This window comes from Eleutherodactylus coqui, chromosome 10 (assembly GCF_035609145.1).
Source record: "Eleutherodactylus coqui strain aEleCoq1 chromosome 10, aEleCoq1.hap1, whole genome shotgun sequence".
In the NCBI taxonomy this organism is placed as follows: Eukaryota; Metazoa; Chordata; class Amphibia; order Anura; family Eleutherodactylidae; genus Eleutherodactylus; species Eleutherodactylus coqui.
This window is the reverse complement of record NC_089846.1, coordinates 64799600-64871688: the sequence shown is the minus strand read 5'-3', so window position 1 is coordinate 64871688 and position 72089 is coordinate 64799600. Positions and strand designations below refer to the sequence as shown.

General features: G+C 46.3%; 1 protein-coding gene and 1 long non-coding RNA gene across 3 annotated transcripts; one reads left to right on the top strand and one right to left on the bottom strand.

The window, feature by feature from the left end:
* Positions 1-14831: 14831 nt before the first annotated feature.
* LOC136580541 (uncharacterized) lies at positions 14832-21273 on the top strand. Its single transcript, XR_010786964.1, has 4 exons — positions 14832-14921; positions 18414-18591; positions 18668-18712; positions 20880-21273. It is a non-coding gene; the product is annotated as an uncharacterized lncRNA (long non-coding RNA).
* Positions 21274-26324: 5051 nt separating this feature from the next.
* Positions 26325-49112, bottom strand: SPINT2 (serine peptidase inhibitor, Kunitz type 2). 2 transcript variants are annotated; one of them, XM_066581171.1, is made up of 7 exons: positions 48631-49112; positions 36504-36674; positions 31015-31077; positions 30863-30916; positions 29945-30115; positions 29793-29840; positions 26325-28374 (listed from the first exon to the last, which is right to left on the bottom strand). In XM_066581171.1, exons 1-7 carry the CDS (start codon positions 48983-48985, stop codon positions 28205-28207), a joined length of 1032 nt encoding a protein of 343 aa, XP_066437268.1. In that variant the 5' UTR covers positions 48986-49112; the 3' UTR covers positions 26325-28204. The 2 variants fall into 2 exon arrangements, with proteins under 2 accessions (XP_066437268.1, XP_066437267.1); XM_066581170.1 differs by having other exon boundaries at positions 29793-29843; positions 48631-49111.
* Positions 49113-72089: the final 22977 nt, after the last annotated feature.

Below are 72089 nucleotides of genomic sequence, written 5' to 3'. Positions count from 1 at the left end.
TGCTAAAGCTGTCACAGCTGTGGCAGAATTCCACGATATACTCCCTATGCTTTCAATGGGGCTGGCGCTGCTGCTGCCGGCCCCATTGAAAGCATCTTGACATCTCACAGCGCTTTTTTTGCGCTGCGAGGCAAGTGTTGTCACTTGCTTTTGTAGCGCAAGAAAAAAAAAACGCTAGTGGCTAAAAGCCCTAAATGAAGTGCAATATGTGGTGAAAAACTATGTCAGATTCACTTGGATATGCAAAGCCTTTACGGAGTTATTCTATGTTAAAGTGACACAGAAAGAGTTGTAGTTTTTATTGGTACCATTTTGGGGTACTTGTGACTTTTGGATTGCTTTTTATTGTATTTTTTGGAAGGCAAACAAAAGAAATAGCAACTCTGGCATTACTTCAAAAAAATATTTTTACAGTGTTCACCATGTGTGATAAATAACAAAATATTTTAATTGTCTGGATTATTATGAATACGGTAATACCTATTATGCACAGTTTTTTTTTTGTATTTTGTCCATTTAAAAAGGGTTTTTGTGGGGAATTTTTTTAAATTTAAATTAAACTTTATTAGATTTTTTTGACACTACTTTTTATTCCCTGAAGGGGAGTTGGAAGGTGCAATTGTTTGATCACTAGGATAGTACACTGCATTACTTATGTAGTGTATTCTACTAAGCCTATGACAGCAGCCTATTAGACCCTGCCTAGAGGCAGGGTCTAATAGGCAGAGTTAGACCAATGTCACATGGGCACAAGAGCATTTGTGCTGCGTATTCGTATACGCATGTGTGGGTTTTACTGTACTTTTTGCATGTGAAAGAAAATGTGCAACCAAAGCTTCCATTTGTTGAAATGGGCTCCATAATGGAGGAAGAAAACGGAACCAAAAAGCGCCGATGTGACTGAGCCTTTCTGCAGAGAGGATTAGGTATGTAGCTCTGAGACAGGTCACATAGTCATAACCTGAACTTACAGACTTTGAGAAGGCTGCTGTTTTATATGGGAGGTTTTGGCACTTGTCACCTGGTTAATATTGCGTGGATGCGATAAGTATTCATTCTGAGTCACTTTATGTTTATTGCTGAGCCTTGTATATTTATGATTATAAATGATTCATTAACAGGATGTAATACAACAAATGACAGTCAATATTGTATGAGTCTCATTTATCATATTACGTGTTGACAACTATGTTGGTATGTGTGCGCGGAGCTCTCGGTATCTGATCAGGTCGCACCCCTACACCAAGGCTCGGAAAATCTTCATGTCTATCATATATGAGCAAACAGTGACTCATGACTCATCTCAGAAAAACTCATCACCCGCCAGCAACCTTTCCTCTCTTGCAGGGGGCCGAAAGCTGTAGCAAAACCCCTTCCGCAGGTGACTATCGTATGGTGCTTTTACACAGGCCAGTCATCAGGCCTGAGTGTTCCTCCAAACCAGGAATGCATTGGGAAATCAAAGTGGCCCTGGAAAAATATTACAAATTGGCCCCATGTCGGAGGTGGGCCCAAAGCGGCAGCAAGTGGGGCTAATACGAGTAGGCAGGGTCAGCAAACCACCAGCTGCAGCCACAAAGGTGGTAAGAGAGAAGAAGGCTTTGCGGCATGCATAACTCGCCACAGCAAATGTTAGGACTGGAGATATACATTAAGGCGCCACCTATTTCTAACCCGTTGAGCCTCCATGACAAATGAACATCATAGACTGGCTTGTCTTTATCTTCCAGGACAGCCATTTATGTCATCTGTCCTGCACCCGCATGATTCCTGTTTTGACTGACATCCGAGCTCTCACTGTAATGGCCAGGATTTGTAAAACTCTGATCTCTGTCATTTAACTCCCTATATGCCAATAGTGACCATGCCATCTAGGTGGTTAGACAGAAGGAGAGAGCTCCCCATCAGCCCCCCACAAATGCAATCGCGGAATGCTGATGAGTAACCATGGCAGCCAGAGGCCTAGGAAAGACCCCCAGGGATGACACAGCTGTATATCTATTAGGATGAGCCTTGAGCACAACATAATAGATTGCTTTGCTGTTTGAGACGCACATGGAATAACTCTTTGCTATACGGAGTATAACAAAGATCACATTGTGGGTCCAGACCATAGAAGTGATTGCAGTTCTGTTATATCCAGTGATCACAGGTGACATCCTCTCTGACTGGAGTTGTTCACTTTTCTTTTTTCTTCATATGACACAGACCATCATGATGACTTCTCCCGATCCCAACTTATCTCCGCAGAATTTTACACAGACATGTTTGACTCTGGAATTTTCCAGGGATCTAGTTTTTTTTTAAAACTTCTATATAATTTTTACCTATAGTGCCCCAGATAGTATTACTATTTGAGGTGACACACAGAGTAAAGGCCAATTCAATTAAACGATTGAAAGATTGACAGTTTTAGCTATCGTTTTGCATAAAGTGTTAATGGACATTAATATCCATTAGCACTTTATAACCTTCATATCTTCATTTGCGTGTAAAAGGACATCCGGGAGCTGTTTGCAGAGCATAGCATGTGGTCTGAGCTCTGCACACAGCTCCTTTGTTCTTGCACGGGCTGTTGGCAGAATACAATGTAATCTCCAACTCCCGTGCAGAACAGAGCGTGTGGTCCCTGTTATCTCTCTCCAGCTGAACGATGGATTTTAAGCTCATCTTAAAATAAATCGTTAAGCTGAAGAGTGAACGATGGTAGCATTTACACGCAAGGATTATCACTCATGCCATCGTTTGAACAAATTTTGAGCGATAAATATTGTGTGTAAATGGGTCTTTAGAGTATCCCCTTTTTGTGCTTGGTAGGCCCCACATAGTAAGTGCCAGTAATCGTTTCACACACACAGCAAAAGTGCCCCCACTCAATAACAATGCTCCTCTTATACCCCTAACCCCCACTCAGTACTAACCCCTCTCAGTGGCACCATCCCAGTAATAATGCCACCCACAAGCCCCCATCCAGTCATTAAGCCCTATATAGGCCTCCACTCAGTAATAATGCCTCTCTCAGGCTCCCACTCATTAATAATGCCCCATATAGGCCCCCATACAGTAATAATGCCCCTCAACTACACCAACTCAATAATAATCCCCTCATAGGCTCCACTCACTAATAATGTGCCAAATGGACCCCCATTCAGTAATAATGCCACGTATAGGCCCCCACTCAGTAATAATGGCTCTCAAGGATTTCAATCAGTAATAAAGCCCCATATAGGCCCCCCACTTACTAATAATGCCTCATGTAGGCCCCAACAAAGTAAAAATGCTCCTCACAGACTCCCGTGCAGTAATAATGCACCATACAGGCCACACTAAGTAATTATCCCCCTCACAGGTCCTAACTTAGTGATAATGCCCCTCAAAGCCCCCAGTCCTTCCACTCAGTAGCAGTGCTCTATAGATACAGTAAAAAAAAAAAAACTGTTAGGCTGCCGGACCACGGGCGTTGCGGTATCGCGCGGCGGAGATCCACTGTGGGAGCAGGAGCCAGCTAACAGATCTTCGCTATGATTTGCCGCCCGCGAGTGGAGGATAGCTATGATTCTCCGCTCGTGGACAGGGGGGCAGTTGATGGAAACAGTAGGGGTGAGGGTCCTGCTCCAACGAGCTTACATACTACGAATAGTGGGGTGATACAGAAGGTAAAGGGGCTGGAGATGTGCACGGTATGCCGAGGTGGACAGTGAGGGATGCTATATACATAGACAATGGTCAGACATTTAGCCGGGTGACGGCAGAAACGGTATGACTGCAGGAGCGGTTTATGATGGCTAGCAGGGACTGCTATCAGTAGGTCAGGGAGCATGTTATCAGGCGGAGTACAAAGGGGTTTGTTTAGGGAATGCGGTATGCCTTCCTGAAGAGGTGCGTTTTTAGAGCACACCTGAAGTTCTGCGAGTCCTGGATTGCCCGGGTATCCTTTGGTAGTGCGTTCCAGAGGACCGGTGCTGCTCTGGAGAAGTCTTGGAGGCGGGAATGAGAAGTTCGCATTAAAGGGGCGCTCAGTCTGATTTCACTAGCAGAGCGGAGAGCCCGGGCTGGGTGATGGATTCAGATGAGGGAGGCAATATAAGGGGGCTCTGCGCTGGGGAGGGCTTTGTGGATGAAGGTAGCGAGTTTAAATTGAATTCTGTATTCAACGGGCATCCAGTGCAGTGACCGGCACAGGGCAGAGGCATCCGAGTAGCGGCTGGACAGGAAGATGAGCCTGGCTGCATCATTCAGGATGGATTGGAGGGGGCAGAGTCTGGCGCGGGGGAAGCCGATCAGCAACGAGTTGCAATAATCGAGCCGAGAGTGGATGAGGGCAACAGTAAGCGTTTTTAACGTGTCTGCAGTGAGAAAAGAGCGGATTCTTGCAATGTTTTTGAGGTGCAGCTGACATGTTCGGGCCAGAGACTGGATGTAGGGGGTAAATGATAGATCAGAGTCTAATATGACCCCAAGGCAGCGGGCATGTTGTCTAGGAGTTATGGTGGCGCCACACACTGAGATGGAGATGTCAGGATGAGGTCGGTTAGCGGAGGGTGGAAATACCAGTAAGTCAGTTTTAGAGAGGTTCAGTTTTAGGTATTGTGAGGGATTAGCGTTTAGGATCGGTAGCAACCTGGGCATAAGCAGTCAGAGACAGTGACACATGGGATAAAGTCTTTAGTCCAGGCGTTGCCTGGGTTTATTTCCAAGCAAACAAAGCAAAATACAGGCCTTAACGTCAGGCAAACATAAAGTAAATCCTGCTCGTCCGAGCACTTACTAAACATGTAGCGTCCCTGTCTACACACTGGTAACAAAACGGCTCCTGCACACAGCCAGCCAGGACTCTCAGACCTGCAAAGGTCTCAGCTCTCCTCTTGGCCCTGTAGGCCCAGGCTTTATAAGGCCTGGTACCAGCTCCACCTGGTACGTGGGAGTGACCATCCCACCCTTCACTTTGGTCACTCCAGGAAAAGCCGGCCCGGATTATGTGGCTTGGAGCCACTTACATACCACAACGTGTTAGTGGCTTAATGCTACTAACACTATACTGCCGGCTTCCTCCACCGAGCCCAGGCTGCTCGGTGGCACGCATCTGCCCAAGCGCTCCCCAAGGCAGCATAGGAGAGCATCCTAGGTGACACATACCTGCCCTCCAGCACCTTGCCGGTCACCGTCTCACATACCCTCCCCCTCTGTTCGAGCCTGTGGGGTCGGACACCTTTCGCCGTCATGCAATGCGTCCTTGATAAGGCATCGGCATTGCCCTGTAGCTTTCCGGCCCTGTGCTCTACCGAAAAGCTAAAATTTTGAAGGGTCAGGAACCATCTAGTGACTCTGGCATTTCTTTCTTTTGCCTGTGACATCCAGGTTAAGGGGGAGTGGTCTGTGATCAGCCTGAAGTGCCTACCTAGCAGGTAGTATTTTAGGGATTCCAGAGCCCACTTGATGGCTAAGCACTCCCGCTCAACGATACTATAATTTTTTTCCGGTGTCGTGAGCTTCCTGCTCAGATATATCACGGGATGTTCCTCTCCCTCTACTTCCTGGGACAGAACTGCTCCCAGTCCCACATCGGACGCGTCTGTTTGGACAATAAATTCTCTTTTGAAATTGGGTGTGACTAACACTGGACATCTACAGAGGGCCCGTTTTAACTCCTGGAACGCCTTTTCTGCGTCAGGGTTCCACTTGACCATGACTGACTTACTGTTCTTGGTCAAGTCTGTTAGGGGTGCTGCTATGCTAGCAAAGTTCTGCACGAACCGCCTATAGTACCCTACAATGCCTAAAAAAGCTCTCACCTGCTTTTTAGTAGTGGGTTGTGGCCAGTCCTGAACGGCTTCAACTTTATTGATCTGGGGTTTTATAATACCCCTGCCTATTACATACCCCAGGTATCATGCTTCTTCGAGTTTGGGTTTGCTGTGAGCCCTGCTTTTCTAAGGGAGTTCAGTACTGCCTGTACCTTGGGTAGATGGCTGTCCCAGTCTTCGCTAAAGATGATGATATCATCTAAATATGCTGACGCATATTGACGATGGGGTTTGAGTATGATATCCATCAATCTTTGGAAGGTTGCTGGGGCTCCATGCAAACCGAAGGGTAGGCAGATGTACTGAAACAACCCTTCTGGTGTGGCAAACGCAGTCTTTTCTTTTGCGCTCTCTGTAAGGGGAACCTGCCAGTAGCCTTTAGTAAGGTCGAGAGTGTAAAAGTACCTGGCATGACCCAGTCTCTCAATTAACTCGTCCACTCTCGGCATTGGGTATGCGTCAAATTTTGACACGTCATTTAGCTTCCGGAAGTCGTTACAGAAGCTCAGAGAGCCATCAGGTTTTGGTATCAGCACGATAGGGCTGGACCATTCGCTTTTTGACTCCTCAATTACTCCGAGGTCTAGCATTTTCTTGACCTCCTCTGAGATGGCTCGTCTGCGGGCTTCTGGAACCCTGTACGGTTTCAACTGAACCTTTACCCCTGGCTCAGTTATAATGTCGTGTTTTATGACACCAGTACGCCCTGGTATATCAGAGAACACATCTGAGTTACGTTGTATAAATTCCCTCGACTCTTGTTGTTGGGATTTGGACAGGGACCCTGATACACACACCTCTGGGACCCCACCATGGGGGGTGCTCACTGCAGTCAGGGCTTCTCTGTCCTTCCATGGCTTAATTAGGTTTACATGGTACAACTGTTCTGGCTTCCGCCTACCTGGCTGGTACACCTTGCAGTTTACCTCTCCGACTTTCTCGATTATTTCATAGGGCCCTTGCCATTTTGCTAGGAATTTACTTTCTAGGGTGGGCACCAACACTAGTACCTGATCCCCAGGGTTGAAGGTTCTCACCTTGGCGGACCTGTTATATACCTTTACTTTGGGCTTCTTGAGCCTGCTGTAAGTGTTCTCTAACAATGGGCATGACCGCCGCAATTCGATCTTGTATGAGGGAGATGTGTTCAATAACACTCCTGTAGGGGGTGGACTCGTGCTCCCAGATCTCCTTAGCTACATCAAGGAGCCCTCGGGGATGTCTACCATAAACTAATTCAAAGGGAGAGAACCCCGTGGAGGATTGTGGGACTTCACGGATTGAGAACATTAAATATGGCAGCAGACAGTCCCAGTCCTTCCCATCCTTATGGACTACCTTTTTGAGCATGCTTTTTAGGGTCTTATTAAATTTCTCAACCAGACCATCCGTCTGTGGGTGGTACACAGAGGTCCGTAAGTGCTTAATATTCAGCAGCTTACACAATTCCTTCATGACCTTTGACATAAAGGGGGTTCCTTGGTCCGTCAGGATCTCTTTTGGTATGCCCGTGCGGGAGAACATGTGAAGTAGTTCCTTTGCAATACCCTTGGATGACGTATTGCGTAAAGGAATGGCTTCAGCGTAACGGGTGGCGTAGTCTACAACCACCAATATATGTTGGTAACCCCGGGCAGACTTTACCAAGGGCCCAACTAGGTCCATAGCGATCCGCTCGAACGGCACCTCTATGATGGGCAAGGGCACTAAGGGGTTCCGGTAATGGGGCATAGGAGCTGTTATTTGACACTCCGGGCACGACTCACAGTACCGTTTTACATCACCATGTACCGCAGGCCAGAAAAAACGCTGAAGGATGCATTCCTTAGTCTTTTCGCTCCCGAGATGACCTCCCAGCACATGCTTGTGCGCCAGGTCTAAGACCATCCTACGATAGGACTGAGGTACCACCATTTGTTCCACAACCTCCCCACGGACCTTGTCAACCTGATACAACAATTCTTGGTTGACTGCAAGGTGTGGAAACACAGTATCAGCCCCTGGGAATTGAGGCTCCCCATTTATCACTTTAACATATTCCCTAGCTTTTACTAAGGTGGGGTCTCGGAGCTGCTCAGTTCCGAAATTGGCACGTGAGACCTCTAAGTCAGGCATAGCAACTACTTCATCCTGTACCTCCGTCTCACCCACCAATACTGTTAAGGGAAAGTTATCCCCATTCTCTTGGGTCACCCCTACTGCTGGAACCGTACCCTCAGGGTCAAACGGTTCTGGACACATATCATACACATTTGCATTATCATGAGCCTTATTTGCAGACGACCCTCGGTGTCGCCACAAGTCGCAAAATAGGGGAAAGTCTCTCCCGAGGATCACGGTGTGCATTAAGGATTTCACGACGCCCACCTCATGGGTGGCAAGTCCACACGGAGTATCAAGTCTTACAAGGGCAATAGGATACTCCTTGGTGTCCCCATGCACACAAACAACCCCCATGCGACGGCTGGTGAAGGTTGTGGGATCGACCAGGCTGGAGTGCACCAGCGTAACCAAGCTCCCTGAGTCCAGTAGAGCTGTCACCGCAAAGTCATTCACCTTTAGGTGACATAATGGTCGATCAGTCTCTGACGCAGTCTCTGCAGAACACACTGGCCGTGCGAACATCGACCTCCGCCGGGCAGAGTCACAGTCCATGGGTTCCACGGTAAGTGGACAGTTGGCGGCAATATGCCCGGGCTCACGACAGCGCCAACATAGTATGGGGCCCTGGTCCCCTTGGGGTTCTACCCGGGACCGGACTGTCCAGTTGGGACTCCTCTTCTGTCCCACATGATCCCCCTCTGAGCCGCCTCCCTTTGGGACATTTTTGACACCCCTTACATACGGAACAGTCTTACCCGGTGCTCCGGCTGACTTGCTGTTCCCGGGGTTGGAACGTCGAGGAGGCACGGCTTGCAGTAAGTCCTCCGTGGCTTTATACCTCTCGACGAGGCTCACGAGTTGGTCCATGTCCTGGGGACCTCCTTGTCCCACCCAGCGCTGGATTGCAGAGGGCAGCGAGCGTATAAACTTATCCAGAACCACTTTCTGTACGATCTCTGCCGGGGACGACTCCTCCGGCTGCAGCCACTTTCTCACCAGGTGGAACAGGTCGTACATCTGGGAGCGAGCTGGCAGGTGGTCAGCAAAAGTCCAGGCATGTACGCGTCGGGCCCGCACATGGATGTCCACGCCCAAGCGTGCCAGGATCTCACCTTTGAGCTTATTATAGTCCTTGGCATCCTGCTCATCGAGGTCAAAGTAGGCCTTTTGGGGTTCTCCCGTCAGGAAAGGCGCTACTACCTCAGCCCACTGAGGCGCCGGTAACTTCTCCCTCTCGGCCACTCTCTCAAAGACCGCGAGACAGGCCTCGATGTCATCGGTGGGTGTCATCTTTTGTAAGGCCGCCTGTACCGTGGTACGGGTGGTGGGGAGCGAACCAGCCGATCTCTGCACACTTTGCGCCACCGCCAGGAGCTTCTCTTGCAGCTGTTGGTTAACCCGCTGTTGCTCCTGCAAGGCTAACCGATTGGCTTCCGCCAGGAGAGCATTAGTCTCGGCCTGAGCTCTCATGGCCTCCTCATGGACCTTTTGCTGGGTCGCTGTCACTTGTTGCTGCTGCACGTTCATTTGTTGCTGCTGAGCAAACGTTTGTTGTTGCTGCATGTTCATTTGTTGCTGCTGAGCCAACGTTTGTTGCTGCTGTACGTTCATTTGCACCAGCTGCTTTATCAGTTCTTCCATCTTGGCAGTGTCTGATTTCTGCGCCATTGCAGCTTTCACCCAGGACATGGGGGTCACAGCACTCTCCAGTCAATCTCTCTTGGGCGGTTGCCCTTAGCAACGGTTCACCAGCTGCTGCAGCAAAATGTCCATTAATTGGTGTATGTCTCTTTAAGACTGCTGCCCGCATCCAAACACCATATGTGAGGGATTAGCGTTTAGGATCTGTAGCAACCTGGGCATAAGCAGTCAGAGACAGTGACACATGGGATAAAGTCTTTAGTCCAGGCGTTGCCTGGGTTTATTTCCAAGCAAACAAAGCAAAATACAGGCCTTAACATCAGGCAAACATAAAGTAAATCCTGCTCGTCTGAGCACTTACTATACATGTAGCATCCCTGTCTACACACTGGTAACCAAATGGCTCCTGCACACAGCCAGCCAGGACTCTCAGACCTGCAAAGGTCTCAGCTCTCCTCTTGGCCCTGTAGACCCAGGCTTTATAAGGCCTGGTACCAGCCCCACCTGGTACGTGGGAGTGACCATCCCACCCTTCACTTTGGTCACTCCAGGAAAAGCCGGCCCGGATTATGCGGCTTGGAGCCACCTACTTGCTACAACGTGTTAGTAGCTTAATGCTACTAACACTATACTGCCGGCTTCCTCCACCGAGCCCAGGCTGCTCGGTGGCACGCATCTGCCCAAGTGCTCCCCAAGGCATCATAGGAGAGCATCCTAGGTGACACATACCTGCCCTCCAGCACCTTGCCGGTCACCGTCTCACAGTATATAGAGGTAATAGTGTTAGAGACAGCAGACAGACAGTTGGGGATGTTTTGGAGGAAAGGTGTCGTGATGTCACGGGAAGTGGTGTATAGCTGGGTGTCGTCAGCGTACAGGTGGTATTGGAGGCCAAATCTCCTGATGGTTTGTCCAATGGGGGCTGTGTAGGTAGAGAAAAGAAGGGGGCCGAGGACCGAGCCCTGGGGGACCCAAATAGCAAGGGGAAGAGAAGGAGAGGTAGAGCCAGCAAAGGAGACACTGAAAGAGCGGTCAGAGAGGTAGGAGAACCAGGAGAGAGCAGTGTCCTTTAGGCCGATAGAGCGGAGCATAGTGAGGAGGAGTTTGTGGTCAACAGTGTCAAATGCTGCGGAGAGGTCGAGGAGGATCAGTAGGGAGTGATCGCCCCTCGATTTGGCTGTCAGTAGGTCATTGGATACCCTTGTAAGGGCAGTTTCTGTTGAGTGTTGGGGTCGGAAGCCAGACTGTAGGGGGTCTACCTCCTTTATTATTAAAAAAAAATCATAGTACATATCACTGCGTTGGTAATGACCCGTACTAAAGGTTCGTCTCGCAGTAAACACAGCTTCCCACAGTTTTTTTGGTGAGAAAATAAAAATGTTCTTGGTTATTGAAAGAGGCAACGCAAATACAATTTTTTTTTCATAAAGAGGGTTTTTGTTGTTCCAAGATACAAAAAGAAACCAATATGAATTTGGTATTGTCAGAATTCTACTGACCCGAAGAATAAAGATTTTATATTATCTATACTGCACTGTAAAACATGGCAAAACTGCTATTTCTCGTTTATGTCTTTAAAAAAAGGTGCAATAAAAAATCTAAAACATTTTCATTGTCCCTAAAATGGTGCTAATATAAACTACATCTCATCCCGCACAAGCCAATACCCCACATTGTCTAGTTGGCAAAAGAAGAAAAACATTCTGGGTCTTGGACTTTGGTGATGCGAAAACGATTATTTATTATTTCAAATATTTTTATTATGTAAAAGAAGTAACACATAAAATATAGACATGTAATAATACTGTAATTGTATAGCATAGCAGATGGAAGGAAGAGTTTAAAAATGACAGAATTTCTGTTTTCTTTTCCCATTCCCTCAGCATAATTCTATACACGTTAAGGCCGCCTGCAGACAGCCGGGTCAGATCCCGATCCAAGCCCCTGCAGACAGCAGTGCGTCACTCACCTGCTCCAGCGGCCCGGATCTTTTATGTGTATGCGCAGACCGGAGCAGGCGGCCGAGGAGTGACATCTCTGTAGAGCATGCTGCGATGTTTTCTGCGCGGCATTTCACGCAGACAAATCGCAGCCGTCTGCATAGGATTGCGTGCTGTAATGCAATCCTATGCAGGCGAGCAGGGGTGGAAATTCTGCGGGGAATCCCACCATGGTATTTCCGCCCGTGTGCAGGGGGGCCTTAACAATATATGTATTCCTGTGAGAGCAATAAAAGATACAACTTGTCCTGCTAGACACACGGCCCTATATCGCTATGTTGACGACAAAGTAAAAATCTTATGTTTTCGGATATGTAAAAACGAAAAAATAAATAAATACCGGGTCATTAAGGTGTAAAATAGGGATAATGGTACCAGGAAACGGATATTTTAGTCTTCGGCTATTCTATTTATCATCTAATGTGATAATTGTTGATATTTATTAAGGCTGGCGCAGGAGAGTGGAGCAGTTACCCATAGCAACCAATCATCTAGCTGCTTTCATTCTAGGAGCTAACATCTGATTGGTTGCTATGGGCAACCGTCAGGCTTTTGCCTTGTCTTCATATTATACACTGCATGAGGAGAAGTTTAAACACGACGAAGTCTGGAGTATTTGGTTAAGATCACATGACCTGGCCGTTACTACCCGGTGGCATATTAACACATTCTGCCGCAGTTCTCCAGCGCGGCCGATTCACCCAATCAGCTGGCTGGAATCGGCACATGTGACTACACAGCGTGCACGCGGATTGCCTGCAGCAGCCGTGTGCACTACACAGTACAGTTAAGCAGCCGTGTACTACACACTCCACTTAAGCAGCACGGGGTTAGGTTTAGGGTTAGGTTTAGGGTTAGGGTTAACTAAACCTAACCCTAACCCCAACCCTAAACCTAACCCTAAACACTAACCCTAAACCTTAACCCTAAAGCTTAACCCTAACCCTAAACACTAACCCTAAACCTAACCGTAAACCTAACCCTAAACCCTAACCCCGTGCTGCTTAAAGGGGTGGTCTCGCGAAACCAAGTGGGGTTATACACTTCCGTATGGCCATATTAATGCACTTTGTAATGTACATCGTGCATTAAATATGAGCCATACAGAAGTTATTCCACTTACCTGCTCCGTTGCTAGCGTCCTCGTCTCCATGGTTCCGTCTAAATTCGCTGGCAGCTTGCTTTTTTAGACGCGCTTGCGCAGTCCGGTCTTCTCCATTCAGCACGAGCCGCTTCAGTGTTCTCCCCGCTACAGCTCTTCTGCGCATGCGCAGACGAGCTGTCACTGCTCGGGAGCGCGCTGCAGCGGCCATTCTGTACCATCCTCTGTTAGAGGAAGGTGCAGAAACTGGAGCTGCCCAGCGGAGAAGCCCAGCCCAGCCCAGCAGCCCCGAGAAGCCTCCCAGGTAAGTGATTTGTCGGAGGGGGGCTGCCGCTGCGCCGGGCTGCGCCGGGGGGGGGCTGTCGCTGCGTCGGGGGGGGGCTGCCGCTGCGCCGGGGGGGGGCTGTCGCTGCGCCGGGGGGGGGCTGCCGCTGTGATGGGGGAACTAGCGCTAGGCCGGGGGGGCTGTCGCTGCGATGGGGGGGCTGTCGCTAGGCCGGGGGGGGCTGCCGCTGCGATGGGGGGGCTGTCGCTAGGCCGGGGGGGGCTGCCGCTGCGATGGAGGGGCTGTCGCTGCGATGGGGGGGCTGTCGCTAGGCCGGGGGGGGCTGCCGCTGCGATGGGGGGGCTGTCGCTAGGCCGGGGGGGGGCTGTCGCTAGGCCGGGGGGGGGCTGCCGCTAGGCCGGGGGAACTAGCGCTGGGCTCCGGAACCTAGCGCTGGGCTCCGGGGCCTTCACCTGGGCTGAGGGTCTAGCGCTGGGGAGCCGGGGGCTAGCGCCGGTTACCTGCTGCCTGGCGGTGGGCGTCTGGTCGGCGGCTGCGGGGCGTCTGGTCGGCGGCTGCGATGCGTCCGGTTGCCATGGAGACACAGCTGGCGGCGTCTCGGGAGCGCGCACGTCGGGCTGCAGCGAGCGACGGGGAAAGAGCCGGCGGCCATCTTGAGGAAACTTTTATAAGTTGCTGAAACGCTGGAACGGTAAGTACGAACCAGCTAGAAATGTCATTTACAGGGGGGCTTAGTAATGTGTACTTAATGGGGGGGACTGGGCAAAAAAAAAATTTAACTGCTTCCTCGAGACATCTCCTTTAAAGGGGTTGTCCCGAGGCAGCAAGTGGGTCTATACACTTCTGTATGGCCATAATAATGCACTTTGTAATATACATTGTGCATTAATTATGAGCCATACAGAAGTTATAAAAAGTTTTTTACTTACCTGCTCCGTTGCTAGCGTCCTCGTCTCCATGGTGCCGACTAATTTTTGGCCTCCGATGGCCAAATTAGCCGCGCTTGCGCAGTCCGGGTCTTCAGCAGTCTTCTATGGAGCCGCTCGTGCCAGAGAGCGGCTCCGTGTAGCTCCGCCCCGTCACGTGCCGATTCCAGCCAATCAGGAGGCTGGAATCGGCAGTGGACCGCACAGAAGAGCTGCGGTCCACGAAGACAGAGGATCCCGGCGGCCATCTTCAGCGGTAAGTATTGAAGTCACCGGAGCGCGGGGATTAAGGTAAGCGCTCCGGTAAACTTTCTTTACTTCCCTGCATCGGGGTTGTCTCGCGCCGAACGGGGGGGGGGGGGGGGTTGAAAAAAAAAAAAACCCGTTTCGGCGCGGGACAACCCCTTTAAGTGTAGTGTGTAGTACACGGCTGCTTAACTGTACTGTGTAGTGCACACGGCTGCTGCAGGCAATCCGCGTGCACGCTGTGTAGTCACATGTGCCGATTCCAGCCAGCTGATTGGGTGAATCGGCCGCGCTGGAGAACTGCGGCAGAATGTGTTAATATGCTACCCGGTGAGTGTACGGAGGCTGCAGGTCATGTGACCAGGAGCTGACTAGGCAAGGCCACGTGCTGCTGGCATATTTAGGATTTCAGCCGCAGTTCAGCAGCGCTGCTGATTAGAGCCACTTGATTGGCTCTTCGGCACCACGTGACTACACAGTGTGCACTACACACTACACTTAAGCAGCACGGGGTTAGGTTACCTAAACCTAACCCTAAACCCTGTGCTGCTTAAGTGTAGTGTGTGGTGAACGGCTGCTGAAGGCAATCCGCGTGCACGCTGTGTAGTCATGTGGTGCCGAAGAGCCAATCAGGTGGCTCTAATCAGCAGCGCTGCTGAACTGCGGCTGAAATCCTAAATATGTCTCCCCGCTCGTGGTCACAGAGGAGTGACGTCAGTGTTATGGTAGGCGGAGCTTAACGCGGAAGCGGTGGGTCCAGCTGAGGATCCTGAGGAGCGCCACTCGGGGTCCACTGGGGGCCCCTGCAGCCTGGTGAGCGCCGCCCTGTGGTGGGGGTAACATACCGATATCTGTGTACTGTGGTAGCAGAGGTTCTGCGGGAACCTTATGTATTCCTGGTACGGCCGGAGAGGGGGCGGCCATTGTTGTGTTGGGACTGGATAGTTTGGTCTCTCACCGACAGCCCAAAGTTTTAGAGTGGCGGCTCTTGCAAAGAAGAAGAGGCTCGAAATATAAAAGCCATCGCAGAAAAGTGCTTTAACCCCTTAATGATGATTGTTATTCCATTTTTGGTTTTTCTGCCCATGTAAATGTAAACTTTTATTTCTCCGACACTGTAGCGGTCTGCGGGTTATTTGTTGTGGGATGAGTGGTATTTTTCAGCGGTTCTGTTTCCTGCTCCATGTAATGTACTGATAAAGCTTTTCCAAGTGAAGTGGGAAAAAAGGGGCTTAGTTGTTACGGAGTACAGACTGCGACAACAGTGACATCCTGTTACTCCATGGGGCGGTATGATCACCATGGCAACAGACTTATTTAGTGTTTTTATGGTTTTTTTTTTTTTTTGCTCTACTACTTAGAGCCAAAAAATAAAATATCTTTTGGGGGGAAAAAAGTTATTTTCTGCCGCCATCCTCTGAGTGCCATAACTCCACTTTTCTGTCGGCATAGTTGTGTTAGGCACTGGCGTAACTATAGAGGGTGCAGGGGATGCCGGTACACCCGGGCCCAGGAGCCTTAGGGGGCCATAAGGCCTCTCTTCTCCATATAAGGAGTCCAGTACTATGAATAAAGCATTATTGTTGGGGGCCCTGTTACAGGTTTTGCATTGGGGCCCCGGAGCTTCAAGTTACACCTCTGCGTTATGGGGTTAAGAGAAGTTGGGGGGCTCCAAGATAAACGTTTGCACCCGGGCCCATGAGCCTTTAGCTGCACCCCTGGTGTGAGGGCTTGTTTTTGTGGCTCGTCCTGTAGTTTCTATTGGTACTGTTTTTGGAGTTCATGCAACTTTTTGATTGCTTCCTTTTCTTTTTTTCTTGGAGACAGGGTGAACCCCCCCCCCCCCCCCCCAAAAAAAAAGTGCAATTCTGGCGCAATGTGTTTTTTTTTTTTTTTTTCACCGTGTGCAATAAATGTGTTAAGGTTGGATTTTTATGTCGATACCAAACATGTTGTATTAAAGCACATAAGGCCGGCAGCTCTCTGCTCATACGGTCAGATGCGCAGCCGGTAAGCGAGCTGATGCTGAACAGCCAGCGAACAAGTATTTGCTGGTTTATTGGCTGAGCGGCGATCCTCTACACAGTCTGATGGTGCGGAGGAACGTTTGAGACCCAATAATCAGCCCATGTAAACAGTCCTTAAAAGGGTTGTCCAGCACGTCTACTATTGACCCATCCTCAGAATAGCTGATCGTTGGGGGTCCGCAGCTTAGGAAAGCGTCAGACCAGCTATCTCACAGCTCCGTACACATTGCAGTGGCCCAGGTTGGTATTGTAGGTATTAAAATAAATGAGCGCTTTGCCTGCAGTACCACTACAATGTGTACGGCACCGACAGTGAGCTGGATAACAACTGGCTGCCAAGGGGTCCCGAGTGGCGGACCCCACTGATCAGCTAATGACCTGTTCTGAGGAGTTCAGACCCAGGCAACCACTTTAGGCTGGGTTCACACTGGGCAGATTCTGGGCGGAAATCTCACGGTTTGGCTGCAGTGCTCTTCCGCTGCGGCCGGTGCTCCCATAAAGGGGGGCGCAGTTGCAGTGGAAGAAAAAAAAATGAACGTGCTGCGGCCGGCGAATCCGCGCCGCAGCAGATTTGCAGTCATTCAGAAATCTCGTCCACTAGGCTGCCTAATCCCAGAATTAGCGGCCGCGGCAAAACTCCGGACGGAATTTCCGTGGCAAATCCACCCTGTGTGAACCCAGCCTTGAAGCGGTTCCACCAGAATTGACTATTCTCACCTATCCATAGGGGAAGTGATATGACTGATGGGGGTCTCCCTGCTGAGACCACCACGTAATCCCAAGTACAGGGGTCATGTGTACTCATAGACATGAATGGAGCGGTGCTGCCAATGTGTGACCGTCACTCCATTCACTCCTCACTACCCCAAAAAGTACAGTAGCTATAAGTCACGGAGGAGTGGCTGCAGCTTCTCTGTGTCTGATTGGCTAAAACTAGGAAGATCCCCCCTACTTAGCGGACGTAAAGGAGGAAGGCAAACCGGGATATGACAAAGACCCCAAATAAAGCATCTAATATACACCTACGGCTGCCTAAACAGGGGTAACCGTACACCCCACAGGCTACTCATGAGTGTCTCGTTATCCCCCCCTCCCCCCCACTGGTGCTCTCGGCAGTTATAGGCCCCCTGCTCTCACAACAGAATATACCAGGAGTGCCTGATATTGGAATCGCCGTATCATCAAAGGTTCTGCAGACTTCTAAGGCGGTACTTATACAGACAATAGCGAGTTGCGTCCCAGATTCGCACAGCGCACCCCGTCCTCCTGACGTGTGAGACCCCGCACATTGCAAGCCCTATTCTCACACGAAAATAGGACCTGCTTCAGATTTCCCGTCTCACACCATAGGTGGTGCAAGAGAAAAACCGCCCGTGTAAGTGAACCCATTGGAAATAATAATAGGCTACTACAGCGCCTTAGTCTGTTCGTTGCGCAGTCGCTTAGTGCTCAGCCATTTTTTTTCTCGCACGTTTAACTAAGGCCTAATAAAAATACTGAACAATTTTAACTCGAAGGCCCAATGTCCACGGGCAAGTATGATTTGCGGGCAGATTTAAAATACCCCCCCTGTACTGCGCATATCCGACGGCGAGCTGTGAGGACCATGTGCAGTGCAGCAAACCCGGGAGTGCATGGCGCTGCCGGGGAATGCAGGTAAGCAGGGCTCACTGGCCACAGGCAGGGCTGGATTCCGTCCGGGATTCCCTGCATGGAATCTGTGCATGCCGTGGACATGAGGCCTAAGATCCCTGCTTGCTGTTAATGAACTAAAGGGATTTTCCAACCCTAAACTATTGAGGACATGTTTTCAATGGCAAGTGGCGGATCCCTGGTCATCAGTAATTGATTAGCAGGGATCTGCCACTTGGAATCCTGACTGATCAGCTGATTAAAGTGACACTGGCACTTTGTGAGCACGGCTGTCACTTTAGTCCATACCAGGCACAGCACCGTACATTGTTTAGTGGCTGTGCCTGGTATTGCAGCTCAGTCCCTTTCACTTGAACGGGACTGAGCTGCTGTTGGGCCATGTGACCTTTAAACTCGACAGGCCTGAGAAGAGGTCGCAGTGGTCATTCGAGCAGAGGGACACCTTCAATCGACTGATCAGCAGGGACCCTGAGTGGTGGATCTCCACCGATCAACTATTGATGACTTATCCAGAGGATCCCGCCTGTCCTGAGGATCGGTCATCAGTGGTTTACTTCTGGAAAACCCCTTGTTGTTCTTCAGGGGGGTTACACATGATAAGTGATATGTGTCTGTTCTCTTGCAGGCTCTGAGAGGGTAGCAGTGCCCTTTTCGGGGTGGCCCGGAGGCAGGATGGTGTGTGAGTTTTTTCTCCTGTCCTCGATCTGGTTCGTGGTGGTCATATTTTGGATGGAGACGATCAGTATGTGGCTATTCCTTTGTCATCTGTTCCAGGACAGAGCCATGTACCAGTGGGGAGACAGGTGTGTGGGCTGCTTATTAGTGGGTCTATACTGGGGACGAGCACCAGGTAACAGGGGTCTTCTGTTTCCTTTACAGGATTCATGTCACCCACCCCGACCAGATCATGTACATAATTATAAGGTGAGTCTGCACAGCCTTTCACTACCGAGTCTTCATTTTCTATATTTATACAGTCAGGCGTAAATCCTGGCGATGGGGAATATTTGGGCACGGCCTCCAGCAAATATTGAGGGACATCCTATGTATACAGATACAGCGGGACTGGGTTGGCTGTTTAACTCTTTGGGGCTGCAGCATTTTTGCACCCTTATATTGTCCTGAATTTAAGGGCTTAACTTGGACTTTTCCGATTGATGACTTATCCTTAGGATTTTTGGGCGATAGTTGGCCTGTGTAAAAGTACCCTTAGGGCTCCCACACACTTTCTTAACGCTGCGATATCGCTGCATTTCTTCTAAAGCAGATGTCAATGGGACTTTCTACTGTAAAAAACGCATCACACAGAAATCGTACAGGACAAACCTGTGATGCATTTTTAGCATTAGAAAGTCCCAGTGACATTTGCGCTAAAAAAACGCAAGTGTGTGGGAGCCCTAATAAAGGCAGTAATGCTTTGGAACACAACATGTTGAAAAGTGAAGGGAAAAAAAAGCCATACAGCTACATCAACAAAAAACTAAGTGTTAGGACTTAGGCCCAACGTCCACAGGCGGATGTGAATTGTGCACTGTTGAAGCCGCCCCTAGGGAAAACATGGAGGTCCGCATCTGAATTAAAGCATGCGGATTTGATTTGTGGATCTTTTGGTCCAGAAATCAAATCACAGTATGCTCTGTTCAGTGCGGTTCCCACATAGATGTCTTCCATTGAAGTCAATGGAAGCCGTCCGATCCGTGGCTCGTCTGCAGCTGACACTGTGGGAGGGCCGTGGATTCCACGGGAAGAGCAGGAGATTTAAAAAAAATCTCATCCACATGGAGTGGAAAGGTTATGCTTGGAATCTGCAGCATATATGAAGTACACCGCAGATGTTACGTTATGCTGCAGATTTTGGCAAAGGTTGAAACCTGCAGCAAATTCCACATCGTGTAGGCCGGGTTCATACGAGCGCATGCGTATTTGCACCCTTTTTTTTACTGTGCTTTTTGTGCACACCGATGCGCTCAGCACTTGAAATGGCCAATTAGTTTAATGAGTTCAAGATGTGTTCTTTCCCTGCAGAAATGCGCAAGAAAATAGAGCACGCTGCGTATTGTTTTGTGCAGCTGAATTGCCCACACCAAATATGCGCAAATGAATAAACCTATTAAAATCACGGGGGTTCTACTTTCTGCGTATTGTGAACAAATGCGTCCGTGTGAATCTAGCCTAAGGCCACTCTCACACAGGCGCTTGTAAAAATGCGGCGTTTTTTATTGCAGCCTTTACAGCTGCGTTGCCATGCATTTTGACAACATTTGACTGCGTTTTCAGCACAGTTATAAAAGCAGCCCAGCAAGCTGATAATGCCAGAACTGAAAAAGACCAGTGACCACACTCTACGGCGGTTTCTGCAGCACTGAAAACGCACTGCATTCATTTTAATGGGCAAAGCATCGCGTTTTAAATTGCAGAAACGCATGAAAATAGAACAGACAGCGCCTGAAAAACGCTGCATTTTAGCGCAGGTCTGAGAAGCCCCATTGAAATCAATGGTAGCGTGTGACTTCGTTTAGCGCTGCGCTGGAAAAAGCACATGCGAGAGTGGCCTCAGGTGCAGATTTGGCTGCTGTGGATCTGTTGCGTAAATTAGGTAGCATTTTCGGCCCCTGTGAAGGCACCCTACGTGTTCGCGTACCGCCAGAGAAAAGTGAGGCATCACTACAGAAAGAGACGCTGCCCGAGTTTCATAAGTCTTTCCCCTGCGACTTCCGGACTCCTTGCCCTGAGAATATGCACTTTAGCGGCAGCGTTGGCCTGAATACAGGGTAAACAGAGGAGCTCTCACGCCATTCACCAGTATTCTAGTATTTGCTTTCTCACCCATGAGTACTTATACCTGTAATCCCAGCTGACCCGGAGATGAGCAGGTGATAAGCCTTCTGCTGGGTTGCACGTTTTATCAAGCGCCTCCCAACGTCGTAATGTTTTATTGCATTATTGTGATGACCTCTCCGTCCTTGGGAAGTTCCAGGTTCCTTTAAATTAGCCTGCAGAGGGTTATAGCGCCCCCTGGCATCATGAATAAGTACTACGTTCTGCTTCCGTGAACGCTAGGTATTGACCGCTGTTGTATTTTGTCTTCCAGGGTTGATTCGTTGAGGTAGCAGAGCAGCAGCCGCCCCCTATAACTGGGGGAATGTCGGACATTTTACTCGTATCAAAAAGGGAAAAGTTGCAATTTTAATGATCAGTATTTTGTAGATTTGATTTTATAATGACTGTAAATAGCTGGGGTACAATGAGGGGTGCAGCGGGTTGTACTCTCATCTGTGCCATGACATAAGCTGGGATTTGCTGGTCACCACGGAGCCTCCTTGTACATCGCGTCCTGCAGAGGGAACGGATTTCTTGGAACAAGTCTCACATATTTTGTTACAAGAAGTGTACATTGCACTAATGAAATAATTATCTATTAGGAATTCAATTTGTTTCTGTATTTTCTTCATATATTTGGAAAATAAATCATATTTTCAATTAAATCCCAGTTATTTATTTACTATGGCTGCATAGATTAGCTCATTTGAGTACTAGTTACTTTTTTACTTAACCCCTTAGCACCCCAGGATGTACATGTGCTGTCTGGATGTCATGGCGGCCAGGGGCATTCTGCCATGTTTTTCTGCCAATTAAAGGCCCCTTTACATGCAAAGATAGATTGCAAAATCTGAAAGACTATTTGCATAAAGTATTAATGTCCATTAACACTTTATCATCTTCATTTGCATGTAAAAGGACCTACAGGAGCTGTTTGCAGAGCCCAGCCTGTGTTTAATCGCAGGCTCAGCTGTGTAAACAGCTACATTGTTCTCCTCCTGGCTGCCAGCACATTCCATTGTTTTCTCCAGGCTACTGTAAACATTGAGAGATAAGTGTGTTTGCTTTATCTCTCAGTGGCTGAATGATGGATTTTAAGTTCACCTTAAAATCATCGCTCAAACGAAAAGTGCACGATGCCCGCGTTTGAACGAATTTTGAGCGATAATCGTTGCATGTAAATAGGCCTGTGGCCTGTCTTTATAGAATACTGACAGAAATACTGATCGCAAATTCAAGTACCCCATAGGAGCTTTAAAAAAATATAATTACTGCAAAAAATAATGGTTATAAAACGTTTTTAACCCTCCTTTCCCATATTTATAATCCAAAAATCAGAACACATTTGGTATTGCCACATGCAAGTCCAGTTTACCTAAGTAACACATTTCTCACACATGATGAATGTTAGAAAGAAATGCACAACGTCATAAGTGAGCTTTTTTTGGGTCACCCCATACCCAAGAAAAACCTAAGGAAAAAGGATCAAAAAGCTGAATGTACTCTAAAATTGTACCAATAGAAACCACAAGTTGTACTATAATAATGAGCCCTAACAATGCCCTATTGACAGAAATACAAAGTTATAAGTTAGGATGGTGACAGGAATTTTATTTTTTAATATTCTATCTTTTTAAGGCCTCATGTCCACGGGGAAAATCAGGCCCGCTACGGATTCTCCATGGAGAATCCATAGCGGGTCCCTCCTGCCCCGCGGACATGAGTGCTGAAAATAAGAATAAACTTACCCGCAGGGGTCCGTGCAGATCTTCTCTTCTCCGCGGCCGGATCTTCTTTCTTCGGCAGGCGGATGTGCTCGGCACGTCGGAGGCGTGCCGCTCGCATGCCCTGGGCCGAAGAAAGAAGATCCGGACGCGAAGAAGGGAAGATCTGCACGGTCCGCTGCGGGTAAGTTTATTCTTATTTTAGGTCTCCCGCGGATCCAGACGGCTTCCATAGAAGCCTGCGGGAGCCGTCCCCGCGGGAGACCCACACCTAAATGGAGCATGTCCATTTTTTTTCATGCTCCATATTTTTTTTATTCACTTTTATTGACCATCCGCGGGTATTTATCTACCCGCGGGTGGTCAATGCATCCATATGGGGTGCGGATCCGCGGGCGGGAGGAGAGTTAAAATCCGCTGCGGATTTTAATTCTTCTTTTCCCCGTGGATATGAGGCCTAAAAGGAGTATAGCAATAAAAAAAAAAATGGTATTGTTGTAATAGTACGGATCCATGAAATAACGTTACGTCAGCTTCGCTATGTGTACGTCAAACACACACGTTTGCATAGGCTGTGAGAAACATATAGTAATGGGTGTTCTATGGTATATATTTCAGAACAGCAACGCACAAAATGATGGTTTTGCACAATGCGACCTTATCATTAGAAAATAAGCCCTAACCCGAAAAAACAGCCACGGCTTCCTGGAGGTGGGCTATATGAATCCCACAAGCAGGAAGTGATCTTTTGTGGGCAAACTAGGACTGGAGGACGCCCGGCGGAGCTCCAGAGAGCAGCGGGAGGACCCGGGACGACTTTATTTTTTTGTGGAATGCAGCTAGGACTTAGTTTTGGCGATTTTATCGCAGCAGCAGAGATGCACTATTTTTCACAAAAATAAACCAACGCATCGCTGACACTACAAAATCACAGGAACAAAGCTGCGATATCTGTGATTTTGTAACGACGATATCGCTGTCACCCATGTAAGAGTCCTTAAAGCGACACTATCACCAACTTTTTGCAGTCCTCTCTAAAAGCAGCATAAAGGTATCTTATAAATGGTACGACTTTTCGGTGCATAAGAAGTCCGCTTGCCTCCTTTCACTGCAAACAGGCTGCGATTCAAAGAGCGAGCGACTCCTGTTTACACGGAACACGCTCAGTAGTCATTCCATTTTATCTCACTGAAACATTATTAGCGACTACTCGCTCAGTGCCCAGTCTATACACGGACCAAGTCTCAATCGCTTGTTTGAGCGATTTGGGGGACTATCAGTCCTTTTAGAGGTAGCTTACAGCAGTGAGCTGTCTGCTGTATGCATCTGTGCAGTAGTCTGGAAGAAATTTGGATTTTGTTAGTGATCGCTGCAGAGGACTACAGTAAGTAGTCCTAGGTATTCATGAACTGCAGCTAGCCACTTCAACAATCTCTTCCAGTTACTGGGTGAAAGCTGTCTCCCTATCCGTGGTCAGCATCGATGGCTGGCAGTGGGCATGACTAGCTGCAGCTCATGAATATTGTGGACTATTTCCTGTAGTCCCCTGTGTGGCTGCTACTAATAAAATGCAAGCTTCTCAGCAGATGACAGATTTCCAGTAAGGAATGCCATATTAGCCTACGGGTGACTGATGCCACTGTATGGCCTTCATTTTCAAGAGGCCCCTCTCATGGAATAAAGTCAGCAGGGCTTCCCACAAGGTTATGCAGCTTCAGTCTCAGATTATCCCCCTCATGCTTACATCACTTTACCCAGATGGACTCTTATGGGGGTTACACAGCCTTTAAAAAAAATTGATGGCTTCTCACACCAGGCAATCAATATCGGATTGGTAGGAGTCCATGGCACAGAACCCCTGCTGATGAAAGGAGCCATAGCGTTCATGCAAGTGTGCAGCCTCTAATGTTTGCATCACAGCATCATCCCATCAGTGCTCAGAATGCTGTATTATTTATAGTGGCCGTTCTGAGTACTACACATTTGTCCCATTCACGTCAATGAGACAAGCCACTACGATAATACAGTGCTATGAGCAGACAGGATCCTGTTCAGATGTAAACATTGAAGATGCTGCAGTTCCTTCAGTCAGGAGATTGGAGAGAGTCCTTAGTGGTCAACTGCCCCCCTTTACTGATTAGATATCAATGGTCTATCTTGTGTATCAGTTTTTAAAGGCTGAACAACCCCTTCAGTTTGTGATGCTCTGTGTGTGAAGTGATTGGTGCCCACTACTTAGTGGGTGACTTCAGACTTGAACAGTCTGACATCACCTGTTGTGTGAGTGATAGGAACTGCTCACTTGACAGCATTGGAAGATCACCGAAGAGCCTGTTGTCCAGGCGAAGGGTATGGGACGCAGGGACAGTGTCAATGAGGCTGCAGAGGCATGCAGCCAGCCCCACTGACTATCCTAGGAAAAGTCATCTGACATTGGTAGGTACAGTTCAGGAAAAGCTGCCATTCCTACACAGCCTCATCCCCCGCCTCTTATCCTTTGTGGTGCAGCACAGACTGGGTTGAAGTTTCTTTGAAGGGTTGCTGCTGTCCCTCACCGGGAGCTTTTGTCTTTCCAATGCAGAAGGCAGCCTGAGCAGCTGATGGGGAGGGTTAGACATTCAAAGCAGAAGTTGAGACATATCCAGATCCTCTGGCTGCTTTTTATCTGTCTATATGGTTGCAGAAGACAGCTGCTGCCCCTAACCTACTTTCATCTCCACTCAGCACCTCCTTGAACAAGGTACTGGTAATTTGCTTTAACCCTTTCCAATCCACTGACATCTAAAAGACATTCTGATTAAAGGCTGTACAGCTCCGATGTCAGAAGACATCCAGCAGGGTATTCTTACTGTAGATTACTGGCCTGTTGTCGGAGGCCTCTCCAGTATGTCCCATGCTGCAGTACTGGCTCTAGTATAAAATGACAGAAAGAGAAAGCCCCCTAGGAAACCATGAATCCAAAACCGGATTGCAAAGGGTTAATGACCATTAGAGCTCCAATCAGTTTCAATGGATCTTGAAGATAGATAGAAAAGTTGTCATGCACATCCTGGGTCAGAGCTCGCAGCTCCAGTAAGTCACTGGCTCCTGTCAGAGTACTTATCCAAGTTCCAGTGGCTGGGGGTGTTGATAGAAGTGGGATACATTGCAGTCATTCAGTGAGGGGTATATGTCAGCAGTCATCTGTACATATACCTCAGACATAGGCAACAAACTTGATGTTAACAGGGCCTCACTAATTAGTTTGCCGTAGATGGTCCATGCTCGGCCTTGCAATGCATCCCTCAGCGAGAAGCACCTAGCATACAAAGTGCAAGCCATTTGCCATTTTGCTGTGGGAGGAGTTCAGAAATAATTACATCCTTGGAATCTCACCTACTCACGTTTTAGGTGGTGGGGTTGTAAGTTTCCTGGTAAATCTAAGGCTAGATCCATGCTTCTCATGTGTGCGGTGTGATTTAACCCACCTTGATACGCACTAGCATGTCCTATTACCCATGCGTGATACGGACAGGAATAGGACATGTGATGAGTTGGGTTTTCACACAAACCATCCACAATCAGGAAGAAGTCAATGTGCATAGCCTCATCCGCTAGAATGGAGCTGTGTGCCGCTTGTGAATTGACACAGCCCCAAAAATACATTAGTGTGCTGAAGGCCTAAGAAACATTTGGCTTTTATATATTCTTTTATACACATCACTGTATGCCTCATTTCAATAACCCTGTGCCTTCAATGACATCTCATACTCATACCACCCCTCCCCCCAACTATAATGCTTTATTCATAGGACTGGGCTCCTTATATGACGAGGCCTTATGGGCCCCCTAAGGCTCCTGGGCCCAGATGCAACTGCATCCCCTATAGTTACACCAGTGCCCGTACCCCATGCAGGATCTGTGCCGATGCATCCCCGAGACCGTCACTGCACAGCTGAAATGACACCCTGCCAGATTCACTGACCTCCAAGGTAAATAAACAGTCCAACAAATAATCTTAATGTAAAGATTTATTCAAAGCTCATAAAGAAAGGCCCAAAAAATAGATGTCAGATTTATATAAAAAAAAACAAACAAATCACTAATACACATAAGAAAACTAAAAATATATTGACATTCAAAGAAACCCATGAAAACTACTATGCAGATTTACTGTAAGGCCAGGAGCACATGACTGCATTTTGGCTGCGTTTCTTTGCACCTATAATATGAATGTGCGCCCTGGACTGACTGCAGGTCTCTCAGCCCAAATTCTGGGCTTTCCTATGAGGCTTTGATTTTGGGTCAGTTGAGCTGTGATCAGGCTGGGATGTTGCCAAACAGTTGTGTGCTCCAGGCCCAAGAGCAGTCAGTAGTAGGAACAGGAGGAGTGATAGAGGGTGTAGTCTTCGTCAGGACCATAAAATGGACCCATGCAGCGGTTAGTTTCCCATACAGGGTTCAGGAATAGATGATTATCTGGTGTAAATCACACCCTGGTTACAAGATATAAAGCTGTATTATATATAGGTCACCAGATCAGATTATAAAAAGTACCATTCCCTTCTAAGTGTACAGGTCACAGACAATAGCAAATAAATGTAAAGTGTGATTTTAAGGCAGAAAAAAACAACAAAACCAACAAACAAAGTTGTCCATCCATTACACAGCCCTGACTTCTGTCTAGGAAACCTTAAAAGGGTTTTGGGGGAATCAGGTAAAAACACTTGACTAAGGGGAAATTGTAGGAGAAAAAATATATATATATATCCCCTGCCGTTCCAGTGCCTCGTCTATGTCGTCACATCCACCCATGTGGTGACTGCTGCAGCCACACAGTCCTCAGTGGTTTCTATATAGGCCACTGAGACAAATCATTGACTGCATTGGACACGTGACGTCATGTCTGCATCACTGTAAGCCAAGACCTGCAGGGAGCACTGGCACTAGAGCAGTGGGGGATTTCACCAGACATGGCATACTGTAAAATCAGCATTACAACACCCTTTCATGTGCCCAATGTTTGGCATATCCCAAACAACCCCTTTAAAAATGTATTAGTATTCTGTAGTTTAGTGCAAACTAAAGCATTCAGACCACCACACATGAACCTTCCAGTACCTCAGAGAGTTGCTGGTAGACCATATGTGCCATTCTCCACGAAGCAGAGGACAACTAGGACAATCCACATAAGTCAAATACATCATAACATGAGATCCCATCTTAAGCCGCTGTTGAACTTTACAGACAGAAACTAATGCCCTGTAGGGTCCTTCCACGTCTTGTGGTATTAATAAAAGCCAAGTGGCACCATTGGGATCTGAAGGCTGCTCATCTCTCCCCGTGCTCTAGAAATAAAATGCTGCTATACTTTAGCATTTACATGGATGGCAGGTTGTAAATTAACATCCCTGTCCTTCGTGACGTTTTTACCCAATGACACCAAATACCAGCTCACTAGAGATACTGCCATAAATCCATGAGGCAACTGCGGCCTCCGCTTCTTCCGGAACATACAGAGCTCCTACTTTTCAATTTTATATTAGAGAAGATGTATCCAACAAGCCTTAAGAAGCCCCATACATACCAGTGTCAGTAGAGTTTGGAAAACTTACAAGTTTATTATGTTAAAATACAACTTATTCTTGGGCTAAAACTATTTCAATAAAATGGAAGACATCGCTTTTCACTGCTGAGTTCACAGAGTTGAATCTCCTTCTTGTAACTGAACACAAGTAATGCTTTCTGGTTTTAATATGGAGGGTGAAAGTGTAATTCTCCTGCTGGAAACCTTGGAGGTACATAGAGTCAAGTGAGTTAGGTTAGCAGTAGGATAGGATTTTTATTATAGGCCTTGCTGTAAAATGGAGTGCTTATACTTGTTTCCTACTCCCTAAAGAGTGTAGGCGCTGTTCATAAGGCACTCTTTGTCATCAATAGGGTTCCACATGGCCCGGAAACCTGCATTGTCCTGATTTTTCTTCGCCACCTTCACAAAGAACAGGATCATGATGCCAATCAGTGTGGCAGCAAGGAGAGCAAGGAGGATGGGAAGCACCACAGCTGTAAAGGAAGTAGACCGCCATTAATAGCACATCAGACTCATGATATAGTTAAATACTTAATGAAGTCTTCAAATTGCTGCTCATTAAAGTTAAAAGGAACCCTCTGGGCCTGGAGCGAAAAACGGCTGCGCCACTTCTCTGAACACCTGTTGCACACTGGATTAGTAGAGGACACTACACATCTTTGACTGTAGAGTGCTGGCTGCATGAGCAGTGCAGCCATCTTTGTTTCTTCAGGCACAGAGTGTCCCTTTAACAGCAATTATAAAAGTTTTGGGTTTACCTTCTACCAAGCCACTTGTTATTAAGCAGATCTGACATGTAAAAGCTAGATGAAAATTGCACAGAAAGAGGAAGACTCAAGATAACTTGTTTTAAAGGGCATTGAGGAAGCTTATCCCTCAGTTTCCCTGGGCTGCAATTGGCGCACACAGGACAGAGGCTTTTAATATCAATCCTTTCATTGACGAGAAAGGCACTCCAGCCCTTTGCCATTAAATCACCACCTAGCCAGTCAAGAAATGGACTTTATAGTTCTCATAGTAACAAATTGAAAAGGGAAAAAAAAAAAAAAAAAAAAAGTAAAAAAAAATAATCACCCTTGAATTCTCCGCATCTGATGTGTGCACCAATCAGGCAGACTGGAAGTCATGTGGGATTGGATTGGCTTGCTCATATCCTTTAAAATGCCATGTCAGCCCATTGCACCCCAGGAAAACAAGAAGTCTCCTCAGAGTGGCCCTTTTCTGTCCATTTACACGACAGTCTAAGCATAGATGTTGCTGACATACTATCAAGCTACAATAGCTAATGTCCATCCAATCACTAGAATGAAATGGCAGAAATGCTAGGAAAGCCACATTGTTGGAAAGTTACAGTCAACGGCTGACCGTTTGGGAAAATTGCGAGTGGACACAGCGGCACAGCGCCTTCATAACACTGCTGCCACTTTATTCTAGTGAAAAGAGCAGGACCCTGCCAATCAGACATTGGTGACATATTGCTAAGATCCAACCTCTGTATGCTAAAACCCTTTAGGATGCTTTTCACATTAGCCAGATTTTAGCATGAATCCACAGCAAAATCTGCACCATTTTGTGCGGATTTTGACACCAATTCACAGATTTCACCCTTTCGATGGAAGGGGTGAAGTCTGCTGCTGATGCACACCAATGGTGCAGATTTTCTCTTGTGGAAAATCCACAAGAGAAAAATTAAAAAATGGCGGCTACACGTGTCCACACCCTCAAGGTGTGAATTTATCTTTATAGATTATATAGAACACTTTCTATACTCTCCTGTAACATTGTAAGCAGTATTCTCTGTATATAAAGCTTATAAACTGTGGTGACCATCTGCTTCATTTCAATTATAATATGCACTATAGTGCCCGTTTTTGTATATTATAACACTTACCGGTAACAGAACGATGCATGACATTGTGATCTGCATAGTCGTCATCATCTCCTGAAATATGAAGAGAAGCAGAGGTTGATCTTTCAGCTCAGTCAGTCATACAAGACTAAGCTTCAATCCATGGAATGTTATGACTATACTAGACACGTTACCTGTACGGCCAAAGCACATGTTCCTACAGTCAGTCTCAGTGAGGTAGTTGTTTTTGTTAGAATTGCAGCCACCATACACAAACTTTTTGCATGTGCCTGATGAAGAGTCATGGAACCACCGTTGGAAGGCAGCGCGGCAAGGTCCAACAACAGCAGGTGCTGCACAGTACTCTGGGGGTGCAGAAGGGACAGAACAACAAGTTAGCCTTCATCTCAATGCATCAATAGCAACTATTTTATAGAAATCAATGTGCTCAGGCAGTCCGTGGCAAATACTCTTCAATGATCACAGCACATTATTCAGGACGTCATGAAACAAAACTAAGTTTAAAATGTAGCCATGTTGAATCTAAAACTAGTCAGCACGCTGCTTCTCACCAAAGTGCAATTGCCCATTTAAAGAAAATCCCAGCTCACAGGATCTTGCTTTGTTTCTTGTATCATTCTTGCATACAGCAATCACAATTGTGCATGGCCAGCATTATGGCATGACCAAAGCTTTTCTTCAACTGCTCAATCCACAGGTAAAAGGTGTGCGACTTAAAGAGTACCTGTCCTCTCCCCTGACATGTTTTAGTAATTGTATTCCTCATGAAGCAATTCTGGAGATTCTCTTACAACTCTGCACCGTGCCATTCTTCTTGGATGTGTATGAAGATATTGACAGCAGGGTTTTACCACTGTTATTTCTTGGGGAATGCAAGTACTTCGTATAAACACACATCAGAAGTTTTGATGGGTCCTTAAAAAAAAACAAAAAAAACAAACAAACAAAAACACCCCCCCCCCCCCCCTTTTTTTTTTTTTTAAGGACCCATCACCAGATGCTATTGCCTAGGCAAGACATACACATCACTATGGGCAGAATTTAAAGACATGGCTCTCAAAAGTATTCCCAGAAACAACTTGCTACAATACCTGCAAAGTTTTCTTTTTTGGGGGCTTGGACTTTTGCAGCTTCCGGCTCTGGTGCTAAACAGAAATATTCTTCAGTATGCAGTAGTAATCTAATAGGTACATATATTAATAAGATATATTGTACTATTATAAATATCTAATAAAGACATCACCTGATTGAGAACTGGCAGGCTCTGCATGCTTACTGGGTGCTTCTGTGTCTCCAGACTTCCCAGCTAAAATAAGGAATACAAAATGCAAGTGTAAATATAAACAGCAGGTTTCTTGTATTCCAGCTTGTATACATTTACATGTTCATTAAGCCTTTAATGAGTGGCCCATTTTAGGCCCTGATGACCCATTTTTCTGCCACCCCCCTCCTCCAACTGTTGCATTCCTAGAGCCTCAACTTTTTTAAATTTTTCCAATCGACAGTTAAGTTGTAAACAAGCCCTCATATGGCTATCATGGGGTAAATAATATAACTTATTACAGTATTTTTGGACAAGACTAACTTTTTAGCAAGAAAAAAAAAAAAAAAAAGTCTTGCTAAAAAGTTCCTTCGTTTTATACTCCAGTGTTGCAGGTGAAGGTGGCAGCACCAGACCCCCCCCCCCCCCCCCCAACTACTTCCTTATTTGAGCAGAGCATTCATAGACCACTTTGCTCAGCACAGCAAACAAGAATTTCCTCCATAGCGTTTGAGACTGCCCAGAACTGCCAAATTACTATACTGGCACTATTTATTAAAACACTACCCAAACTTCCTGTCACTAGCAGGCAGCAATGAAGCATCTTTTGGAATTACCCCATCGGATGCCTCCCACTAACTTTCTTAGGGAAGCCCTCAGTGTACCATCTGATCCATCTACCTGGACTTAGCAGGCCAGCCTCATACAGCTGCTGCCATCCTGCCCAGAATTCTCCTTGAGCAGGAGTGAGTGGACAACCCAAGGAGCTGCAGTCTCAAATGGTTGCCCTGTGGGTTAGCCTCCTGCCCTCATATGACCAGCACTGAATGAAACCTCACCCTATTGTATACTATGGAGCAATAGAGATTCAATAATGTGCTCGATAAAGTTCATACTGTACTTTTAGGTTTTGTGCATAGTTTTTTATTAAAAGATAAATTACTTGCTGTTATTCCAAGAGCCATAACATGTTTATTTCCTCATCAACAGATCTGAGTTCTGTGGGATGAGCTCCAGTGTTCATAGATCTCATTTTTAGACGCAACGTTTCAGATTTGTTTTCTGTAGGCAAGATTAACAAAACCTGCAATTTTTGGCATTGTATTTCATGGTGTTCACCAAGCAGTATAAAGGATATGTTAAATTTATTCTGCGGGTCAGTACAATTACGCCAATACCAAACTTAGTTTGATTTTGCCACTTTCGAAAAACAGAAAGAAAATAAACTTTAAATCACCGAATTAAACATCTCCCTTTTCCTTGTCAGTGGTGTACAGCAGCTTTTTCTGCAGGATGAGCTGTTTTGGGGGGGGGGGGGGGAGGGGGGGGGGGGGGGGGGGGAATCATGCCCACGAGCGATGTGGAATACACCCACAGATTTACCCCATGGGAGTACTGCAATAAAAAGCCTGTGAGTGATCACGTTTTTCCGTGGTCTCCATTCCTTGGTATCACTGGAGCCCTACCGCTGCGGAAATCCACGGTAAAACAGAACATGCCGTGATTATATTTTTCCTGTGGCAGAAATTCACATGTGTGCGTTGGCAGGCAGAAAGCCATTAGCTTCAATAGAACCTTGCCACTGCGGAATTCATGCGTGGATTTCCACCAAAGTAAACGAGGTGCAAATCTGTCCGTGGGCATTCACGCTTATGGGTACAATTTGGCGATTCATGTGACTGATTCCCCCCCTCTTTTAAAATAGTTCATCTCACAAAAGTTAGAAGAAGAAAAACTAATCACAGCATTGCCTTTTAATTTTATATAGTATTTTTTAATCTTTTCTTCACTTTTTATTTTTGTCCCACTAGGAGATTTTAATGTCTTCTATTGGGAGTGCAGTGTATTACATCTAGCAGGGCCCTGCAGACCACCATACATGGCAAGGCCTGGAGGCCAAGCCTCTGGATTTCACCAACGCAACCCATCAGCACCCCACAACCACATCAGTGGGTCTAATGGGAAACAGGTGGTGTGGGAAATAAACAAACACCTGTACTGTGCATGACCACCTGCAAGCCTTCACAGCCATATGCAATACAGTTAATTGCCGTATGCAGGGTCAGCAGCCAAGCTCACAGCTGGAATCTGCTGTGGGCCTCCCGCATGCAGAATCCGACCCGGACGTGTGAGCCCAGCCTAATTAAATTCTTACCTCAACCTATAGCACTCCTAGACAAGCTGTATGTGTACTGTGGACCTCAATTCACAGTAAACAGGCAGTCGTTCGTAGATAAACAACTATCTGATTACAAAGGCTGATCATAGTTTTATTTTTAGGTCTGCATAATCAAAGTGAACAAATTCCTATTAGTCGTTCGGATTGTGCAGGCATTTACACTGAACAAGCAGTGCAAGGCGGCCCTCAGACATCAAGCTCATCAGATATTAGGGAACACGTAAAGAAGTCTGCAGCTCCTGCAGGTGATGGGATTCTTAGGCAAGGGTCACACAATGGAATTTTCATGGCAAGGGAGTGGAGACGCCCGTTGGCTATTACAATAAATGATTAACCTTCAAATGGAAAAGAGGTATGTGTAGCTTAAACAAAGATTATTAACCACTAGCAAGGCTACACTCACCAAGCTTATAGCTTTTGATGAGAATATTTCTATATGCAGGTTTTCCTCCCCAAACTACAGTCTGTGTCGAAAATCCCCCCCACTAGAAGGAGCTGAGTTTTGCAGCAAAACATGCAGATAGGCTGGTTTCACAGCCATGGTAGAGGATCGCAGAGTTCTCCCATTGCTTTCAATGGGGCTGGCGCTGCTGCCACGGACCCATTGAGAGCAGTGGGCGATATCGCAGCTAGATAGGACATACTGTGATGCGTTTCCTGCATAGCATCACAATAACATGCAGGAAATTGTTACGCATGTGTATGAACCCATTCAAATGAATGGTGTTATTTGTGCGTCTCGCAACACACAAGTCTGAGTGATTTTCTCACCAGTGTGAACCCAGCCTTACATCTTAAAGCCCGTTTACATGGAGCGATGAGCGCTCAAAAGTAGCTCTAAAGCCATCTTTTGCACGATCATCGTTACGTCTAAATGCGTGGCCATCGTGCACTGCTCCTTGATCGTTCAATTCAAGCTAAGCTAAAAGTCATTGTGCAGTCTTATCAGGACCGCACAGAGTTCTCCACGGGTAGTGCCGATAGTATTGTTTCCCGCCAGAGAACAAGGGAGCTGAATGCAGATAAGAGACCCCAAGCTATTAACTGCATTCAGCTAAAGGCTTCATTTGCACGCTAATAAGCTAAGTAGCTGAGTAGCTACTTAATAGTTTATGCAACATGATCACTCAAAGCTGTCACTTAAGCGGTCGTTTGAGCGATCATCGCTCTGTGTAAATGAGGCTTTAGGCAGATATTCAGATGATTAGGAGTTGTGGCGTGATTACATGAACAGTGTAATTAAGGGAGATTGAACAATACCTCTGCAGCGCCACCTATTAGATGGGAGAACAGTCTTGCCACCTGAGATGCCAAAAGTGGTTCCACCCTTGGCCTATATAAAAGGTCCTCAGAGGCTCCTTGTGTGTAGTGACCTCTTTTTCCGCTTGTGTAGAGCTTGTTGACCACTAGATACCTCTATAACGTAATCAAAGATTTATCACAGTAAACAGTTTGAGAGGAGGTGCAAAATTGCAATGCGAGAAGCTGGATGACCGTATAGACAGATTGCCAGCAACCTGGATTGCCGTGACCAGATTAGGACAAGCACAAGCAGCTCCAACTGTTTCCTTATCCGCCATCCAGAGACAGGTGGCAGCAGTGTTAGACCCGTCTCTAAGAAGCATTTCCAGGCGCTTGGCTGAAGGAAATTTCGTCTCATGACACCCATTACTTGTACTGCCTTTGACACCCACTTTCGCCTCTATTTGCAGTGCTGTGGTGAACGAAACTAGACTGCTATGGAGTGGAAGAGAGTTGTCTCCAATGACGAATCCAGGTTTAGTTTGAGCACTGATGACTGCAGTTATAGGGTCTGGAGACCTAGGGTTGAACACATCAATTTTGCTACCACTGCTGGTGTGATCTAGGAAGAAGGGTAACCGCATATTACAGTCGGTCACCCCTAGTAGTGGTACGAGGGACAATGACAGTTCAGTGATATGTAGGACATCCTGCAGCCACACCGGTTATCCTTCTTGGCAGGGTTTCCAAGAGGTATTTTCCAGCAGGATAATGCTCGGCCGCACACAGCAAGGCTGTCACAGGAATGTCTCCACAACATTGTCACACTTCCATAGCCTGCCCAGACGCCAGATTTATCACCAATAGTACATGTATTGGACCATCTGGGACACCAAGGAGCTTGCATGATCCAGGAGGCTCAGTTACAGCAAATGTATCCTGCAGTGTATTGGTGCACCATATGGAGCCTGTATGCTTCCATGCCCGCTCGTATTTCATCTTGCATCCAAGCTGGAGGCGGCCCTACAGGATACTAGAGCCCCCCCCCCCCCCCCCCATCAAGTGGTCAGTTTTCCACAAAATATGATTTTTTTGCTCTATATTGGAATCACTTATATCAATATTACAATCACACATAAATGTATCATTTGATTCCAACAACTCCTTGGTGCCCAATTTTTTTTTGACAATGTGCATTTCATTAGCGGTAGATAAAAACTACCTGAAAACACCATCCACTGGAGTTCCCATACAATTCATTGTAGTTTACTTATCCTCCGGCTCCATGGCAACAACCTAGCTGGAAGCTCCATGGTGTACAGGGTGAGGCCATTAGTTAGTAATGGGCTTGTCACAAACACAGTTTAAGCGAGGAGTTCAAAGCAGAATTCGAACTGAAATTCTACAACAATGTACAGTACAATATAGGTGAATGGCGTTTCAAACCCCCATTCGTTTACAGCAGAAGATAATCCACAACATGGCTATCAAGTCTGCAGCATGCTCTACTGTTTAGGGAAATACTGGGGATTTTCACTGCCGAGTTAATTCATTGTAACACAGCAAGTGAATGTCAAACACGGATTTACTCCTAACAGGTATGTAAACCAGCTCATGAACAGTTTTCTAAGACCTCATGTCCACGGGAGGGTCGGATTCCGCATGTGGGAGCCCGCAGCGGAATCAGACCCTGCCCGCAGCCAAGGACTGCGCATACCTGCCCAGGTCTTCACTGCAAAAGTGTACAGAAGCATCGGCTTCTGTACAGAGTTTTGAAAAAATAAAAAACAAACTGCTTTCTCACGGAATCCGCAATGTCAATTGTGGACGGGCCACGGATCGGATGGCTTCCATTGACTACAAAGGAAGCCATCTGTACAGGAACCACACTAAAATGGAGCATGCTGCGATTTGATTTTCACATGCAAAGATCCGCATGCTTTAATTTAGCTGCGGACGGCCATGTTTTCCTATGAGCGGCAGATAGTCTGGAATTCAAATCCACCCATGGACATTGGGCCTAAATTAGACTAGTACATGTGACACCCACCTTTTACACCTTGACATTTCTGCATACATTCCTTTTGTCCCACATGGTTGTTCAGGTTACCATTACAACCTCCATAGGTGAAGGTTGCACAGGTCTCAGCCTCGGCATCATAAAACCATCTTGTAAAAGATGCACGACACTGCCCAGTTGCCTTTTCTGGCAGGCAGAAATCTAGTGGAAAGAAAATAAAGTGCCATACGGTTACTTTATGGATCAAGATGCAGTTAAAAAAAAATTATATATACATTTTTTACTATATTGAAAGCCAACACAAAAGAAATTACATTGCTCATGAACTAAGTATGAGAAGTCAGAAATTTCCTTTTACATACATGAAGTACATGACTGCTGAAATGGAAGGTTATATTCATAGTGTGCTAACTATAAAATGTTAAAGGGACGCTCCCATATCAGACTGATCATAACCCAGATTTTGCCATAAAAGTCTGATAGGCGTGACCCATACCCATCGCCTGTTCTGGCCACCCCTGCCCATCCTAAATGCAGTGGTTGGGAGGACAGAAACAGTCAAGCTCTGCTGTTTTCGTAGCACCTATAGCAGTCAATGAGAGTTATGCAAATATAACACCAACTACGCCTTTTCTCAGAAATTGGGAGTCGCAGGAACAGTCTAGCTTGTAGGATACTTTTAATCAATAAGGCTCCCATTATCCTAGTTACTTTGGCTGCATTAGAGCAATTGAATACCAAAAAAATAAATAAAAAGTTGCAAAACTTATCTTGTGAGGCAGTTTATGGAATAATGCTTTCACAACTCAGCAAGGGTTAAGTTTCAGCAGGACTAATCTAGGTTTCGCAAGAGCCTGGGACACTTACTGCATTATCTGTTGAAACCATTATATGAGGAAGAAGAAAAAGAAGGGCCAGAGGGACACAAAACCTCTTATTACTCACACAAACAGGCCTAACAGGTTTAATGTCAGCAGTGAGGATGGGAAGGACCTCCGCATGAAGGAATTTGGGTTACTGCATGCAGATTATGTACCATTTTAACCAGGGAAAACAGTTCCCAGGATAATCTATTCCACAAGAGGGAAGGGCAGGTGGGTAAATTACATCCCTTAACCCCCTTCACATAACAGTTTGAAGAAACACTGAGGGAATGGGGAGGGCAAGACTATGGCAACCCTTATTGTTCAGTTGTATCCTACATAAGGCCATCACTATCAGTAGGAATCCAAAAGCTGTTCAACTCAGGTAACGTCTTAAAATAAATGCAAGTTTGAATGATAATGTAATCACAACTAACGATTTGAATTGATAGTAGTTCATTTTAGACAGAAAAAAAATAATGGTTTGCAACTTGTTACGTGTAGACAGCGATCATTCACATTCATTGGTACAATGAATGGACTGAATGAGCAAGTGACATTGCAACGATTTTCCTGCCTATGTAAACTGTCTGCCCAAGTGAACAAGCAAACTCATCGCTCGCTTGTGTGAAGTCTCTTGCTCTGTGTAAAAGAACCCCAAGGTTGCAGTCACATAGGGCTGATAATGGGGTAAAAACCAGCAGCATTTTTGCTGCAAACACAGCAAAAACTCTTTTCCAATGCGGTTTTTACCACAACTAGGCTGCCCCATGCAAATTCGCCATAAAGTTACACCTGCTATCTAATGTTGGGAGGATTGCTACAATTGTCGATAAAGCAACCAAATCAGAGTTTATTGATGCGACAGAACACATACTTTGTTCCCCCTTTTCACAGAATGCACACAATGACACCATTTGGTGAGTCTATATAAATCTCTAAATGTAGCCCAATAATCCAACGCATCACCCCTGTATTATTACATAACTTAAATTAAAGCAAGTGGCTAACCACATAGTAGATAGCCAGTCCAAGTCTCCTGAGCAGGAGCTGTTCTGATCTATGGGTTCAATTCGGTTATCGTCCAATTGCCGCCATATGATTTATTTGTTTCCTAGTCACCTTAATGAGGCCTCATCCACACGGGCGATTGCAATTTCTCATATCCAAATTGCTTTGCTTTTACAGCTATGTGCTTTATCGCCAGATGGAATATTCTCCCCCCCCCCCCCCCAAAAAAAAAATTAACATCGCACATGGTTCCGATTTTATAGGAATTTGCATAGATCTCCATTGCAGGCAGTTCTCTCGCATAGCATGCGTGTCACTAGAGGCTGCTATGTGATGCTAGAAAGTGGCAGACTCCATAGGGAAACAAGGGCTCCAAAAAAAAAAAAAAAAAAAAAAAAAAAAAGCATGCCGGGATTTTATAACCTTGCGATTTCTCGCAGCCTTGCAATTTTTCATTCACAAACCCTGAACCAGTCCAATATAAAATCCTACAGGTGGCGATCACTTGGAAAGCCTCCTGTACATGTGCAAACATGCAAAACTGGAGGCCGTGGATAAAGCAGTCATTTGATTATATGATGAGCGTTGCACACTAACATATTGCTTAGGCCACCTGCAGGCAGACAGCCAGGTCAGATCTGGCTGCGAGAATTCTCGCAGCGGGACCCGACCCGAGCGTTTGCAGAGAGCAGCGCGGGCACTCACCTTTCCCATGGCCCCGGCTCTTTCATGTGCCGGCTGCCGGGCCGGCGGCTGGTGAGTGACGTTTCTGTGTGGGGCTCGCAATAGAGCATGTCCCGATTTGTTTGCTGCGCGGCCGTCTGCATAGGATTGCGTTTCTTAACGCAATCCTATGGCAGCTTTCAGGGGTGGAAATTCCGCGGGAAATCCCGCCGCAGAATTTCCACTCGTGTGCAGGCGCCCTTAGGAATCATTCACATGAGCGCTGTATAGAGAGTTAAAAGACTGCAGCTATACTGCACTAACAGGTGATTTCCTGCTATTTTAGTTAGCCCATTCACACAATCAGAGGTGCAGGTTATCCAGCTCCCATAGGAGCCTATGGAAAGCTCGCACCAAAGATGAGTCAGGTCCTATCTTTTCACGCACTACGGACCTTAGATGCGGGCATTGCAGTTGCATGTCCTATATTTGTTAGATACAAGCATTTAGCACATCTAAAATTCCTTCATCTGAAGGTTTCTATAGGGAGCTATTGGTTCTTCTAAGAGCCCTTTCTTTGCGCTCTTATAATGCGCTAAAACAGCACTTGTGTGAACGAGGCCTTACACGGGTTTTCTAGTGTGATTACTAGGAGGAAAGCTACTACATACTTAAGCTGCCTGTCCACAGGCGTTTTTGCACTGCGATAATCCAGCCGCAGGGAACGTTTTCCATACTGTTGCTATGGAAAGAGCAGTCGTCCCCCCCCCCCCCCCCCCCCCCCCCCCGTATTTGAGCGGAGAATCATAGTGATTCTCTGCTCGTGGGCGGCAAATCATGACATGCTGCGAATTGCCGCGGTGAGCCTATCTGTCAGGTAGGCTCACCGCAGAGTTCTGTCAGCTGGCTCCTGCTACCGTGGCAGCCTTAGTGGATGAGGGTCAATATCATTTAACTCATTAATGGGCATAAGTTCTGGAAAACATCTTCAAAGAGCATCCACTTGGGACATCAACTGCTGCAAGAAACAAAATTTGCAAGAAAAGGCCCATTTACACAGAGCGCTGATGGAAGGGGGGGGGGGGGGGGGGGGGGAGAACAAAGGCTCTGAATGCAGATAATAGCCCTCAGGCTATGAGGGGCTGCTAAGTCTTTGGCTTTGTGTGTGTTTTTTTATGGTAATGAATGTTACATCACATGCAAGCCTTAAAGGGGTTGTCTCCTGAAATCAAGTGGGGTTCAGCACTTCTGTATGGCCATATTAATGCACTTTGTAATATACATTGTGCATTAAATATGAGCCATACAGAAGTTATTCACTTACCTGCTCCATTGCTAGCGTCCCCGTCGCCATGGATCCGTCTAAATTCGCTGTCTTCTGGCGTTTTTTAGACGCGCTTGCGCAGTCCGGTCTTCTCCCTGGTGAATGGGGCCGCTCGTGCCGGAGAGCTGGTCCTCGTAGCTCCGCCCCGTCACGTGTGCAGATTCCAGCCAATCAAGAGGCTGGAATCGGCAATGGACCACACAGAGCCCACGGTGCACCATGGGAGAAGACCCGCAGTGCATCGTCCGTGAAGATCCTGGCGACCATCTTGGTAAAGGAAGAAAGAAGTCGCCACAGCGCGGGGATTCGGGTAAGTAATAAACCTTTTTTTTTTTAACCCATCCCTTGGGTTTGTCTCGCGCCGAACGGGGGGGGGGGGGCTATTGAATAAAAAAAACAAAAACACCCGTTTCGGCGTGAGACAACCCCTTTAAGTGTCTAATATAGGTTTTAAAAACAACTGTTTGTAGCTTATGGCAGCAGTGATCTAGGCACACGGGAAACAAAATGGCAGAGTCTAAGGCGATATTCACCGCAAATGAGAGCAGAGGAGTGATAAAATTCTTGTTTCTGCAAGGAAAGTCGGTTGAAGATTCATGGTGATATGGCGCGACATGGGTTCACATGCAGTTCGATCTGTCACGAATCTGTCGACTGCTGATCTTGCGAATCAGCCCCGGGCCACTTCAGCACCAATGATGAGGAATGTCCTGACGACAGAGGTGGTTGTTCCGGAGATTGTCGATGCTGTGCACAACCTCATACTGGAGAATCAGCGAATTTCAGCTAAAGGAATAGCAGACGTCATGGGGATTTCTCGTGAACGTGTTTGTGTCATTAACCATGAACATTTGAACATGAAGAAGCGATCTGCAAAGTGGGTCCCCAAATGTTTGACAACAGATCAGAAAAGCATGCGAGTGAAAACTGCTCGGCCCATTTGTCAGCGTTTCCGGACTGATAAGAACTTCCTGGATTGACTGGTCACTATGGATGAGACCTGGATTTATTTGTATGACCCTGAAACCAAGGAGCAGTCAAAAGAGTGGAGGCACAGTGGTTCTCCTCGCCCAAAGACGATCAGGGTACAAAAATCAGCCACTAAGTTGATGGCGTCTGTGTACTGGGATGAGGATGGCATGCTGCTAGTGGACTACCTTCAAAATGGTTCCACCATCAATGCAAGGTATTACATTGAACTTTTGGACCAATTGAAGGCAGCTCTGAAGGCCAAAAGGCGCAGCAAACTGTCCAAAGTAATCTCGTTCCTGCAAGACGCCTCCGCTCACACTGCACAAGCGACCACGGCAAAACTGGTGGAGCTAGGCTTCAAGCTGGTTGAACACCCACCTTATTCACTAGATCTAGCTCCCTCCAACTATCATGTTTCCAAAGCTGAAGAAACACCTCAAGGGTACCAAATTTCACACCATTTCTGATGCCATGGCTGCTACAGATGACTGGTTTGAGGCACAACCGAAATCCTTTTTGCAAGGCTTACAGAACTTGGAATACCGATGTAAAAAGTGTGTTGACATCAGTGGGGAGTATGTGGAATAAATGTAAAGTTTCATCTTCCTATCTCGTTTCTTTCTAGGTAAAGCCAAAGACTTAGTAGCCCCTCAAAATTGAGGGCTTTCAGCTAAGGCTTCATTTGCACACTTAATTGCTCTTAAGCAGCCAAGTAGCTACTTAAAAGTTTATGCAAAATGATTGCTCAGAGTGAACTCCATAATGTAAATTGGCACTTCCAGAAGTCTCAGACTTGGTTGTATTTCCTGCACGCAAACCTGCGATTTACATACCACAAGTGGGTGCCCGTATACTTCACAGACAAGCCAACAACCATACAGATTACCAGGCGATGCCACTTAGACATCACCTGACCAGCAGTGTTGTGCTCACTAGAGGCCAGCGAGTTCTAGGTGCAGAGGTGAACTAAGAGCGCCAACTTTCTGGAGGTTAGGTGGAGCGCTGTGGCTGCTGAAATTACCTGCGTGTCCGCAGCAGATTTTGAGTCTGAGGCTGGGTTAACACCGGGTGGATTTGCCGTGGAGTTTGTGGACTTTCCACACGGCAATTCTGCCTGTGGCTCCTAATCCTGGAATTAGCCAGCAAAGTAGAGGAGATTTTGCAAAAATCTCATCCACGGGCTGTGGCCAAGCCACACGAAAACGGACATGCGGTGCAGAATTCAGTGTGGTTTTGAAGCTTCGCTTATCCCGCGGTTTGTCGATGCGGTCATTCCGCAAGGTTTCCATGGGATTTCCATCCTGTGTGACCCTAGCCTTAATCTGCACTGATTGTGTGGATTTTGACCCCGTTTGGAATGTAGAAATGCTGTAGCATTTCCACTACGTCTAAACATACTATTAGGGTATAGTCACATGGCGTAATTCACTGTGGAAAAATTCCAAATGAATGCAGCCTCTAAGATTCATGTCTTTTTGACGCAGATTTTTGTCAATGGTCAAAATCTGCATGTGGAATTTCAAGATGGAAAGTCTTGTTTTCATATCAAAGAGTGGTGCCACTTCTTGATATGGAAACAAGATTTTCTACATCAAATTCTGTATGTGGATCCATGTGAAACTGCTTCAAAATGCAAATTTTTTTTTTTTTACACAGATTTCAGAGGATGAATTCATGTGGAGTTTTTTCAGGGTAAATTCCACTGTGTGAACACGCCCTTACAGAGAACAGAAGTCATGGGTAAGAAAGTAAAGGATCAACATCCCTCAGCCAAGAGGACCAAATTCCTTCCAGGCTGTCCACCAGAAGGCCAAGTTACAAACCAACTGAACGCATAGAGTCTAGAAACAAAATGGGCTAGTGATGAACGAGATACAGCAACTCCTCTTCGTGCCAGCAGGGAGGGCTCTGCGTGCCGCCTCTGGCACACGTGCCATAGGTTCGCCACCACTGATCTAGACTCTACGCTTCCCGTAATACAGCTCAGAATTCAGTTTGCCTTTTTTGCTGCTACATCACACTGTTGACTCATGTTCAGTCTGTGATCTATTAGTATACCCAAGTCTTTTTTCATACGTGCTGCTTAGCCCAATTTCTGCCTGCATGTAATTTTTTGTTCCTGCTCAGATGTAGGGCTTTGCATTTCTTCCTGTTAAATATCATGGAGGGCCTCTGGAAACTTTTAGCTATCCCTAAGGCCTCATGTCCACAGGGAGGAAGGAAAAAAAAAAAAAAAAAAAAAAAAATCAGGCCCGCTACGGATTCTCCACGAGCGCTGAAAATAATAATAATAAAAAAAAAAAAACAACTTAACCGCAGCGGACCAGCAGGTCCGAAAATGGAGCATGCCACTTTTTTTTCATGCTCTATTTTTTTTTTTATTCACTTGTATTGACCATCCGTGGGTATTTATCTACCTGCGGGTGGTGGATCCGCATGTGGGTGATCCGCTGCGGATTTAAAATCATATTTTGCCCGTGGACATGAGGCCTGAGTGTATCTGCCAAAATGTGTTCAAATGATATACAAGCTAACTCTTTATTTTATAATATGGAACTTAATGAAACCTAAATTGAGACAACCTGTCGTGTCTCTGCTAACCACCATAGGATCCAGTTCTCGTCTTTGGACTCATGGGCATCTCTCAGGCAATTCCTGAAATAATTCGAGGAGCTCTGTGAATCCAAGTCGCCCATAGAGATACACGGGCATCCGCAAGTTGATTAAGAACATGCGGAATAGATTTGCAGGCCTTTTGGTCCGGTAAACAAATCGCAGCATGCTCCATTTTTGTGGAGGGAGTGCCGAGCTATTAGACTGCTCATGCATGCTGTCTCTGCAATAGATCAGCATTCCTTCCTAGCCAGTGAATGCTATGTCACAGGGACGTGACAGTCACCGACCTCAGGAAGGAGAATGCGAAGAATGCGGGCTTCATAACAAGCCACTAGCTTGCAGTGAGGTGACCCCAGGCACTGGAAAACATCAGCGAGAAGATGCTGTAAGGAGACAGCCTGTGGAGGAATAGGGGTATAGATTTTTTTTTTCTTCTTAAATGACAAAACCCCTTTAAGTTTCCTTTGACTTTTTTGTAACATGAAGCTTAGGTAACTGGTAGTCAAGCCTCATGAGCACAGTGCCAGTGCAGCAGCACACGGTACCATAACATACCAAGAGCCACTATATGGAGCCTCTGAAGAAAGCTTACGGAGTCACACTGTAACACAGCATGTGAAGGCACAATGTTTTAAGCCTGATTCTGTATGAAAAAAGCAAACATTTTTGTATGGAAGAAAAGGGATAAGGAGATACTGCAGACCCACAGACTGCTATGAACGCAAACTAGTTCTTACGAAGATGGTGGCAACATCAAGTACAACTTGCAAGTGTCACATTAATAGACAGTGATGGACCCCATGCTGCAACCTGCTAATTCTGGCCTATAGGCACCATACACAGTCACATTATGCTGACAAGTATAGCCACACCAATATACTGCAGGACTAAAGTGCAATATATTGCTCAGTCAGGGCAGGCGATCACACTCCCAGGTTGTAAAGACTATTAGATTACTGCACTAGCATAACACATTAATGTGTAACATCATAACAAATCACAAACACCACATGAGGGCAAGGACAGGATTTCAGTCACGTTAAAAGACTTGAATTGATCACTAGATGGCACTGTTCTAGGAATACAACACTACGGGCTCCTAGCCACGGGTGAATCTTCACTGCGTTCCCTGTGGCAATAATCCGGCTGCGGGAAACGCAGTGAACACTTTCCATAGCGTTGCTATGAAAGCGCAGTCCCCAGTCCACGAGCGGAGAATCAGAGATTCTCCACCCGCAGCCGACAAAAATCGCAGCGTGCTGCGAATTGCCGCAATGAGCCTATCAGATCGGATCTCCATGGTAAGCCTTCACTTGGCTCCTGCTCTCCAGCGGCAGCTCCCGCGGTGGTATATCGCAACGCCCATGGACAGGCAGCCTACAGCAGAGGAATGAAGCAGTTAGGTATGGAGAGCTACATTGATCCATTACTAACCATCCTCTGAAGGGAGAACACACGAGAAATTATTTATATATAATCTATTTTTTTTCCTTAAACTGTAGCTTTGGGAAGCACTGTATTTAAAGTTTGCTCTTGAGTTTGCAGTGAATATTATGGTGGCATCTGTGCACTATAGTGAACTGGCAAATATGTTCATACGGGACTGAAAATCCCATGGAAATCTTGTGGAATGACTGCATGGAGCCTTTCGCTGCCTGAAAGGAGAGAGGCCGCAGTGGAAAACAGGGAGAATGGACATGCCGCGTCTTTGAATTCCATGCGATATGTCAATTTCAGCCCGGCTTAGCCGCTGCGTGTGGACAAGATTTTTGCAAATTTTTTCCAATTTGCTGGCTAATCCCGAAATTAAAGTCGCAGGTGGAATTTCTGTGCAGAAAGGAGATTTTCTGGTATAGAGTATGCTAGTTTCTGGAGTAAACTACATTATGCCCCGGGCCAACATATTTATGACCTGATACAGCCATGCCCCCTTTTCCAGACACTTTTGAGAAGTATCCAGGAAAGCAGTGTTGTGCTTTTTTTTTTTTTTTTTTAAACACAACCCTCAAAAAGACACACAAGTGAAGCGCATGGAACGTACAACAGTATTTGGTGCATTTTAAATAGAGGATCCCTACTGAACTAGAAGTAGTGTGACCTTGGAGATGTCTATTGACCCTCACAACCCCTTTAACACCTTAAAGGGGTTGTCCCACGGCAGCAAGTGGGGTTATACACTTCTGTATGGCCATATTAATGCACTTTGTAATAATCATGCATTAAATATGAGCCATACAGAAGTCATTCACTTACCTGCTCCGTTGCTGGCGTCCTCGTCGCCATGGTGCCGTCTAATTTCAGCGTCTAATCGCCCGATTAGACGCGCTTGTGCAGATGGGTCTTTTCCCTTCGGCTCGGCGGCGTTCTGGCTCCGCCCCCTTGTATGCGTCTTCACGTAGCTCCGCCCTGTCACATGTGCCGATTCCAGCCTCCTGATTGGCTGGAATCGGCACACGTGACAGGGCAGAGCTACGCGATGATGTGTAGAAGGGGGCGGAGCCAGAACGCCGCTGCTGCCGAGCCGAAGGGAAAAGACCCATCTGCACAAGCGCGTCTAATCGGGCGATTAGACGCTGAAATTAGACGGCACCATGGCGATGGGGACGCCAGCAACGGAGCAGGTAAGTGAATAACTTCTGTATGGCTCATATTTAATGCACGATGTACATTACAAAGTGCATTAATATGGCCATACAGAAGTGTATAACCCCACTTGCTGCCGCGGGACAACCCCTTTAATCATTTTTTGGGAGACAGGGTGACTGAAAAAGTGCATTTCTGGCTTTTTTTCTTCTGTCTGACAACGTTCACCGTGCGGGGTAAATAATGTGCTACTTTGATAGATCGGACTATTGATGACCTAGCCTGAGGATCGGTCATCAATAGTATTCTCCCTGGAAAAACCCCTTTAATAGGAGCTTTGCGTGTAATTCCAAGCCCAGCCCCCGCAGTGGGAACGGATCTGTCTGCTTCCTGCAAAAATCATCTCTGTGCGCAAGGGCATCAGTGCAAATAGCTGGTCAGTGAGGGCCCAGGTGGCGGAACCCCTGATAGCCCATCCTCAGCATGCGCCATCAAGAATTTACAATTGGACAACCCATTTAACACAAATCACAGTCCATCAGAACCAGATGCAATCTTTCCAGGACTCTTTAAAACATCCATATACCCAAATGTAGGGTTCACATGGCAGAAACAGACTACAAAACCACAGCTAGGCCACATCTTCAGCCCTTGTCAAGAGACAAAAAAAAACAAAACAACCATGCACGGAATTTCCATTGCAAATTCTGCAAGACACACGAGTATTAACCCCTTAGGCAACCTGCAGACGGCCGGGTCGGATTCGGCTGCGAGAACTTTCGCAGGGAGACATGACCCACTGCAGAGAGCCGCGTGTACTCCCCTCCTTCCGCGGCTCCGGCTGTTTGATGTCTGCGCATGCGCAGACCGGAGCGTGAGATTTCTGTGCGGGGCTCGCAGAGAAATAGAGCATGCCGCGATTTGTTTGCCGCGTGAGATTTCGCGTGGATAAGTCGCGTCCGTCTGCCTAGGATTGCGTTTGCTAACGCAATCCTATGGCAGCTTCCACGGGCGGAAATTCTGCCTGTCTGCAGGCGGCCTTAATGGCACAGGACGCAAGTTTATATCCTGGCAGGGTGGTAGTTAAAAAACAAAGCCGTATCTGCGCACTTTTCACTGTTGGCATATAACACACACTGCAAAATAGTACCAATAAAACCTACAGCTCAACAACAAAACAACAAAGAAGCACTCAGAGCTATGACCATGGGGGGGGGGGGGGGGGGGTAATGGCATAGCATTTTGAAGGCAATGGGATGCATATTTTAAGTGCATTTTGCTGTAGATCTGCTCTGAATACGTACCATGTGAGCACCCTACGAGGACAAACCTGTAACTTTACACCTGTGAACCATGAAGCAGCAGCGCCTCCCATCAGCACCGGAGAGCAGGCGCTCCCAGACAGAATAATCGCTCAAACCAGCAAGAGTAAATGACTGTTCAAGCCAACAGCCGGACGGACGAGAGGCGGTCATTATCTGGAGGCATACATTGTGGGGTCCTTCGCTTCCTGCTCAGGGTAAACCGCGACAGTTCTGTCCCTCTATAAGCGAATGAGAGGGACTGGATGAGACGCGCTTGAACGAGCCAACGACGCACCTCTGTCTAAACAGGCGGCACCAGAGCGAACGAGCTTGTGGGGACGTCACTCACTCAAAGGAGAGTCAGCTCACAAAACGACAACCTATTAGTTATATCCTCATGGCCAGCCTCCTGCCACTCACATCACTATGGCAACCCAACTGACAAAATAATCCCCCATTGTGCATCACCCCTTATTAGAGGGTTTGTCTAGACCCACATAAAAGGTTCCGTTTTTTCCAGTAACAGCACCACATCTGTCACCAGGCCGTGTCTGGTACTGCATTTTATTCCCATTCCAGCAAAAGATGCTCAACTGCAGTACCAGACACAGCCCATGGACAAGGTGGCGCTATTGCTACAAGCACAGCTTTCCCTTTTTCTGCCAGTCGCCCTTCACAAGCTAATTGCACGTAATGTCACAGCATTACCGTTACTATCGTGAGAGCTGGATGAGGACGGTTGCTATGGGCAACGCCAATGTTCCCCTAACTCTAGCACAAATTCCACCCCCCACCCGGTTGTAACATAACGCGTCCGTTACCGTCCTGTGTGGGCCGCACCCCGCGGCTGGTCTTCCGGTAGCTCCTCGCTCCGTCCTGCTGGGTCAGCTCACACAGGTCGTAGCCCTTGAACGTACACCTGAGCAGGTAACACCTGCCGGCGGACATGACGGCTACGTCACAGTCCTTGGTATCACAGCCCCGCTGCCAGCACGCCTGCTCGTCCGCCACATCCTCGGGGCTTTCCAGAAGCTTCACTCCGAACTGAGAGGGGAACTCCACATTCTCCATGCCATAACCCTCCACCACCTCGTATCCCTCACAGGGCAGCTCGGGGTCTGCTAATGCCACGGGGATGACGAGAAGGAGGAGTCCGCGGAGCCACCACACCGCCATCGCTGAGCGCGCTCTCCGCCTTAGCGGGGTCTCTGTCTGTCTGAACTGCGCCACTCGTACGAAGCCCCCAACCACCGCGTCCCTGCGCTGCACTGACTGCCGTCTCTGCTGCAGGCTGCTCTGTTTCCTTAATAAGCCCCGCCCCCAGTGACGTACCCAGGTGCTGAACAACTTTCCCGCCCAGCGCCTCACCAGGTGCACCGTCTAAGTCACGCCCACTCCCCCTCAGCAGCGAGCAGGTGAGGAGAAAGGAGGAGACGCCATCTTCCTGTTTACCTCACGATACTCCTCCTCCGTTCTCCTCCCTTGACTCTAGTGAAACCGGTTTGGGGGTGGGGAACAGTTTCAGTTCTCAGTAGGAGCGCTCAGTGTTCAGTCTCATCACAGTGGATATGTGTATAATGACTAATCACCTATCACAGAGCCATAATGGTCTATTGTCCTGACAGGAATTCTAGGGAGACCATGACTACACTCAGCCTGTAGTGTGTGGGCTGTATATTAGGAGTAATTTCCTGTCCATTGTGTGTCATATCTCGGCATTTATTAAGAGAATGATGGTGAACAACACTGCGAGTATGTTTATTGTCTACGGAGGTCAGGGCAGCCATGATGTAATAATACCTTCACCTGGTGATAAAGGACCGACAAGCAGCTGACAAATGAGCGAAGGTGAAGGCTTGTTCCACGGCTGATGAGCTTCTTTATGCGAGGCTGTTTGGCAGTGAATCTCCCTGTGTGAACAGCCGGCCTAGGGGGATAATGGTCGTATTAGCGCATGCTCGTCTCTGTAAGACAATTCTTGTCCCGTGTTATGGCCCATTTACACGGGACGATAATCGCTCAAAATTCATTCAAACAAACCAATTTGAGTGATAATTGTGCAGTGTAAATGCACAAAAATCGCTCACTATTTGTTCACAGGTTCTTATCTGTGACTTTCAGTCAGCATATTAACCATCGCTTGATCGCAGACTCGTTGCGTGTAAATGCTCCCCGCTCAGAGCCTCACATAGAAGGGGAAGCGCTGAGTGAGAAGTCTGTCAGTGTAAACGCTCTGCATGAGCGCTAATGACCTTAGCGGTGACGTCCGTGCTCTGCAGTCGTTTACCCGACTGTCGGTCCGTGTAGAAGAGCCGTTACCTATTGATACATTTACACAGGCATGCTCGAGCGTTCCTCCAAGATCTCGTTTGCCTGATGATCGGACCGTGTAAAGGGACCAACGAATAACCAAAAATTGAGTAAACACTTGTTCCTTGGTTGATCAGCTCCGTCATGCCAACAGAAAAATGCTCGCAGTTCGGCGGTAAATCTCCCTCTGTGGATAACGATCGTATTAGCCATCGCTCGTCTCAATAAGCCAATTCCTGGCCTTTTAAGAGAAAGCAAAATGAGTGCCGATCGATGCGGATGTCAGTCCGCGCTCCTTACATCCATCTGTGTAAAAGCATCATAAAGCCTCATTCACATCGCCATTTTAATTTCCATTGTTCTACTCCATAAGGCCGCCATCCCACGGGCTACAAAATCGATGCGACAGCTGCAAAACACATATTTGTGAAACCCCTGCTTTTCAATGGTTTCCTTCACATCTGCGATGTTATTACTCATGCGATGTTGTGAGAGAAAAAAATTGCAGCATGCTCTTATCCATCTGCGATATGCATTTTTTGTCTCCCATGTTTCCCTATGGAGCCTCTGTGTTTACCGTGTCGCACAAACTTGCGATTTTCGTGTGAAGCCATTTTATCATTAGAACCTTCTATTGACTTTCCTGCTAAAAAAAATCATGCGATTTTATGACCGACGGCAGAAATGCGAGATTATTCTCAAGAGAAAGCATCGCTGACACTACAAAGCTGCGATATGACCGTGATTTTGTAGGGGCGATATCGCTGTCGCCCGTGTGAAAGAGGCCTTGTTGGAAAAGGATGAAACTGGATTCGTTAGGCCGCCTGCAGACGGCCAGGTTGGATCCCGCTTTGAGAATTCTCGCAGCGGGATGCGGTCCCATGCCCCTACAGAGGCTTGCGGCTTACTCGCTCCCGGCGTCTCGTCTCCTCTGCTATGTGCCGGCTGCCGCCCAGCCGGCGCATGCGCAGAGAGGAGCCAGCCCGTCATTACTGACATTTCTGTGCGGGCCTCTGAGAGACCCGCGCAGATGTAAAACATGCCACATTTTGTTTTCCGCGTGTTTTAACGCAGACAAACCGCGGTTGTGTGCATATGATTGCATTATCTAATGCAATCATATGCCAGCGGGCATGGGCGGAAAATCTATGGGAAATCCCGCCACGGAATTTCCGCCCATATGCAGGGGGTCATAAGGGATGTCCACACGAGGCGAAATTTGCTAAAAAAGATACTCCCCTATCCCAGCGGCTACTCGCTGCAGCCCCAGTACCCGCTGCACAGAACATGTAACGTAACTGCTCAGCGGCCATGATAGAATCATCTTGCTTCCACCACATGTTGTTGCACATATCCCAACCCTAGATGATGGGATGAACATTGTGGTGAAGCAGATCCAAGTAACTTTTTCCTGTTACCGATCCCTCAAAAAAGAGAGGGCCTATCAATCCCCCATACAAAATTCCTGCCCAGAGCATTACACCTGGACCGCTGTTATCCACCTCAATTGTCCCTTTAGGTTTTCCAGGTCGCCAATTAATAAATCAGCAGTGTTGCTCATCTTGATCGGCTGGGCAATAAAATCATCTTGGTTTTTGCAAAATCGAATCAGGTTAGGTCGCTTGCACACGGACGGGTCGGACCCCGCGTTTGGGATCTTGCAGCAGGATCTGACCCGGTGCCTGGCAAGCGACCCAGGCATACCTCTCTGGCTTATTCTCTACTCTGCTGCGGATGTGCCAGCCGGCGTAGAGGCGACGATGCGCCGTCACTATGGGGATGACGGGGCTCCAGTGACCATTCTGCAATAATGATTGCAGAATGGCCGCGGGGCAGATGGCTTCCACGGGCGGAAATTTTGTGGGAAATCCCGCCGCGGAATTTCCGTCCATGTGCAGGGGGCCTACATCTGATCCGATTTTTGTTAAAAATCACAGAAAAATCTAATTTCCCATAATGCCTGATGCCTAGGTCAGTGTGCAGCCAATCAGCAGCTAGAGTGTCTTGCTGATGTCATCAGATATGTCCTCCATGTTGCATATGGGCAGTAGTTTCATTGGACGCTTGCATCACATGACCTAATCATATATAAGTAGTTACAGTGTAACCAGCAGCCATTTTACAGTTGAGCACAGGATAGGGAAACTGCAATATGTTCATATGCCTATATAACATGTGGTCTGTTGTGAGGGACAGATATTGCTCAGAGGATATATTATCTACTGGGGTTATATTAGAGGGAGCAGAGGAAGAAGCAACATCACATAGGCCTCTATAATGTGTTCTGTTGTTAATAGGGATGGATATTCTACAGAGGATATATTGCTGCTGGTGTGAAAATCTGTATACCAGCAGAGAACCTAAACAGGGTTGTATTGGAGGGAGCGGAGAAAGCAGATGCATCACTATATATATATATATATATATATATATATATATATATATATACACACACACATACAGTGAAAGGGTACAATGTAGCTCGCCAAAACTCTTGATCCACAGCGCTATGTCTAACAGCCAACCTCCGATAAGCGGAGCGCAGGGAGAACAGCGACAAGCTGGTTGCTCAAGAATTCAATGTGGAAAAAACGATCCCTCCAGCACTTCTCATAAAAACATGAATCTTTATTAGAATATATCTGTAAAAAGCTAAAATTGTTCATGTGCGATCAGTTACCTACCTGTTTCAGCAAAAACTAAGAAACCTAATGGAAGCAAACCGAAGCATTCTCACAGCGCGGATCCCGTTTTTTTGAGGGAAAAATAATTGATCAGTTTTTTCCATTTTATTTCTGATTCCAAAAACGGAGAGACAGTAACCCTGAACTGAGCCCTAACGCAGATGTGACAAGAGCTTTACACCTGCACTACTCTGTAGTATGGTGACTCCATGGTCAGCACAGTTGTCCTAGGCTCAGATCCCACCAAGGACAACATCTGCATGGAGTTTGGATGTTCATGAGGGTTTCCTTCCACACTTTGAAAACATACAAATAGGTAACTGTAGATTGTGAGCCCCGACAAGGACTGAACCCAGTGTGGAGTGCTGTGTAACATGCATATAGAGTGCTGTGTAATATGCATATAGAGTGCTGTGTAATATGCATATAGAGTGCTGTGTAATATGCATGTCCTATTTAAATAAAGGTGATTATTATTAGATGAGCAATAAATGATCGTTAGAGGTCTGACTGCGGGGTACTCACAGATCGGAGGATGCGCTCTCTGTATGGGTGTCATTAGACATCCACCCTGAAATATGACGTCTTGGGGCTTTCTGAGGAGCTGAGTTGAGAAATCCTGCAACAGAACATGTAATCCTACAGTTTTAGGTCGGGGTGTTTAGCTCCTGATTGGATTATGAAATCTATTAAGTAATATGGAGTAGGTCATTGTGTAGGTAGGATGATATAAGCACGCTTGAACAGGCAATCAGCACCTCCACTGATTTTTCCTTCATCGTCATTTTGCGAGATGTTGTAATTGCAGCACTGATAAATGGTAGACGCTACCTGTTACATAACTGACATGACACAAAGTAGATTGCAACAGTTTATAGGTCTTGTACAGGATCTGTTCTACCAAAAAACACCATTGGCCCAACATCGTTGGCTGTGACATTGCAGCATTCACTTTAAAGAAACCGAGCTGCAATACGAACGAAGGACATTGGCGCTATTTTTCTATGAAAGCAGCCCTGTTTTTCTAATACAGTATATACGGCTCATGCTTCAGATTCTTCTTTGCCATTTGTTTCCATGATACTATTGCAGTTTAGTCAAGCTTCCCACATTTCGATGTGTCAGTGAAAAATAATGAGATTATTATATAAGAGATTTACAAGTCTGTAAACCCTGGTAGGACATTGCGTCATTATCACATGTAAGCTGGTTCTGATGGTGTCCGCATGGTCTGAGCTGCCAATGCATGTTGTAGTTACCACTATAGATCAGGTCTTCCTGAGTTGGCAGGCAGGACCTGCGAATCATCTAAGCTGTACAGGACCTCCTGACTCTCCTTCCACTGAAGATATCAGGAGAGATAAGGATAACGTCTCACCTGCTAATCAACTTTCTGGGCCCCCTGATCCCAAACTCTATGTGGCAAAACAACAGGACTGCCTAACGCCACATACACTGAAGTATCTGACACCATCCATCTCTAGCACTTACTATACTGTGAGAGTAGGAGGCATTATTACTAAGCTACTGTTACTAACTGAAGCACAGAGGGGGCACAATTACTAAATGGGGCCACAGAGGCGGATTATTAGTAAGCAGGACCACGTGTGAAGAACATGGCATGCAAAATCGGGGGCTCCATGTCCATGTGCTGCCTGATTTTTGTGTGACCAGGTTTGCGGACAGCACGTAGCCACGGCCATGAAGCCCTAAGCTTGAACTGATCTCTAATTCCAGTACATGGATATTTACACATGGCTGATTTGTTGTAGCAATACTTATGACTCTCGCCTTCATCTGAATGGGGTTTATAAAAATCCATGCATTTGCTGCAGAAACAGCCGCTTTTAGATGAATGTAAATGCTTTTCAGGTGCATACATTTCTGCAACAATCCCCTCGCAGGTTAATATACTATAAGTCCTTCAGTCCATGTTAGGCTGGTTTCACATCTGTGTTGGAGCCTCTAGCCAGAGATTTTGTCGCAGATCCGGCTGCAAATACCTGCATGCAGCGCTTTTTCTTCCATCCCAGAACTGGGCAGCTGGGCGATAAGAAGGCGGACTCCATTATAGCCAACGGGGTCTGCCCGGCGCTGTTTGGTTCCATCCAGGGTTTCCCTTCTCCTGCTTCCCTAACAGGAAAGCAGAATCCCCAGCGCAAGTGTGAAAGCAGACTTAGACTACTGTTGTGCCTGGAACTTAGCATACACTATCCTACCAAAAGTAATTGGATACCTGAGCAAGAATTAAGCGTAATAGTTATTTCCATATGTCAATATTTAGTGGGCCCCCCATGACCCTAATGATACTCTCCATGGCACAGTTTCTACTAACATCTTATATGAATTTAAAAATAAACTTCATAAACATATGTATCCTAAATGGTCCCTGGATCGGGCAGAAGGCATTGTTTCTACAATTAATAGAGCTGATTTAATTAGGAATAAAAAACAAGATATGAAATATGGGAACAGTGTTTTTTCCATTACTTATAGTAAACAGAACAACCATGTAATTGATATAATTAAAAGACATTTGAATATCTTAAATATGGATTCAAAATTGCGGGACGCTTTAAACAATAAAGTGGGATTTGTTTCCAGAAGAGCACCAACAATAGGAAGTATTTTATCACCAAGTATATTTATTAGGAAAAACATGCGTTCAGCAGCATTCACCAAGAAACACCCTTCACAGTGAGGCGATGTGAAAATGTAAGCCCTTGGATTCGACCCAGATCCAACAATTGTAGGTAATTCCAATCAGAAAAAGGCCGCATAGAGAGGTGCATAAATGTTTCCAAAGGATATTTCTTTATTCCCAAACGGTCACACAAAAATCAGCGACGATTCGACTCCAGCATGGAGTGTTTATCAAGCTGTCATAGCATATCCAGTACATACAATATATACAAAACAATAGCAAATCTGAGACAGACACATAATTAAAAGTAACATCCATCTGACAGATGAAAGCACTACCTCTATGACAGTCAGGTGGAAGAGGGGCAAATGGCAATCATCAGCATCCGGCATCCTGTACGATAAACTGCATATGCGCGAGCATTCCATAATAATGCGGAAATAGATCTACTCTGTATACCATTATAAAAGCAGCAATAGTGCCATGTGTCAAACTTCGCATGCGCGAGAGTTCGATGTACTCATGCAAACAGATACACTCTGTAATCACGGTCTCCCCATTGAAGAAAACAGCCGTAGTATTGGGCATGCGCAGACCATTGTACACCGCGCCGACCGTTGTTCATAGAGACTACTGCAAGTTTAATGTTTAATATGTTTTTATTTAGATTTTACGTATTGTTCACAAGTTAACAAAACAACATTTAAAGATACATGTATACCATTCGTTCTTTTTAGCGGGTCTTGCAGGGCCCCATTATGTAGTTGAGAATTTTGGTGACAAGTGTCCTATTATTTGAGTATCATAGTCCACCTTCAATAAGCCCTCCTCGCATGCTCTTGTGGGCCACCTTCTTTAGTGAGTAAAGTCTGTTGCTGGTTTCTTGTAGGTATTATCTTCTCACTATTATTTAACCGGGACATCTCTTGTCCTGATGTAGCCTCGAACCTCGGAATTATTAACTATCTTTGTATCCAACCGACAAACATATAACAACCTTAATAAAGACTTAGCTACATGAACTAAAAGAAAGATAGTAAAAGGGTAAGGTAGAGCCTCAGGAGGGGATAGAATAGCCCGTGGGCAGGGGGTGTAGAGCTCCCCGGGGGGTGTTTCTATTGGTATCTATCGGTTACCTCTATGTCGCGCGGTCGGCTCCCCGTGCCTTTTCCGTTCCCGTTGCCTCACAATCTCACCGCAAGCTGGAACTGAGGCGAGTCCCGGTACATGTTCCACGATTGCCAGGCTTGGTTACTTAGCCTTGGGCCCTCCTCTCCTTCATCCCCCAATTCCTCCATATACATTAATTGGTTCAGTTCTTGGACAAATTCCAAGACTAAAGGAGCCGTTGTGCTGCGCCAGTGGCGTGGAATCAGCGCCCTGGCCGCTGTAAGGAAGTGTCTTAGTAGCCCCTTTTTGATGGGGCGAATGGACCCGGGATAATTGACAGTAATGCCAGCTGTGGGGTGGGCTCCGCTGTACAGTGCGACGCCCCTTCGTACAGCTCGAATACTTTCTTCCAGAAGGGCTGAATGTCAGGACAATCCCACCAGATGTGCAGCATGGTACCCCCCCCCCCCCAAGCCCACACCTCCAGCAATCCTCCAAGATCGAGGGGAAGTTGCGATGAATCACATCTGGGCATTTGTACCATCTGGAGAGGTGTTTGAAATTTTTTTCTTGCGCGGCACAGACAAGGAGCATCTTGTGGGCAAGCGTGAAGGCTCTCTCCCAATCAGAGTCTTGCAGTTCCACCGACAGCTCCCCCTCCCAGCCCCGAACATATCGTGGCAGACCCTGTGTGAGCCCCTCTAGCATGATTTTGTAAATTTGTGAAAGAACCCGGGCCGGGGGGTTGAGATCTTAGGAACAGTTCCTCTATGGCTTCGGCGGGGGCCCTGAAAGTGCATGACCCCAAGTGGGTCCTCCAGAATGAGGATAGCTGTAGGTATTCCATCCACAATAACCTCTGGTCCGGACTGGACGCCTGTAGTTCATTAAAGGATGGCAAACCCCTTGAGCCTACTATCTGACACCATCGAACATCCTCCTCTTCCCTCCAGCCTAGGAACTTTCGTCTATCCTGTCCCGGTGGGAATGCGGGGTTGTAGAATAGCGGGGTCAAGGCCCCTATGCGGATGGTCAATTCCCCTTTGGCTATCAATCTGTCCCATACATCTAGGCAGTTCAACGTTATCGGGAGGTGCGGTAGGGTTGCAGGTCTGTCTCCCCTCTTGATTCACGGGAGATTTTGCATGTGGGGCCAGATTAGCGTTGCTTCCAATCCAACCCACTGTTTTGCAGCTGTGTGATATTGCCAGTCTACCAGCCTGGTAAGCACCGATGCTAAATAGTATAGTTTTAGATCAGGGAGCCCCACTCCCCCCCTGGATTTTAGGCGCAACATGGTTCGGTAGTTTATGCGGCTATTCCTCCCTCCCCATACGAATCTGCGGAATATTTGGTGAATCTGTTTCAAGTACTGCCCTGGCAGCTTAATTGGCAGGGTTTGAAAAAGATAAAGGAATTTTGGGGTCACATCCATCTTTAATATGTTGATCCGCCCAAACCAGCTTAGCTGTTTAGTAGCGTACCCTTTCAGTTCTTTTGATACTTTATCTAACAGGGGAACATAGTTAAGGTGGTATAGTGAAGATACGTCTGCCGCTATATGAACCCCTAAGTATTGTATAGAGGTAGAGCGCCATTTGAAGTTGAACTGGTCCGCTAGGTGAGCTACTTCGCTGGAGGGAAGTGAGATATTCAGAGCCTCCGACTTATGTAGATTTACTCAGATGACCAAAATGGGTGAATTCCTGCAGGATTGACGGAAATGTAATGCAGGGCTGGTACACATACAGTAGGAGATCATCCGCGTACAGGGCTGTTTTACAATGTTGGCTCCCAACCTTTAGGCCTCTCACATCTGGGTTATTCCGCAATGCCACTGCTAGGTGTTCCATGATGATGGCGTATAGGAGAGGGCACATTGGGCATCCCTGCCTCGTCACGTTCCCAATGGGTACCGGGTCACACAGGAGGCCATTTACTCTGATCTGCGCCGAGGGGCTACCGAATAGCGCTAGAGTCCAGTTCAGGAATTGCGGGCCTAGGCCCAGGTGCGACAGCGCTGCGCCCAAGAATTCCCAGCTTACGCGGTCAAAAGCCTTCTCGGCATCTACCGAGAGGAGGCAAAATGGCTGTGTAAACGTCGGGCCTGGCTTAGCAGAAGGAGGGTTTTGTTGGTATTATCCCTAGCCTCCCGTCCCTTTATAAATCCGAACTGGTCATTGTGGATGTGAGATGGGAGGATGGGAGTCAGTCTGTTTGCCAATATCTTTGCGAATAGCTTAACATCAATATTAATAAGTGATATGGGGCGATAACTGGAACAGAGTCCAGCATCTTTGCCAGGTTTGGGTAGCACTGTGATGTGGGCCATTAAAGATTGGGGGGGAAGGGAACTGCAGGCGAAATTTGATTGAACGTCTTTTATATTATAGGAGTGAGGATCTCCCGGAATTGCTTGAAAAATCGGGGGGTAAATCCGTCTGGGCCCGGGGCCTTCCCCGTTGGCGAGGTCTTAATAGCTTTGCTGATCTCTTCTGTCGAGATCTCGGAGTCCAGTGACTCACTAATCTCTTCCGAAATACCGGGGAAGGCTGTCTTCTGTATATATGCCTCTATCTTGGCTCTTCGACTGGCTGGGGTCATATCGGCCAATTGTCCCTGTATGTTATAGAGGTCTTGGTAGTAGGCCCTAAGGGCCTCTGCGATCTCCCGGGGGTCATGCTTCTTTTGGCCAGCCCTATCTGCTATATGAGGGACATAAGCAGCATTCGTTTTGTTATGTAAAAATCGTGCCAGCGAGCGCCCACATTTATTAGCATGCTCGTATGAGTATCGCTTCATATTGTCCCTGAACCGCAGGTATTTTTGGTCTAATAGGTGTCTCAGTTCTTCCCCGGTGTTTAATAGCTCGTTCTGCTTGGATTGCTTTCTCGATTGGCGAAATTCTTTTTCTAGGTTTGCTATTTTATCTATCAGGGAGACTATTTTAGCCGCTTTTTCATTTTTCAGACACGACCCATGTTTAATGATCACCCCCCCTTAACACGCACTTAAGCGTCTCCCACTGGATTGCTTCAGAGGTTGAGTCAGCAGAATGATCCGCGAGAAAGTTTACAATGGTGTTTTGAATATCTGCGCAGCACAGTGTATCCTTTAGGAGATTATCATTTAATCTCCATGACCATGATCTCTCCGCCATACCTGGTACTGCCAGTGAGAGGACTGCTGCGTGGTCTGACTACATTGCTGAGCCAATAGTTGCCTCTGGGTTCCAAGTCAGAGCGTGATGGCTTGTAATTATCAGGTCGATGCAACTGTGAGACTGGTCTGCTGGTGAAAAGTACGAATAGTCCCTCTCCGTGGGATGTGTCACCCGCCAAACATCTACTAATTGGAGCCTCCTGAGAGCATTGTGAAATAAGCGAAGTTGTGTCACTGAGATTGAGGCCTGTCTCGCTGAGCAATCCCGTTCCGGGTCTAGTGGGAAATTAAAGTCGCCTCCCAAAACTATAACCCCCTCCGCAAAATTTGCTAGCCTGCCCAGAATGCCCCTACCCACTTGTGCAGGACTCTGATTGGGGAAGTACCACGCCGCATGGGTAAAAAGCTTACCCCCCATACGGACCTTCAAGAAGACATATCGCCCCTCCGGGTCCAGCTCTGTGTCCAATACCTCATGTGGAACCGCTCTGTGTATCGCGATTGATACTCCTCTCGATTTGGTGTTGGGGTTTGTGCTGTGGTACCATGCTGCAAAACGCCGGTCTCTCAGGGTTGGAACATGGCCTGTACGGAAATGCGTCTCCTGCAGGAACAAGACATGGGCTTTTAATTTATGCATTTGGTATAAAATCTGACTCCTTTTCTGCGCCACATTAAGGCCCCTAACATTGAGGGAGCAAAAGTTTAATTTGGCCATTGTTGTGAGTAGCGGAAGCGATATCGCCAAAACTGCTCTCGGACCACCTCAGTGGGTTCCGTTAGGCGCAGAGACTAGGCTCTGTACCGTGTATATCAGTATGGTTTGGACCCAAAAGTCTAGAGACGGGGAACACTCTCGCAGATTACCGCCCTCCCGAGGCCCAACCAGAGGGGAGAAGAGAGAGAGAAAGAAGGGAGAAGAAGAGAAAAAAAAAGGAAAGGAAAAGAAAAAGGGGAGGGGGGGAATAAGAGGAAAAATGAAGGGGAACAGATACGGTGAGAAAACAACTACCAATAACTCAAGCAATGAGGTAACTTTCTTCTCGATATTATATTGTCAGCAGTCCTTTCAGTGGGACCTGCTCCTTTATTGATTGGAGCTTACCCGCCCCACCCTTTCAAATGGGGGAGACGCCTAAGCCCCCCAAAACAGGAGACAATGGGGGATGAAAAAAAAACGTTTAGTAACTGCCCTCGAGATGACCTAATGTCCGTCTAGGGCCCCCCAGTCTAGGACGTGCTTTCCAAAGGCGGACGACCACCCCGGAAGGCACATCCAGCCCGCCGCGCGGCAGCAAAAGGTCATTATGCAACTTTTATGGGAAACCGTTAGTTAAGAGTCATCAGTGGCATCATGTTAGTAGCATATAGAACCTGTTGGAGCAAAGGTATTATCACTTATCTTTGAGTCCTGGTCAGTCGCGGGGAGGATCTGGTGGCGTTTGCGCTCCGTCTCTTCCTTCTCGGCATCTTCTTCTCCTTCTGTTTCCCCTGTAGGGCTGCTGAGGGCGCTCATATCCCGGCAGCCATGGTAAGGTTGGCCACCCTAGGATGTCTGGGGTCGGGAGGTTGAGTAGCTCGCAAAAGGCAGGTAACTCTTCTGGATGTCGCAGCTCTCTCATGATTCCCCTATGTTGGACTTGGAGGCGAAAGGGGAAACCCCAACTGTAGGCAATCTCTCAGCGCCGGAGTTCTTCCAGTAGGGGTCGGAGGGCCCGTCTTTTAGCTAATGTGAATAGGGATAAATCTGGCTGTATTTGGAGCTGTGTCCCCTTGTACTGTATGTCTCTCCGCTCTCGGGCTCCTCTCATTATTGCTTCTTTCAGCTGTAATTTGTGGACTCTGCACACTATGTCGCATGGTCTGTCTGGGTCTCTGGACCTTGGCCTGAGGGCCCTGTGACATTTGTCCATTTCCAGCGGGGTGTCCGGTGGGGCCCGTCTCAAGTCATTAAAGATGTTTCTAACAGTCGTCTCTAGTCTTGGGGTCTCGACGTCTTCAGAGAGGCCTCTGTTCTCGATGTCGTCTAGAGAGTCCATTAGGAAGTGTAACTGATGAGATACAGTTGCTAAGGCATGTTCATGGCTTTCCACTCTATCTGTGAGGGATGCCACATCTCCTTCAATCGTCGACACTCTCTCTCCCAGATGGTGGACCTCTTGGTGGACAGAGCAGATCTCGGCTTTGCATGCTGACTGTAGCCGCGAAACATATGTCTCTAGATCTTCTCTAGTAGGGATAGATTGTATCTGGGCACGCAGCTCCCGGAATTCGTTCATCATATAATCGTGGTTCCCCTGGTGAGGGGTAGGTGTATTGGGTACATTTCAGCCCCCCGTTCTATTCTCCATTTTCTGTGGCGTCTCTGGGCTACTGCCTCTTGTCGTAGGCGATTTGTTTGCGACGGACGCTTGTGACTCTTGTGCTATGCGTGGGTCGCTGTCCTGTGCGGGCGGCCACGTTTGTGTAGGCCTCTGACCCTTATTTATGTTCGGGTTCAAGGCCCTTGTATTGGGGGGCTGAACCGGCTCCAGCACTTTCCGCCTGGCGGGCCAAAGTGGGCTGTCTGCCTGTGTCCTCAGTGGCCTGCGTTCCCCCCGTGGGCCGTGAGGGTGTTTTGGGATGTCCAAGTTTCAGTGGAGTCCCTTTCCTTTTGTCCCTCATATCTTCAATTGAGGTAAGGGGTACCTCTTTATTTGCCTCATCTGGGCTATGACTCTGGTGGTCTGCTGCATCTGCAGGGGGAGGCAGGTAACCAGGGCCGCCATCTTGTGGGCTGTTATGTACTGGGGATGGCCTTTCATGCCTATCAGGGGAGGCTTGCATCTCCCTTTGGCACTGGTCCGAGTCCTCAGAGGGTCAGGTGAAGAGGTTCCTAGGCAGCTGCTGCATCTTCCCTTTCCCTTCTGTCCTACCTCCACTTTCCTTCTGCTCCCCGCCGCTGCACCATGCTTCTCCCTCTGCTCGGCTGGGCGCTCCTCTCCTCATGGGGTTGCTGCTGATCTCCTGGCTCTGGTCTCCGCTCTCTTCCCTGCTAGCGGTTGCCTCAGGAGCTGCTGTGGAGGCGCAGGGGGGCTCTCTCTTCTCTGCCATCTGCAGCATGGAAGCGCTGTTCCCGCGCGGTCCCTCCGACGCCATCTTGTTGCCTCCCGCTCCGCTGGCTTCCGAGGAGGAAAGCTTCCAGTCCCCGTCCCGTGGAGGTCCTGGAGAAGGTTGCCGGACGTCTCTGGGGTCTTATGTTTTTGCTGCTGCCCATTGTGGTCTCCGGTAAGTGATATTGGCCGCACTGCAGGCTGTCGGCACCCCCGGTCTCAGGAGCTCTCGGACTCTGCTGCTGTCCTCCGCCATGGCCAGGCCACGCCCCTCCTACTGCAAGTTTATACAAGGATAAGCTTTTCTTTAATTGCTGCAACGGAAGTCTAAAGTGAATAGTGGACATAGATATATTCTACCCTCCAGTGTAAATGTTCAGTCCAATGGACCATATAAATAACAGGTGATTACTACCAGTGGAATATTCTGTATATTTATTGATTAAACCCAAATACCAGTAATAAAGATTATATTAAACCCCCAAAATACAATAAAGACAACAAAACAGGGGTAATGTATGCTATGTTATCAGGATTGATGTATATGGGGCTGTTCCCACCATTAACGTTTGCTATACAACTTTATATTATACTACTGACATGTGATAAGGGCAAGTCAAAAGGACTATAAAGCCTAAAATTGGGGAACAAAATTTTTGTTGCATCCATAAAAACACTTGTTCTTACTTAATTTGAGTGTGTTGATCTCAAATCTGAAATTAGTTTTTCTCTGTAAGCTACAGTTTTTTTGCAATTCAAGATTTTAGGTTTTCATCTTAATGTAAAATTTTCAACATTTAGTTTAACATAATGAAGTAGAATGTCTTCTTGGGCATCACCCTGGTGAGAATGTAATAATTTATATAATACAGTAAATACACTAAAACATACAATTACATCAGAATTTGTCTACAATTTTGAAGTAGAACAAATTAAAAACTTATTTTAAGCTTAAAATTTGCACAAAACTCATTTAGATTCTATTCAGGCAAGAATTTGTGTTTGTAGCTCTTATGTTTGTGTACTCGCTGAGGACAACCTTGTTTGATGCTTCAGCAGTAGTCTGCCATCATATTCCTGTCCCATCGCCCCTGATAACGCTCTTCCATCGTCTTCAGATCTTGATGAAAGCGTTCTCCCTTGTCATCACTAATAGCTCCAAGGTTTTTGGGAAACTAATCAAGGTGACTGTTTAGGAAGTGAATCTTAACGCTCATGTTACATCTAATGTCGCGAAAAGCCAACAGTATCCTTTGAACCAGAAGTTCATAATTTTCAGCTTTTTTGTTGCCAAGGAGGTTTTTTTTAACTGCCACAAAAGGCAGCCATGTTGCTTTCTCCTCCTTATTCATCTTCCTGGCAAATTCTTCGTCACGTATGAGAGTTCGAGTTTGAGGTCCATTGAACACACCTGCTGTTATCCTCTTGAAAGACAAGTCAGAAAAAGCAGAAACAATATTTTGAAAGCACTCCCTTTCTTTATTCAAACTGCTTCATTAAGGCAAGCTTGATGTGAAGCTCGTGGGGGGGGGGGGGGCGAATGATCCTGTCTCGACTAACTATAGGTTCATTCACAATATTCGGCATCCCTACTCCAGAGCTTCCCATTTTGGCCGCTCCTTCTGTGTCCAGTGTTTCTCCCGAGCTCGGCTGTCCCACAAACACAGAAAGCAAGGGTACTTCATAAAAGGTCTCTGTTGTCCAAGAGAGAAATTTACCATTTTAAGATCCACACATATGATCCAGTTATGCTCCTGATACTTCAATAAGTCGAGAACAATTTTTATGTCATTATAATCTTCTCACAGATGAACTGAATGACCAATTGGAAACGCTGCATAAATATTCCCGTTGTGTAAGAGAACACATTTCAGACTCCGTTTAGAGCTATCAAGAAATAGCCGCCATTCTGTAAGTGGTAACACCTAACTGGCTGAGAAGGCTACTGATATCATGACAGTAAACAAAGTGTTTGTCTTTGGAAAAGAAGTCCACAAAAATTTGTTCAAGCTTCCTGAAATGGGATACTTTTGCTGACCAATGAAGTACATTCTTTTCTTGAAGCCTGGAGGCTAGTAACTCTTTTTTGATAGGCCTAAATCCCTTACTAAGTCATTCAATTCCAGTTGGCTAAACTGCTGAGGGGTTAATGACTGCTGGGCATCAGAAGAAGATCCTTCATATTCTACAACCATTTCCTCATGCATCTTATCAAAATCCCCGTGATCACCATGTTCCCTTTTTATCCATAGAAGAGACAAAACCATGAAAACTGGAACCGGGAGTGTGTCAGTGTAGGATAGGTTGTATTGCTGAAAGAATATTAGGATATGTGATCATAAGCCGTTTTTTCTTGCCGATGCGCTTTGTATCGGTCAGGCAGAAATAACAGTCACTGCTGTGGTCCTTGGGTTCACGCCACACCATGGGAATACCAAAAGGCTTGCCTTTGCGTTTTCCTTTTGTCCAGTCACAAAGCATTTCCTCACAATTATGACACACAATATGAGGAGCCCAATTCTTATCTTGATCGCCAAGGGGAACTTGAAAATAAGCAATATACGCACGTGTCACAAATGATGACAAATGAAATATTATGCCTTTGACGTTGCAATGTGTAGCAGCCACATATATAACTGAAGGTGTCAGGACTATTCTTACATTTATGCCTACTCAAAGAAGCCATGATTCAATCTAAAAAAAACAAAATAACGGTTTTTATGAAACAATAATTTTTACATTTAAAAACAACTACAATTATGTAAAAGCGATGTTTGTAAAACATTAATTACCTTGTTGTTATGTCCAATTAAGCGTAGTTGCCCTTTAACTCCTATTTAAAAACCAATGAGCGCCATGAACTGTAACAAAAAGAAATTAAAATTGCATGAAAACTAAAGCATGCACAAAAAAACAGATTTCAGATTTGGAATCAGCGATGCAGAAATATATAGAAACAGTTCTAAACCTCATGCAACAGAAAATGAAAACAAAAAAATTGTTCCCCAGTGTTATCCATACTCCTGTGTATATATATAACGCACAATTGGAGAATATTAAAACATCACCATACATCATAGTAGTGCACTCCAAATCATAATCTCATTGCAAATCTGTATTTATGAACAGTTAGTTCACACCAGTGTTCAATGGGAATCACTTTCTAGAGTGAAATATCAGTATAACCGATAGTGTCTTCACATTATTTAGGGCCATTAGTCTTGTGAAATTTTCACTCCTATTACTGCAAAGGGGAGAAAGCAGGAATACAGATTTTGCCAAGAGCATCCTGTGCATAAAGATGAGAGAAGAATAGTAATTAAAAACATAGACATGGCAACACTAAACAAACCATTGACGAGGTTTGAGGAGTTGTGTGTGGCGAAGGTACCACCAATGAAAGAGATCTCCCTCTCATATCGCATACTGCTAGCGGAGGAAACAAAAGACGAAGCAGTAGGGTTCAAGGCACAGTGGGAAAGGGAACTGGGGAGACTAGTTCCAGACGGAGATTGGTCAAAAGCTATGACTCTGACACATAAGATGTCAATCTCGGGTAAAATGCAGGAAATGAACTACAAGTTGCTTTCCCAGTGGTACAAAACACCATCCAAATTAGCCAGAATATATCCTCAGCTATCAAGTAGATGCTGGAGATGCGCAGTAGACGAAGGGAACTTCCTACACATATGGTGGTCGTGCCCTGGGATCAAGAAACTGTGGGAAGATGTTAACAGGCTATACAATGCCCTGACCCATGCCGGGATCACCGTCACTCCGGAAATGGCCCTGCTATCAATATTCCCAGGTTCCATATCAGGAGCAAAGAAGGGCCTACTCAGATTTTTCATCATGGCCTTGAGGCAGGTGATCCCTAGGCTATGGAAGTCGACAACAATCCCAAATAGAATTACCTGGCTGGAAAACTTAGATAGTATAAAACAACTAGAGGAAACCATCGCCAAGGATAACAACAGGCGCCAGAGGTTCTATGCGACGTGGGCGACATGGGTGGCATTCCGATCTTCCGACCGAATTAAGGAATGGCTCCTGAGAGGGGAAATATCTAGATAAAACACTACGGCTCCAGGAAAATATAAAGTATAAGTTGACGGGGGGGGCGCACCCACCGGGCGCGTGGGAGATCTTTTTTACCTATCCTTCTTAATCTATATCTCTTACTTTCAAGCTCTAATTTCTGAAGTTCTTTCTCTTCATACAATTATTTGGTTAAGAAAAACTAGTCATTTCTTTTCTATGCAAAGTAAGATATATGAACAAAGTTTTTATGTAACTGTTTACACAAGTTGAAAAAATGACTAAATAAAATCCGTTTGAACTTAAAAACATAGACATTAAAGATATGTTCCATGTATTTAAGAACAAAAAAGGCAAAACGCAGGAAAAAAAACTCCATTATGTTACAAGAATGCAGATGTACTATACTCCAGATTCAAGCCTTATAGAGACAACGAATGCAGATCAAAGATGCTTTTTTGCTTTCTTTTTCTTAAGAAGTGTTACTCTGTCACCACCTCTCGTATTACACGGAAAATGGTCAATGACCCAGTATTTCAATTGGCTGATCGTATGTCCCATGGCCTTAAAATGCTTAGGAATCAGGGGATCAACATTTTCCGTGCATATCCTGCTCTTATGCTTAACAATGCAGGATCTCACCTCCATTGTTGTTTCACCCATGTACAGGAGGCCATAAGGGCAAGTGCTTACATACACAACATATGAAGATCTACACATATATCTGTTCTGAATGAAAAAAAACTTCTACTGTACATGGGTGAAAAAAATTCTCTCCTCTCAGGATATTACGAGCATCCTAAGCACGGAAAATTACCCCTCCTAGTAGGCAGAAAGACACTTTGTCTTGAGACCTTAGATATATACACTGGTCCAACCGATCTATCTTTGAGATTGGGGCCACATTTATACACTAACATTGGCATATGTTTGAATTCTTGTGGACAGTTCTTGGCCAACAAGGGCTAGTAGCATTTAATTATATTGGCTGCCTTTCCACTTAGGGGCCCATACGTTGATACAAAAGGAACCTGGAGGGCATTAGTTGTTCTATCCTTAGGAGTAAGTAGATCGTCATAGTTCTTTGAATGTGCCACATTTGATGTTCCATGAATAAGTTTAGATGGATATCCTCTATTGATAAAGTTCTGATACATCTGGTTTAATCTCATGCCAATGTGTTCAGCATTCGTAATGCGATGTGCCGTGAGGAACTGGCTCCACAGCAGGGACTCCAGCATCCTCTGTGGGTGACAGCTGTTAAATAAGAGTAAATTATTTCTGTCTGTGATTTTGGTGAACAAATCAGTATCTAATTTGGTGCCATTTTTAAAGACTTTTATGTGTAGAAATTGGATTCTATCACTCGAATGTGTAATTGTAAATTGAAGTTCAGGTAGAATACTATTAAGTTCCGCAAAGAAGGAGAATAGGTGGTCCTGCGATCCACCCCAAATGACAAAAATGTCGTCTATATACCTCCACTATCTCTGGACACAGTTCCAGGAGGGGGAGGTATAGACGTGCATCCTTTCTATAAAGTCCATAAAAATGTTCCCATAGGTCGGGGCCACATTAGACCCCATTGCAGTCCCCTGACACTGACGATAAGAAGTATTGTCAAATATAAAAAAAGTTGTTATCCAAAATAAATCCCAACATTGTCAAAATGAACTGTATGCTGCTGTTCGGATATTGTGAAGTGGTCAGGCGGCGGCAGAGTGCCTCTAGACCCTTTGCATGAGTAATATTAGTATAAAGTGAGACTATATCCAGAGCACACAAGGATCGTTTCCTTACTTACCACTATCCCTTTCAGTTTAACCCTTTCCAATCCACTGTCTGACGTCTGAAGACATGATTTAAGGCTGTACAGTTTGATGTTGGAAGACGTCCATCGGGGTTCTCTTACTGTATATTGCCAACCTGTTGGAGGCTATCCAACATGTCACCTCATGCAGTACTGGCTTTAGCCAGCATATAGCGCTGTTGTATAACGGCAGAAAAATAGTAAGCCCCCCTAGGAAAACCAGGATACAAATTGGATTGGAAAGGGTTAATCAGAAAATCATTAGTATCCTTTACATAAGATTGTGCATCAGTTGCGAATACTCTCAAAACACAATCTAAAAACGAGAAATATTATTAAAGAGCGAACCCCTCCCAGAAATGATCCGTCTACCAGGTGGGCTCTCAAGACATTTGTATATGTTTGGAAGTATATACCAACAAGTGTATTTATTAGTGACAATAGATCTTTAGGATCTTAGCTGGCGGTGGTGGGTTTTTAAACGCTGTGGCCATAAAGTCTTTAAGGCTTGCAAGAATAAAACGTATAAATTGAGTGTATCATCAAAAGAATATAAAATTTTAAGCTATATAAATTATAATACATATAATTATAATACTAATGTAGTGTACCAATGACATGTCAGATCTGCAATATGCTGTATATAGGTTGTACTATAGGACCATTAAAAGGTCGTATCAAAAAATACTTGTGAGAAGTTGCTCATGCTGCAGCTATGTACATGTTGGTGGCGTCTTAATTCTTTCTTCAAGTTTACTAGAGAAATGTGGATGACTTTTCTTTCTAAGGTATAGCCAAAATGCAGCGCCCAATCAGGGGAGGAGAATGTAGGAAACTACTTTTAGATGCAGAGGCTAAATGGATATTTAAAATGCATAATAGATATCCTTATGATATCGTGCTATATTATTAATTACAGGCTTTTTTCATACTTTTCTAGCTATATTAAATCTGTGATTGATTTTAGAGGATTGTGTGATGGGGGGGTGTTTTAAATAAGAATTATTCTGAGCACACAGTGGATAGCCATGATTAAGGACGGATATCAGAAACATGGTGGTTTATCTATCAGTGTGATCTTATATCCATGTATTTGATTCTTGAATACAGATTTGCTTTCATATTGAAGATCTTGAATTCTGGAGTTCTGGATTTTTGCAAATTACCACAATACTATGCTTCTCTTGAATTTTACCTTGTGCACAGAAGGTCTGAATTTGGTTAGCTGACTGTTGTTTATTTGAATGCACATTGGCATACGCTATCCTCCCAAAAGTACTTGGATACCGGAGCAAGAATTAAAAGTACTATTTATTTCCATATGTTATTATTTAGTGGTGCCTCTCATGATCCTAATGGCAGCAGATACTCTCAGTTGTATACTTTCTACTAACATTGGTATTTCCCTCCATTCATCCTGTAAACGTCTGGCAAGTTATCTCAAAGAAGACCCATTGGCCTATATACAATGGTGCAAGGAGCGTCGTCACTGGACAGTTGAGCAATGGAAGAACGTTTTATGGAGTGACAAATCAAGTTACTCTATCTTCAAATCAGGTGGATGTACCTGGGTGTGGAGGAGTCTGGGGAACGCCTTTTGCCTGAGTGTGTAGTGCCAACAGTTACATATGGTGGAAGTTCTGTTATTGTCTGCGGGTATTTTACATGGGATCCCATTTGTTTATACTATGCTATTTAAAAAAGGGCGTTACTTTTGCCAGACCAAAAATATATGGGGTCTGACAGAGGTAACACCCTTTTCTATATTATAAAAAAAATAAATATATATATATATTTTACACATTTTGATGCTCTGCAATTTCCTGGGCAGCAGTTGTCACAATCGGCCGCCTTAGTGTTTGTACAGACATAGAGGATGGAATACATAGAAATAGGTACAGGAAACCCGGAGGTAGTTGTTATATAAGCAACATCAAAGGAGTGGCTGCTTTGATTTCGCATTTTGGCATCCTCTTCTGTGTTTGGACTTGGTTACATACATGATATATTGCACAGACACTCTAAGATACAGTCATAGGTGCAGCATGACAAAGGCTCCGACACATTCCCAAGCATTCAGTCTGGTAAAACTGGTTGATCATTGTCTCACAGCAGAACATACCATAATATGATAATATCACATTGCAGAGACAGCTATTGCCCTGTAGACATGTGACTTATGATACCATAACAGCAGCAGTAAAGCACCATTGTAAACAGCTCATATAGATTGTTATAGCCTTCTGAAGTGTTAGTATAAGTGCCGGGAGGTATTTGTATAACCAGCAATATACTGTATAACAAATAACACTGATTCGAGGACCTGCATATACTGTCAAATGCTTGACAATCCTAAAAGAGGTGTATCATCATAGACAATTTCTTTCATAAACATTGCTTCATTCAAGGGTTTTCAGAACTTTTCAAAAACATCTTAAGGCTGCATTCACACGAACATATATCGGCTCGGTTTTCACGCCGAGCCAATATACGTCGTCCTCATCTGCAGGGGGGGGAGGATGGAAGAGCCAGGAGCAGGAACTGAGCTCCCGCCCCCTCTCTGCCTCCTCTCCGCCCCTCTGCACTATTTGCAATGGGGAGAGGTGGGACGGGGGCAGAGCTAATTTTCGGAACTTGGCCCCGCCCCATCCCACCTCCTTTCATTGCAAATAGTGCAGAGGGGTGGAGAGGAGCCTAAGAGGGGGCGGGAGCTCAGTTCCTGCTCCTGGCTCTTTCATCCTTCCTCCCCTGCAGATGAGGACGACGTATATCAGCTCGGTGTGAAAACCGAGCCGATATACGTTCGTGTGAATGCAGCCTAAAGGAGTAGTCTGGGACTGTTACTATTGATGACCTATCCTCAGGATAACTGATTAATAGTTGATTGGCAAGGGCCTGCTGCTCAGGACCTCTGCCACTCAACTGATTGCCGGGCACTTTGTCAAGGTGGACAGCACTGGAAGCAGATAGTGCTGTCAACACTTCAGAGGCCTGGTTTGGTACTACAAGCACAGTTGTCATTGAATTCAATGGAAGTTTGTCTGCAGTACCAACCTGGACAACTCTCATATGGACAGCGCTATCTGCTTCCTGCACTGTACACACTGACAGAGGGCCTGGCAATCAGCTGGTCATCAGGGACTCCCACCAATCATCTTCTGACAACCTATCCTGAAGATATACTTAATCAATAGTAAAAGTTTCAGACAACCTTTTGAAGGATAGGGAATATACTAAAATAGAAAACAATGCAGTATTCACCCGTTGAATGTATTATCACTCCCCGCCACTTTGTGCTGTTATCATCCATGTGACAGCTCATATGTACGTGACTGGCCCATGATCAGGGCTCTGCCCCTTGGGGTTTTTTGCCTTCCCCTGGATCAACTGTGGGGTTGGGGCGGGCTGAACTTGATGGACATTGTCTTCA

Excerpts from the sequence above, each read along its gene's own strand:
- SPINT2 (XM_066581170.1), bottom strand. The coding sequence starts at position 48,985 with ATGGCGGTGTGGTGGCTCCGCGGACTCCTCCTTCTCGTCATCCCCGTG. Across the intron at positions 36,675-48,630 it reads GGTGCGGCCCACACAGGACG|ATTTCTGCCTGCCAGAAAAG; the intron begins GTAACGGACGCG and ends TCTTTCCACTAG. Across the intron at positions 28,375-29,792 it reads CATGCATCGTTCTGTTACCG|CTGTGGTGCTTCCCATCCTC; the intron begins GTAAGTGTTATA and ends CTTCCTTTACAG.